The following is a 72,089-nucleotide window of genomic DNA, read 5'->3' as shown; positions in this document are numbered from 1 at the left end:
GCCCTGAAACCGGATCGATTTTATGCCTATGTACGAGCCGGCTAATATCTGCTACCACTGAGACACAGAACGGCGAAAACGCTTCCTCGTGTCCTTCTCGAGGACCTTCTGCTTACGTTTCTTTGGTAGGATGACTTGCGAAGTCTGGTGGTTGTTGTAGCCGTTTTCCTCGAATACTTTCCGTAAATGGCTCAGTTGCTTTGGAAGGCTTACATCGACTAAAACGGCTTCATCTCGATGCACCAAGTTCTTCAGAACATTACTTTTCAACGAAGTGTCGTGACAGCTGCTAGCGTTCAGATATCGGTCTCGACTTAGTTACAAGCTCTATACCTAGGGCAAATAACTAAAAATAAATAAACAATAATAATAATATAGGCCAGTTAAAGAGGGTAAATGAATTTAAATGTTAGGGTGAAATTTTCAAAGAAAATGGCTTAGAAGAATTCGCTGTGGAAGAAAGAGTGCATAAAATGGAGAGGGATTATGGAATAATTAGGAATGTCTACAACAAAAGATGTCTGTCTAAAAATTTGAAGATACAGCACTACAACAGGATAGTAAAACCAGAATGTCCTTATGCAAGTGAATGTTTAGTACTGAACTGCAAATTATACAGACTTGAAGTCCTAGAAAGAAAAATCATTCGAAAAATACTTGGGCTACCAAAAATACAGAGATATGGAAACCAAGAAGCTATGAAGAAGTTTATCGCAACATAGAAAACGTAAATGAAACACTACGAAAGTGGCGAATGCTATTTTTGGCAGACTTATGCAGGGTGTTTATAAATGAATATCGAGGTTTTGACGCTTTTTTAAATATTTATTATATTAAACTTACAGTTATAAATGATATGTCAAATGAAAGAGCTACTCAAAAAGTTTTACCAAGAACCTTATAAATGTGCAATTCTTTTCTTTCTTTCTTTCTTTTGCTTGTGCCTTTTTCCCGCAATGACGCAGGGTCGGCATGGTTAATCGGATGTGGCAAGGTTAATTGAAAGGGTGGCCGGATGCCCTTCCTGCCGCCACAACCTTATAAATGTTCAATGTGAGCACCATTTGTCACACGGCACACATCATGTCTATAGCCGAGTTCTTCCCAAACGTTGATAAGTGTGTCTTCAGTGATGTAGTAACAGCTGATTCAATCCGGTTTCTTAATTCAGGAAGGTCTGCTGGTAGCGGAATTACGTACACACGATCCTTGATGAAGCCCCAAAGGAAAAAAAATCGCATGGCGTTAGGTCGGGTGAACGTGGAGGCTATGCAAAGCAAGCCCTGTAACTGGGCCCCGTACGGCCTATCCAGCGCTTGGGTACAGTGAAGTTCAACGAATCTAGTGGATTCGTGCATGGTCCTTAGATGACCCAAGCGAAGAAAGAAAGAAGAAAGAAGAATATATTGATATCCGTACATACAATACAAGAGGGAAAAGTTATCTTAATGTTTGTATTATCACACATAGTATTAAAGCTATCAGTGACTTCTGAAAGAAGTTCAAACATCTGTGAACATTTGCCCAACGCAATAAAATGACAAGCAGATAGCAAAACAAGTTTTAAATTTAATCAAGAATCGCTTGCGCTGGACAATTCCTTCTGTTCAATGAAAGAATTTCTAGTTGGAAACTAGCAGACTCTAAACAATTTAAAAAAATTATTTTTAACTGTAACGGCATGAGTACGTCAAAAAATACTATGTAGGCTTACATTTATGTTCTTATAATATTAATTATGTATTCCTATCCTTTAAATTCAGTCGCGCTACATCATTTCGATAAAACAGTTATTCAAATGATTTTGCAACGTGTAACTAACTAACTAAATAACTAATTAACTAACTAACCACGTCCACAATGTTTCTCCTGTTATCTATAACGCAGCAATTAGATTCTAAGGAAGTCGTATGATGATGGCTGATTTCCATGCGTATCTGTTATGTTTGAATAAGTAAGGTCAAGATGGAACAGATAGACTTGATATCGCTATCTACTTCTGGACTGCTCTTCCTTAGTGCGTGCAGGCAGACACAACATCGCCCGGCAAACGGCATCCTCCGTAATTTTCACGAGTTCTGAGCATGTCGCTTGGTGGCGAAAATAAGATAAGTAGCGGGTGGAGCCGAAGTGAAATAAGGCAAAGCTGGAGAAGTGGGCGGGGGAGTGACGGAGAGAAAGAGAGAGAGAGAGAGAGAGAGAGAGAGAGAGCGATAAGGGTGGGGGTGAGAGACGGAGAAAAGCTGGCACTCGCCACCAATGCCAGTTTTTACATCCCCAATACGTGAACGGAAATAATCTTTTCCGATATTTGGCCGCTGACTTTGCTTTCTTTACCGTTTCTCGCTCTGGAGCGCATTTGACACTTTTCCCCGTGCGTCTGTCCCTGCCATCATTCTTTCTTCACTTTTGTTTTTTCTCGGATTCTGTTTCCTAACTGCCTTACGCTGCAGCGATATTTCTCAACAATATTGCTGTCGACCTGGGAGCGCCTCTGATCTCTATGTTGAGGCGGTGCTCAGCTGCGGCAGATGTGATTCTATAGTATGTTTTTTGAGTATGAGGTAAGAGAAATAGATGAAGAAAGGGGCAAGACAGGGTAGATAGACAGATAGAGAGAGAGAGAGAGAGAGAGAGAGAGAGAGAGAGAGAGGAAAAAGCAATTGTTTGCGGTCAACTGAAATTGAAAAAACTGCTAGGAAGATGGTTCACAATGTGATCAGTACCTGCAGTGCAGCAGCATTGGGAGAATGAGGATGTACAATCTCATCCACCGGTCTGGAAACCTCCTTAACGGAACTGACGAATCCAGGAAAAAGCAACATCAAGAATCTTCTGGATAGGATTAGTGAACTATAAGCAGAGGAATAACACGCCGAGTAAAGGTACGAGTCTCCTGATATTTCAATTCCTTTGCTACCAGTAGCTCTAATCCTTTAACGATGAAGTTCGTCAAGAATCGATTTGTTCACTGTCAAAGTATAATGCAAATAAGAATCTTTCACCGGTAGTTCTATTTTGGTCCTATCTCTCATATATTTCACATTCGTATATATTCCACATATCAGTGCCATCATTTTCCGATTATTTCGTCTACACTTTCATGATGTGTGCTCTTCAGAAAGTACTTTAATGATCTTATACACTTTTGGCGAGTGCAATATAAAAATTTTATTCAAAGGTGTTCCATTTGTTGGTACACTGAAATACGCCCCGCTAATTAAAACAGAGAACACCATTTCAATAGCCTGGATCCAAAATAATTTTCAGATTAATACTTTAACGGAGTTACATAAATAATAAGCCAATTTAATCTTTATTTGAGTAGGTAGATAGTTTATAAAATTGTATAATCGGTTTCTATTATGCTAACAATCATTTTCAGATGTAAAACAGACAAATAATATATTATTCATAAAAGATTCTACCTAATTACAATATGAATAATACTAAAAAAATAGAAAGTGGAAAAGTACATGCCATAAAATATTGTTACAGAATGTAGCACTACACATGTTGTACACTGTACTACTGAATCACTAGTGTGGGCTTCATGATGTTGTTAAGATGGAAACAAATGTGCGTCTCCTAGAGCGTAAAACTGCTTGCACAATTACGAAGTAGAATTTGTTATAGTAAAACAAAGACGAAAAATATGTAAAATAACACTAACAGGTTAACATACGATGGCAAAAGAGCTGAGGAACTGAAAATAATAAAATGTGGGGCAAGTGTGTGAGTAGCCAAAATAATTATTCTGATCAGCAGGCTGCTAACTAATACTGGAAGGCGCTTCTCAGTAAATTGCTGAGTAATTTAACAATTAAAATGCGATGTACAAAAAGGAATGTTTCGTTGTTAACATGTTCGTTGGACGCCAGTAATTTACGAATTAATTTTTGAAATGAAATGCAAAATACAGTCGCGCGGATGGCTGCTCAGTTTAAGGGGCCATGTTACGAATTGCGCTGCCCCTCCCATCGGAGGTTCGTCCTCCCTCGGGTATGGCTGTGTGTGTTGTTCTTATCCTAAGTTAGTTTAAGTAGTGTGTAAGTCTAGGGGCCCATGACCTCAGCAGTTTGATCCCTTGGGAATTCACACAAATTTGAACAATTAGCTAAATGCAGCAGTGCACCAGCTGATTGTACAACATGTAACATGCTACATTCTGCAACGACATTTTGTAATAAGTTCTTCGTCACATATTGTAAGTAGTAACAGATCTCTGGTGATACAACTGATAATAGTAGAAGCTTCACCTAAAGTACTGTCTAAGAGAAAACTGAATGTACTGATTTCAAAATTTTTCTCCTTATGTAACATATACCTAGGTATCGTATATATTGATGAGCAAATCTGAGTGTTGGTTAGCCCTGTTTTGCACATGTGAAAGGTGTCGTGAAATAAAACTTTAAACTTCACGAAATGGAGAATCTGAAATAAAGAAAACTAATTTAATTAAATGTCAATAGAAACCAACTGTGTGCTCAATGAAAAGGGTTTAACTAAAACTCAGTACCAATGTACTTGTACATCATGAATTGTGGATGATATCAAGTGCAAAGTTAGACTAAGAATATCCACAAAAATAAATTATTGCTCTACTCGCAAGAAAATAACTGTTTGAAATTATCAACATTGCCCACTGAAAATTAATGTACTTGATACCTCAAGACCAGACAGTCCTGATTACGCACTGTCAGCACAAGAATGCAAGGTGAGATCTGCTCTGCAATTAAAGTGACTTACCTTTTGCCCACCATACAGTTTTTCGTGCCTGGAGTACTGATATTCTCGAAATCATATACAAATCAGCAGATGCAAGAGCTAAATATAAATAATCTACTCTACATTTTTCTTTTTTTGTCAGAAATAGTCAGTTGCTTCGTGTGGCGTAATATGCAAGGAACTCACTATAAAAATTCTAAACTTTACTATGAATCATGGAGCTGGGTTTCACTTTAAAGGAAATCATTTCTGAAAGACAGTGCTATGGTTATTGAGAAAAAAGCTGCACAATATTAGGAGACTAACAATTGCAAAATTCCCTCATTACAAAACCTTTGACACTCCTCTAAAATCTTCTTCATCGATACAAAGAACAAGGAAGTATGAAACGTCCCCTTAGAAAAATTATGAATGACTGTGCTAGTAAACCTCTTACGTTATTTGAATTCCCAATATTACACAAGCGAATATTCCAACAATGAGTCCAACCAGCCACAGACTTTTCACAGCACAGTCAGTGATTTTCATACAGAGCACTACGTGGCGTTACCAACAAAGAAACCTAAACAGCCTACTTACCAGTATTACATATCAGTTTCCATCTCCACAACAAAGTATTCTAGATGCACATAAAACAGATCTCTCTCTCTGAATAACCAAACTGAGTGCTACTGTGCTTCAAATAATAATCTCCCACTGCTGCACAACTAACTGACCAGCAATTCGGCCACAGATAAAAATCATCACAGAGTCAAGGATCGCAATCACTATAAGCACAATGCTCTTATTCGTCTTTGTCCCATTAGAGTAGACATAAATTATTTGCAATAGCAGAAAACGTACGAGAACTTTACACCTGCAATTTCGCTCTTGCAGTGCGTCGCTGGAATCAGATCAAATACTGCTCATTAAGTCCCATTCGACAACCAGTTTTGACAGAAAGCGTCGACTTGTTTCACGTTAAAAACAAAATGATTTTTAAATCGGATTATTACGTTCCCAAAACTGTCCCCAAATTAGTGTAGTTCGACGTTCGTTTTAGCGATATGTACGGTATAACCAGCAAAACACGAAGAATAGCCTAGACCTCTAGTAGCGGCGGAGCAGTACTGCTGCATGACGTATATTTAGAATTTGAATGGAAACGCGTTCCAAAATTGAAACGTTTCGAAATTTTTATGCATAAATGGGTGAATGGAATTCTCAGTACGAAAGACGGTTTGTTATACAGGATATTTCAAAGAGTCATCCGAAACCAAAATACCGCATCTCCCTCACGAAGGAACACGAAAACATCGAATGAGCTTTAAATTATGCGTACGGCTAGAACGTTTCATTTTAAAAAATGAGTTATCAACTTGCACAAGGGGATGCATGTACATACGACCTTGAGGATCCGACACAATTACGTTTAGAATGAAAATTTTCATTTACCTATAAGAAATATGCCTTCTACCGCATGCACGAGCAACATGCAGACAAGTTGAACGCTTTCCACACTTTTGCGAGCGTCTCTGGAGTCATTGCACTCACTGGTTTTGCTGCGCTTCGTCGCAGTTCACCATATTTAATAGGGTGGAAAAACACATATCCACACAAAAGAAAAGAAAATACAGCAAGATGAAGAGACCTTGGAAGCCGACTGTGAAACGAGACTAAGAATGGGTTGTTGAGGGCAACACATTCTTCAGAAATTCTCCTACGTATCGGCTGCAGTGCGGTGCTTCTCCATTCTACAAAAAAATTTAAATTTTTGGCATGTTTTCACAGTTGTGGGGAAGACCAGATTTCCGATCTATCCCTGTACATTCTTCAGAAAACAAAGCGCGTTAATACTCTCTCGGGGAATGACGGGAGATATACAGTTTCGCTGAGTTCCTCTCACTCTCTTTATGGTATGCAGTATGACTATTGTTTTCAACATATTCTTAAACTGTAGTATATCACTTTTCTACTTTAATGGAATGCAGTCTCATCATCGAACTCTACATTTTAAAGGAAATTTTCATCTTCTATATCTTCTTTCAGAATGAATTCAGGAAACTGTACACACTGTTGTTTACTACCAGTCCAGTTCGGCTTGCAGCAACCGAATCCTATCGAAACATTTCTTATCAGTCCATATAAAAATTCCTGTATCACCACAAACTCTTTGACTAAACTCTTTGACTATAGGCTTTTCCGGTTTTTCCAAAGGCCCTGATTCACTTCCATAAAATCCGGTTCTGCAAACGTACATTCTCAGAAATTTATTGCTCAAATTAAGATCTTATAAACAAGCATAGGCTCCCAGTCCCTTCCCTATGAACAATGGACCTTGCCATTGATGGGAAGGCTTGCGTGTCCCAGCGATACAGATAGCCGTACCGTACTTACAACCACAACGGAGGGGTATCTGTTGAGAGGCTAGACAAACGTGTGATTCATGAAGAGAAGCAGCAGCTTTATCAGTACTTATTGGGGCAACTGTCTGGATGGCTGACTGATCTGGCCTTGTAATATTAACCAAAACGACCGTTCGGTGCTGGTACTGCGAAGGGCTGAAAACAAAGAAACTACAGCCGTAATTTGTCCTGGGAGCATGCAGCGCTACTGTATGTTTAAATGATAATGCCATCCTCTTGGGTAAAATAATCGGGAGGGAAAATAGTCTCGTATTCGGATCTCCGGGTGGGGACTACTCATTATGAGGCGAAACAAAATTGGCGTTCAACGGATCGGAGCGTGAAATTTCCGATCACTTAGTCGGTCAGTTAGGTTAGAAAATTTAAGAAGGAAATTGGACAGGTTTAAGTTAGATATAGTGGGAGTTAGCAAAGTTCGGTTACAAGGGAACAGCGATTCTGCTCAGGTGAATACAAGATTGTAAATACAAAATGAAATAGGCATAATGCAGAAGAAGGTTAAATAATGAATAAAGAAATAGCGAAGCTTTGCTACTACGAACAGTACAATGAACGCAGTAGTGTAGCCAAGATAGACACGAAGTCCACGCCCACCGCAGTAGTATAAGTTTATGTTCTAACTAGCTCAGCAGATGATGAAGAGACTGAAGAAACGTATGAAGAGATAATAGAAATTACTGAGGTAGTTAAGGGAGACGAATATTTAGTTGTCATGGGCTACTGGAATTTGATAGTAGGAAAAGAAGAATAGTAGGTGAATATGGACTAGGGAAAGGAGTGAAAGAGGAAGCCGCCTGGCCGGCCGGGGTGGCCGAGCAGGCGTTACAGTCTGGACCTGCGCGACCGCTACGGTCGCAGGTTTGAATCCTGCATCGGGCATGGATGTGTATGATGTCCTTCGGTTAGTTAGGTTTAAGTAGTTCTGAGTTCTAGGTGACTGATGACCTCAGAAGTTAAGTCCCATAGTGCTCAGAGCCATTTGAACCATATTTTTTGAAGCCGCCTGATAGAGTTTTGCACAGAGCATAATTTAATTATCGCTAAAACTTGCTGTAAACATGGATGATGGTTATACACTTGCAAGAGACGTGAAGACATACTATGTGATGGTGAGACAGAGAAATCGGAACCAGATTTTAAATTGTAAGACATTTTCATGGCAGACGTGGTCTCTGTTCACAGTTTATTGGTTATGAATTATAGATTAAAGCTAAATAAATTGCAAGAAAGTAGTAAATTAAGGAGATGGGATCTGGATAAGTTGAAAGAACCAGAGGTTTTGAGGATTTGAGAGGTAGTATAAGGCAAAGTTTGACAAGAACAGAGAAAGAAATACAGTATTAGCCGGGCGGGTAGTTTCTAGAAATGAAATAGTGTAGCCAACGGAGGCTCTAATAGGTAAAAAGACAAGACCTACCAGATATACTTGGACAACACAGGATATATATTGAATTTAACTGATGAAATGAGGAAATATATAAAGGTAATAACTGAAGCAGACAAAAGGAAATATGAACGTCTAAAAAATGGGACTGACAGGAAGTGCAAAACGGCAAAGATATACGAGACAGGCGAAATACCCTCGTACGTAAAGAAGAATGTAATAATTCCAATTCAACGGAAGTAGAGCTTCTAGGTGTCAAAATTACTGAACTATCACTTTAATAAGTCGTGTTTGCAAAATACTTACGAATCTTAGTTTGGATTCTGGAGAAATGCAAAAACACCCAAAGCACTACTGATTTTACGATTTGTCTCAGATTAATGAAAGGCAAACCTACGTTTATAGCATTTGTAGACTTAGAGAAAGCTTTTGACAATGTTGACAGGAATATTCTCTTTGAAATTCTCATGGTAGCAGCGGTAAAATACAGGGAGCGAAAGACTATTAACGGCTTGTACAGAAACCAGATGGCAGTTATAAGAGTCAACGGGCATGAGAGGGAAGCAATGGTTGACAAGACAGTGAGACAGGGTTGTCTATCGTCGATGTTTCTCAATCTGTAAAGGAGAAAGAAAAGAAAAAATTGGAGTAGGAACTGAAATGCAGGGAGAAAAAAATCGACTTTAGCCAAAGAAACTGTAATTCCTCCCAAGACAGAGAAGGACTTGGAAGAGCTGTTGAATGAAATGGACAAGATCTTGAAAGGAGGGTATAAGATTAACATCAACAAAAGCAAAATTAGATTAATGAAATATAGTCGAATTAAGTCAGGCAATAATGAGGGAATTAGATGGCTTTTGCTATATGGGCGCCAAAATAACTGATCATAGCCGAAGTAATGAGGGTACAAAATATAGACTGGCAATGGCAAGAAAAGAATTTCTGAAAAAGAGAAATTGATTAACACTGAATATAGATTTAAGTGAAATGAAGTCTGTTCTAAAAGTATTTGTCTGGAGTTTGTGAGGTAACGAGCGAGTTGTGCGGTGCTGAAAATATTCTAAGTTCAGAATTGACATGGCCGCACAGCCAGCTCATCTAGCCGGGGCTTGTCAGGTACCGCGTGGTGCCGAACATTAGCCAGAGCAAGAGGGGTAGCCCCAGCGCACGCTCCAGGCCGACCGCGTGGCCGGGAATACCATGTTGATGCTGTGATGAGGACTGTGCTCTGTGTCAATGAAGAAGAGTTGTATGCTGGGCATGGCAAAGACGGTGGAAATTGTGAAACCATAATGGCAAACATCATACAGTTCATGTAGAAATTAATAATAGCCACAGGAATCATAGTACCTTAAAAAGAAACATGTACATTACCATTATTAGCACAACGATTCTGATAGTGTAATCAGATTTTCAATATCTTGATTAGTTTAAAGTTTAGTATCTGACTGGAAATTATACAAGTAACACCAAGCAACTAATTTCCAAAATCTAAACGGTTCATCCGATTTTGTCGATCGAGGTGTCTTAAGAAAGCTATTAGTGTAAATCTAAATTGGTATGAATTACAGGCATGCAACTTGAATAGTCCATGAGTCAAATTGGCCGATTACTATTAATCGCGTCAGGCCGTAAGTACTCCAAAGTTACATGAAAAACGATAGCCGGATGCTTATAAATATATTTTTGTTTATATCTGATGTATACTATCTGATGTATACTATTGATGAAGAAATTGGATAAACATTTACTTTGCTTTAGAAAGCACAGTGACTTTAGGCTTCTGGCCTACTTTTGCTTATATTCCTTTCATACGTGTTTATTTGATTTGTTTATGGATTTAATAATGTGTGTTAGAGGGCGTTTATGGTCCAGTCCTAGGAATATTTGTTTAACTTCAAGTTATTTAAGTGTAAATACAGTATTTCGTATGTGTTCCAATATGTTTGTGAGTGTGTGTTGGCTTAGAGAAACGGCGGGAGTGCTCTAGACAGTCACAGCGCTCGTTAATAGGGGGACTGGATGGATGTGGGGTAGGAATGCTGGACAGGACAAGGGATGCTGAACGGGAAGCAGTGACGTACGGTGACAGGATAGACTTCGAAAGCAAAGCAGTTTGTGCATGTCCGCAGGAGATAGAAATATTTCCTAGTTCCAACTTGTGCACTTGTGAGATATCCGTGGCTTCTGCAGTGAAGACGTAGTGTGCGTATAGAAGTGAATATCTCGCAAGCTATGTTGTTGTTCCAAACTAATTACGAGAAGTAGGATCCTATTGTTTCCCTGTTATTCAACTTAAATTTTATTTAAGTGCTGAACCATCGACACCAATAAGTGTTTTGCAGTAGTAAATGGCATTGTTAAAGGTGCTTCTGCTATCGTACTTATCATTTAAAGTCGTTAAGATAGTACCCGCATATTTTATTTAATTGCAAACTTTCATTTACAAATTTCAATGTTGCATTCAAATTTCGCAATTGCTGAGTGATAGGAACCTTCGACCACTCGAATCATGTGTGTATTCTTATGGTATACTGTAGGCTAACTAGTATTTGGCTTGAATTGCGGCAACTACGCATCCCAGCCCCTAGAGAACGAAACCAGGCAAAACTTTTAATATTTCAACTCTGAGTCAGAGGGTACATAGTTGAGGGCCATCACCATTTCATTTATTTTTGAATGCCCGCTAGTTTTGCCCTGTTTGGAAGTGAAACATGGACGATAACCAGTTTAGACAAGAAGAGAATAGGGGATTTTGAAATTTTATGGGGAAAAAATCCTATTCCGTAGAGGGGGCCCAGTAGATGAATAAAGTAAACAGATTCAGAAGAATGTAGATTGCAGTAGTTATTCGGATGTGGAGAGGCTTGCACGGGATAGAGTAGCATGGAGAGCATCGAGTAGCATCTAAGAGTGTTCAGACTGGAGACCTCAACAACAACACTTGTCTTGACCAGGAATGTTCTCTTTGCTTGTGCTCATTTCCTTGTTATGTACTCAATCCGCATTCTGCACTTCTTCGACTGTTCAGTACAGATTCTCTAATTCGTCTAAAATTTCACTGAGGACAGTAACGACATCACTGATTCTTCTCATTGATATCCATTCACTCTGAATTTTAATCCCACTGTGTCTCGTATTTCCGTCATTGCTTCCTGGATGTTTATATTGAACAGTAAGAGTGAAAGCCTGCATTCCTTTCTCACACACTTTTTAATCTAAGTACTTCATTCTCGGCCTTCGATTCTTATTGCTTCCTATTGGTTCTTATAAATATCGTCCATCAGTCATCTTTTCACATAACATAAACCTACATATCTTAGAATCTCGAATATCGTTGTTCATCATTTTCTCTTGTCAAACGCTTTTTCTGGGTCGCCAGATGCTGTGAATGTGTGATAAACTTCTGTCATGAATTCTCTTAAGTTTGCCACCGTACTCAAGCGCGATGTTGGAACTGCCTCTGCAGTGCCTCTACTCTTCCTAAAGCTAGACTGATCGTCTAACAGATCATTAGCCTTACATTTCCAGTCTTGTGTGCCCAGATTAGTCAAATTCCTGTGATCACCTCATATGTTCTGCGTCAACGTTTAATAACCTCACTCAGACAGCGGGTGGTAGCACCAATAGTGGAGGGTATACAAAGCGCGCATAGGGAATGTCGAAATGGAGCGATTTGTCTGAGCTTTCATGCCAAAGGTGGAAAAATTTTCCGAAACGGCTAAGTTTGATAACTATTCGCCTGCCGCCGTGATTAAGGCATACCGTGCGCCCCAAAGTGGCAGTACAAAAAACCGGCTTCGAGGCAACTGGAGTGTACCACGTGTGTACGACAGCTGCGGAGATGTGCAAGGGCGAATAGACGTGCAACTATTGAGAAATTGACCGATCAGTGTCTCTTCAACGACTGATCAGCGAACGATGCTCCGTTTTATGCTCCATCGGACTGATGGCCCTTGGTGTGTACGGCTAGAAATGTCTGCTAGCAAACACCATGCAACAGTCAAGGGAGCATTATGGTCAGGGATATGTTTTCGTAGCATTCTCTGTGTACTCTCGTCATTCTGGAACGCACACTAGATCAACACAAGTATCCTTGGGGACCCTGTCCACCCCGACATGCAACGTATTATGTACAGCTCGCAGTGTTAGTGCGTGGTTCCAAGAGCGGCAGGATGAGTTTGGCGTACTCATATGTCCACCAGACTCACCGGATTTAACCCCAATACAGAATGCGTGAGACTCCCTCGATCGAGTTGTTCAAAAAATGCTCAGATGTGTGTGAAATCTTATTGGACTTAACTGCTAAGGTCATCAGTCCCTAAGCTTACACACTACTTAACCTAAATTATCCTAAGGAGAAACACACACACCCATGCCCGAGGGAGGACTCGAACCTCCGCCGGGACCAGCCTCACAGTCCATGACTGAAGCGCCTAGACCGCTAGGCTAATCCCGCGCGGCGATCGAGTTGTTCGAGTGTGGATTGCCAACCTACTGCCGGTCGTCACGGCACTGGAGTCGACGTGGTTCCACATCCCTGTCGTTACCTTCCAGAACCTCACTGACACTCATCCCCCACGTCTCGCAGTGGTCCACCCTGCAAAATGCTTTTGAAGGAGGTCACATTAATGTAACTGGAAAGTGTATATGTGTATGTCAGCGTAAGTGGTTATACTATATCGCCAAGGATATAAATTAACAATGTAAAATATGTATGTCAGACCACTAGCTCCGCATACACAAGTACTGATTTATGGGGACTATACCATCTGCGTAATTAAGACCAAACGATTTGTGACACGTACAACCTTCAGTAAATCTCCATGAGTTTTAATTTCTATAACTTTCTCCTAGCAAACATTTCAAGAGACGAAAGTGGTAGGAAGTAATACGCTGCCCGATGTTTCTCGGTAACTGCACCCGCGGGTCTCATCACTGCCATAATGAACGACGTCTCACATGTAAGGTCTGTACTCCAATTTATTGCGCATTTCCGTACAGCTATCTAAATGTTATCGTAACGAAACGTGTTTCTCATCGAAAAATCGTTTTGTCTGTAACTACTATTGATCCACAGTGACGGGCAAGACTCGAGAATCACGTGGAAAAATATTCCGCAAGCCACTTCTTTCATGGATGAATTACATCTTAGTTTGGTTCTTCCAGTGAATGGTCGCTGTAGTTTCTGCTTTTTCAGCAACTACTTAAGTAAGATTGGGCAACTACAAATCCCTCCGGACTTTATGTCTTACGATTCTAATTGTTTCCTGTGATTTACTTCGAGTAACGGACAATTTCACCTGTTTTTGCGAAGTACGGTAAATTTACTTATTCTAAGGAACTACTGCCAGTCTCTGCACCAATCGAAGGTCTCCTGCACGTCTTCCTGTTCTGCAAGCTTCGTAAACATAACAGTGGCATAGCCTTAGCAGATTAGGCAAGTAAACATCTCAAGAACAGTGACGTCAATGAGATTTGAAATGGCTTCAGTAAAAATGTTTCGTTTATGTCGCCGCAGCGTTCCGTCCTGTGGTGGCCTATTGCTGAAGCCCACACAACTTGCTTGCCCTGGCCACCTATCTTATGGAGGCTTTGGCCGCCAGCTCTGTCACCCGCTGTTACAGGTCAAAGGGCTAGTTAAGCCATCTTTGTTTCCATGATGATCTGCCAATCATCACCCGACACCCCACCACTGCAGCCAATGTCTTGGCGGTGAAATGCCATATAGTCTGACCAATCATCTTCACCTCACCACATGGAGGTCGCACACCCCGGTTTCTAGATTACCTTTCAGCATTGCTATAAGTGCATTTCTCATTGATTAAAACTATTTCCGTCAGAATATTTCACTGATAGTAGAAGGAATGATGCGATATCTACACCAGATAATCTCATTGTATGCTAACGGACAACTTACGTTGCATATACACAGAGCTGAACACGTCAAATCATCACTTGTCTTCTATTCTACTGTTTTCAGAAGCACTCGTACCCACTCCACATGCAGTCAGTACTCTGAAAACGTTTTGAGTATCATCCATCAGTGAAGGAAAATGAATCTTGAGGTATAGAATTTTTGACTTCATAATCTTGATTACGTTGTGATAAAACTGAGTGAAAACTGGTTAATAAGAAATCTTCACATCGTTTTGTACTGTCTTGGCAAGTCTTTCTGACAATTGCAATAATTGTTACTTGTACATGAAGGTTTTGCTTGTAACAGAGAGATGTAAGTGTCTCTAATCTGTCGAGTATTCTGCTGCCTTTCTCATTTTACATTATCACCTGTGATAAGACTAGAGCAGTAGAATCCTTGAAGAATTTTCCTTTGTTCTGTAGAGCTCTGAGAAAAGTTGTTCTCTTTGCTCACCATAGCTGTCCTCTGTACTTGTAACCTCAGGGAGCGGAAATCAGTTGGCGTGGCTGAGATAAAGAAAGAACAGGAAACAGTACCCATATGGTTTCATCTGCTACCCTTTTGGTGGCAACAATTCTGCCGATGTGAATCAGATGTTCCTCGTCCATTAACTCCTTCTTTGTTATTAGATTTTCGTTTCTTTCTTGAAATTTCTGTTTTTTGGGTTGCTGGACTTTGGAATTTATTACACAAGCATAGCCTCTAAACTTCAAAAAGGATAGTCAACATTTACAGCGTATACGACGATAAACAAGGTGAATCCAGTTGTGTCTTTCATCTGCCAGCATATCAGATGGTGTCATTGTCAGTAAATCGGTGTGAAAGTTATTGCTGATTTCTTTAAACTGTCTTCCACTGTATTAGCATATTTCTAAGTGGCCGACTACAAGGAAACACGTACCTGCATTAAGGTTTGTTTCAAAATGAAATCTAATGTATGATAAAGGAGGCTTTTAGTGAACCTCTTGTGAAACACGTAAGTGTATTTTCGTGGCGTGGACGATTGAAAGCTGGCTACAATTCTGAGGAGGATGCCAGCCGCTCGAGCCCATCGTCATCATGGACCACTTCTGAAAAATGTTCGCGGAAATGCGTGAACTCATCCACAAGGACATAAGGCAGGCAATGCTAGTAGTTGTAAAATCTTAGGAATTCTTTGTAACTAGTGAACTCTACATGAAACGTTTTGCATGTAGGTTGATACATAGTATATTGGAAAAAAGAAAAAAAAAACAACCAGTAGCGCTTCGCTATGATCCAGACTTTTTGTCCAGTGCCACAACTGCCGATGAATCATGAATCATGGGCGTATAGCTTTGATCCTGACACAAAACTTCAATCTTCGCCCTGTAAGACACCATCCTCTCCGCCGCCCAGAAGCCCAAAATATGCGCACCAAGTTAGCAGTAACAGCAAGCCGATTCTGATTTTTGGTATTGTCCAGAAAAAGATCAGGCAGTGACAGGGAACATCTGTTGCGATGTTTTCAGGAGACTGCGGATAAATGATTAACGCAACGGTCACGAGAAATCGGACATGTAAAACAGGTTGATGCACCATGAGAAGACATCTGCACAAATCTCGCTCGTTATGAAGGAATTTCTGGCAAAAGCCGTGACAACTATCCACCTGCATCCGAATCGCCCAATCTGGCTGCTTGCAAATACTTTCTCTTCCCAGAAATGAAATTGAAGGTGAAAGATGGACGTTTTGATTCCATAGAAGAGATTAAAGCGAAATTTCATCTAAAATAATGTAGTGCGGTATAGTTTAATGGGAGACCCCGAGGGGCAGCCTCAGACGCCTAAGCGGAATGGTTTTTCCTGTGCCTCGTGCACCCTGTCAACTTTCCGTCGTGAAGCGTGAGAATTGTGTGTTACGCGTGCATGACACATGCAGATGATAGTAATGGGTTTGTGTGTAGTTTCGTGTCATGATGGCCTCGTATGACGATTAGAGAAGGGAGATGGTCAAACCCGGTGCCAGCAAATAGCCTACTCTTTCGAACAGTACCAAAGAGGGCGTAGAATCTAACGTCCCTGTCCTACGGACGGATCATAATCAACAGTATCACAAGCTCTTACTCCGTAAGATGCTGCCAAGAGGTTAGGTGATCAATCGAGGACTTTTGAGCAAAGTCTAGTGACCAACGCCACCGTTCCTCCTCATCTTTGCTGGAAAAGCAAACGGAGGGCGGACAGCAGTGCAAGGCATACCCAGACGGTTACCTAACCAAGTACCGGCCACGGTGATGTGACGGGAACTGGAATTGTAGTTGATTTTGTGTAATTACTTGCTCCCATTTCTAGATGACCAGACAGTAATCACAAGTGAAAGCCGACCAAAATTATTTCAGAATGAAGTCGTGAAATGAGAGTAACTTGACATCACCTGTGTTAGGTATCGATGTGTTGCTTGCTGCTGGCATATGAACATTTGTGTTGGACTGGTAGTCGAACTCAGCTTTCCTGCTTATCGCGAGCAGTCACTTTAGCCACTTTGGGTATCCGTGCACGCCCCATGGACGGACACAACCTTCCATATGTCTCATTACCTACATCCCTATTATTATGGTGCGAACTGGTAGCGGCTATGTTCCGGTAAGCGAGGTGTTATGTCCTAGTTGCTAATGATACATGAATGGAAAGTGGCCCAAGGGGTCTGTCGCCTAGTAATCTGGAGAGGCAAGCTAAAGGTTAGTTGACGCAACGGTACCTTAAATAAATGTATAATAAATGGATGGAAAGCGATCAAATGAATCCATCACTGTAGTAATGTGGAGAGGCAAGCTAAAGATTAGTTGACGCAAGGGCACCTTAAGTAAATATACTTTACTCAGTCTGTGGTGAAGAAATGCTACACTGTTAACAACTTGTGACAGCCTTTAATAACTATGGACGGAGGCCTGAGAAGGGTGTGCGTGTATGTACGCTGAATGTTGCCGTTAGAGCTAGCTATCAACAGCTCGGTGTAACGTTCGGTACTCGACAAACAAGAAGACTGCTGCTCAGGCGCCTGCTGCTTATTATACCGTCCTGGCGCACTTTATTGGTGGGCATGTTCAAAGCCTTCCTCACGGCCCCCTTAGGAATCTTCGAGGCACTGGCTCCAACGGTATAGACAGTCTACGATACTATACTTGTACCATAATCTCCTATAATTAACACATAATGCTCGCAGTTTCCTCTTCATTCCCGCGTGTGAATGAGGCTCCGAGGGATCGAGACCCATGATATTATCGTCCTGAGCCTAACAATTTATATATATATATATAATTATTTGACGAGCTGGGCTCTTTAAAATGGTTGAGATTTTAATTTAAATTACTTTTAACATTGGTTAATTAATAAAGATTTATACTGAGAAAACTTGTTGTTCACGAACTAATCTTGAAATACGTTACACTTAAGTTACGAACTGAAATAATATTTTGGTATTTTAGCTTCCGCTAAATATTTCTTCTCTAGAGTGAGATCATTGATTATTATTTGCAATTGCCCACACATGCGCGAGAGAATTATTTCTTACCACTCTTAACAATAAGTTGTAGTCCGAGTCGTGGCTCTGGATCTCGGCCAAGAACTAAAAATGAAAATATTAAAACTACGTCTGCTCCTGCTGCGTCAGTCGGCTGTGGATAAAATGTTTACTATTACTTTAGCGGGCGAATTCTTCGCTTCCACGAATTTTATGAATTACGATTGCCATGAGATAGGACTCAACCTTTACAAATACTAGTGACAATAACATTAAACTAATATATTATGAGATTGATTGTACGATAGAGCTTTCATTCAACACCAGCGAGCCAATATGTCCGACTTCGCACACGGCAGACAAGAGAGAGAGGTAACAGTGATGACAATAGAACACTGTTCTTCCTCTGATTAAATGTTCATTGTTTGTGTAGTCTATAATCATTGCTGTTTGCAGTCGAGAGTCTCTTCTGTATTTTATGTAATATTAATGATGATAATACATATAAGAAAAATTATCCACCGCCTGAGCGGTCAATGTTCACACACAACATAATATTTTGTGTCGAGATAAAATCTCTCATCCACTTTATTTTCTTTTAAATATCACTTTCGAGTTTTTTGTAATATTTCCACTGGAAACGGCACACCGCTTCGGTATTTTATATTTACTTGCATGTCTGGGTGAAAAGACATCAATGTCAATTGACAGCCGTGCGAAATTAAACTGAAAAAAGTCTCTGAATGCAAATATCTTGCCACCAACTGTGTTAGCTGTAGATGTACTACCTACTAATATCTGAAAATTTTTGCCGGACTGAAACTCAAACCCGGATTTCCCACTTTTCGCGAGCTGAATTCTCGACCACTTCGGCTAACCGTGTATCTTTCTGTAAGATGTAGCTATAAGATGTACCCCATCACACTACCAGAACTGCTCCCAGTGTGAGGCAAGCGCTGCATAAAAGCTCACGTGGACTACCTAAAAGGTGTCAGCGGGACTTAATGTAACATAAGATTTCACATTTTTTGCGGAGATATTCTTAGAAATTATGGGTAGCAACATGTATCTAGGCGAGTTTGTCCCTGGAGATCATATGACCGTTAGAAATTTCGGACTCAATGATTAACCATTTAGCATTATTAGCACAACACCAGGCTCCAGTAGGTTTGCGGCAGGTGGCTGGAGCAGATACCGCTGCGCCGTGTTCCGGCCATTAACAGAGTGCAGCCCTGGAGTGCGCCGGCGGTAATCAGCGGCCACTGCCGGCTGCCGACCGCTGGCTGATCGCTTGATTGCCTGTTAGTGCCGCCGTCCAGCGCCTGCTGAAGGAATTTCCACTCGGCGCCAGGGCACTCCATTAGGATCGCCGAGAGCGAGCGCTTCAAACCTCGGGCTCCCTGCGAGGAACTGATACTCGGTCGCTTCCGGCGATCAGGGCGCCTCTAGTGCCAGGTGTGTTTCAGTTTATTTCGCTCATACACTTAAAAAGTTCGGGTCAGGGAAGACCCGGTTTCTTTCTGTATCCTATAGGTATACTTTTACGTACTTATTTATTGAAATCATAAATCAATATATACACTATTGACTATTAAAATTGCTACACTACGAAGATGACGCGCTATAGACGCGAAATTTAACCGACAGGAAGAAGATGCTGTGATATGCAAATTATTAGATTTTCAGAGCATTCTCACAAGGTTGGCGTCGGTGGCGATACCTTCAACGTGCTGACATGAGGAAAGTTTCCTACCGATTTCTCAAACACAAACAGCTGTTGACTGGCGTTGTCTGGTGAAACGTTGTTGTGACGCCACGTGTAAGGAGGAGAAATGCGTACCATCACGTGTCCCACTTTGATAATCTTCGGATTGTAGCCTATCGCGATTGCGGTTTATCGTATCGCGACATTGCTGCTCACGGTGGTCGAGATGCAATGACTGTTAGCAAATATGGAATCGGTGGGTTCTGGAGGGTAATATGGAACCCCGTGCTGGATCCCAACGGCCTCGTATCACTAGCAGTCGAGATGACAGGCAGCTTATCCGCATGGCTGTAACGAATCGTACATCCACGTCGCGATCTCTGAGTCAACAGATGGGGACTTTCCGAGACAACAACCATCCGCACGAACACTTCGACGACATTTTCAGCAGCATGGACAATCAGCTCGGAGACCATGGCTGCGGTTACCCTTGACGCTACATCACAGACAGGAGCGCCTGCGATGGTATACGCAACGACGAACCTGGGTGCACGAATGGCAAAACGTCACTTTTTCGGATAAATCCAGGTTCTGTTTACAGCACCATCATGGTCACATACGTGTTTGGCAACATCGCGGCGAACGCACATTGGAAGCGTGCATTCGTCATCGCCATACTGGCGTATCAACCGGCGTGATGGAATGGGCTGCCATTGGTTACACGTCTCGGTCACCTCTTGTTCTCATTGACGGCACTTTGAACAGTGGACGTTCCATTTCAGATGTGTTACGACCTGTAGCTCTACCCTTCATTCGATCCCTGCTAAACCCTACATTTCAGCAGGATAATGTACGACCGCATGTTACAGGTCCTGGACAGGCCTTTCTGGATGCAGAAAATGTTCTACTGCTGCCCTGGCCAGCACATTCTACAGATATCTCACCAATTGAAGACGTCTTGTCAATGGTGACCGAACAACTGGCTTATCACAATACGCCAGTCACTACTCTTGATGAACTGTGTTATCGTGTTGAAGCTGTATGGGCAGCTGTACCTGTACACGCCATCTAAGCTCTGTTTGACTCTATGCCCAGGCGTATCGAGGCCGTTATTACGGCCGGAGGTGGTTGTTCTAGGTACTGATTTCTCAGGATCTATGCACCCAAATTGCATGACAATGTAATCACATGTCACTTCTGGTATAATATATTTGTCCAATTAATACCCGCTAATCATCTGCATTTCTTCTTGGTGTAGCAATTTTAATGGCCAGTAGTGTATATTATATACTTCATTGTGTTAATCATTCAAACTGCATAACAGAATAGTGAAACTATGTCTTTTCCAAAGCTGTTTCACAGCGGAAGATTGCACTGTAGTTCCTTCTCTAGATTGTCGCACAGATGACAAAATGGTAGATATCGAAATAGATGACAGAGGGATGGAAAAACAATTAAAATCGCTCCAAAGAGGAAAGGCCGCTGGACCTGATAGACCTATATCTCTAACGTCTTTCAGTTGTAGAATTTTGGAACACGTATTATGTTCGAGTATAATGACTTTTCTGCAGACTAGACATCTAGTCAGTAGGAATCAGCATAGATTTCGAAAAAGACCATCGTGTGAAACCCAGCTCGCGCTATTCGTCCACGAGACTCAGAGGGCCATAGACACGGGTTCCCAAGTAGATGCCGTGTTTCTTGACTTCCGCAAGGCGTTCGGTACAGTTCCCCACAGTCGTTTAATGAAAAAAGTAAGAGCATATGGACCATCAGACCAGTTGTGTGAATGGATTGAAGAGTTCCTAGATAACAGGACGCAGCATGTTATTCTCAATGGAGAGAAGTCTTCCGAAGTAAGAGCGATTTCAAATGTGCCACAGGGGAGTGTCGAAGGACCGTTGCTATTCACAATATACGTAAATGGACCTGTGAATAACATTGGACTTTCACTTAAGCTTTTTGCGGATGATGCTGTAGTATATCGAGAGGTTGTAACAATGGAAAATTGTACTGAAATGCAAGAGGATCTGCAACGAATTGACGCATGGTGCAGGAAATGGCAATTGAATCTCAATGTAGACAAGTGTAATGTGCTGCGAATACATAGAAATATAGATTCTTTATCATTTAGCTACAATATAGCAACCCAGTAACTGAAAGCAGTTAATTACATAAATTATATAGGAGTAGGCATTAGGAGTGATTTAAAATGGAATGGCGGTATAAAATTAATCGTCGGTAAAGCAGACGGCAGACTGAGATCCATTGGAAGAAACCTAAGGAAATACAATTCGAAAACAAAGGAAGTAGGTTACAGTACACTTGTTCGCCCACTGCTTGAATAATGCTCACCGGTGTAGGATCCGTACCAGATGGAAGAGATAGAGAAGATCCAATGCAGAGCAGCGCGCTTAGTTACAGGATCATTTAGTGCTCACGAAAGCATTATGGAGACGATAGATAAACTCCAGTGAAAGACTCTGCAAGAGAGACGCTCGATATGGGCTTTTGTTGAAGTTTCAAGAACATACCTTCACCTAGGAGTCAAGCAATGTATTGCTCCCTCCTACGCATATCTCGCGAAGAGACCATGAGGATATAATCAGAGAGATTGGAGCCCACACAGAGGCATACCGACAATCTTTCTTTCCACAAACAATACCAGACTGGAACAGAAGGGAGTACCGATAGAGGTACTCAAAGTACCCTCCACCACACACCGTCAGGTGGCCTGCGGAGTATGGATGTAGATGTAGATGTTTTTTGCAAGTGAGGTTTCTACACTTCACACAGTTCATTGAACTTTTGTTATCAGTTTTTCCAGATGGATGACATCTACCTTTCTTCTTGCTCCTACATCATTTTCTTCCGATGTGAAGTATGTATATTCAAACGATGTTCTTTTCTCTACAGATTCTCTTGCTGCATATCCTCTTGGAAGATTACTTCGTCTCTTCATATCCCAGCCAAGGATTTCTGGGAAGACTCATTACCGCTATGGGTATTTTCTTTCCGATAGGGATAAGTTGCTTAGTGTAGCGCACAAGAATTATATATAGATATGCCGACGATATTTGAAAACACAACAATAGGTGGTCTATTTGCCTTCCTCTTTAATGTATTATTCACCATTATCTTGTATAGGCCACAGCTCCTCTCGTGCCATTGTAATATAATCTAGCTATGCCGTCATGGTACAGAGTGCTCTGCACAATAACACATTTGTTTTTCTTTGGAATGTATGATACAGCCGGTGTGTCCCTTGCAAAAGCAAATGCTGATGTGTAATTAGGAATCCCCATGGTATGCAATAATTTTGATGGGATGGAAGGCTTGTTTTTCGGTGAGGTCCAATCAGTGTGAAATTTCTTTCCATCAGCATTTTTCCTAAGTCGTCGGATGCGAAAAAGTCTTCGCAGTTTGTGTCATGCCCTTTAAATCCATAAGACAATTCAGTTACAACCCTTAGACCATCGTTCTTCTCAGAGGCACTACCTGGTCATTTCTCCATATATATGGCTGAATATTCCATAATAACTCGTATCATTGTCACAAAGTACCGAAAATTCCAAAATTTAATGCAATAGATTGCCAGTTTACTAGCCATAAACTGTCTTAAAGTGAAGTTTCCCCTGAATACAAGACGTTGTTCGTCTAGAGTAACAAACGATAATTTAGGTAATATCTCTACGGATTTCTCCAACATATCTCTTAGAGGTGCAAACTTATCTTGTTCACGGCTTTGTAATCTTGTCTCACGGTCATGAAATCGGATAACCCTTGACATCCTTTTGAACGTTTCGAGCGACATTGTAACTCTGAGAACTAGGTGACCTTTGTGCTCATTCCATAAATTTTCAACTGTATCAATATGTGACTTAGAAACTCCTGCTAATAACAAATGGTTCAAATGGCTTTGAACACTATGAGACATAACGTCTGAGGTTATCAGTCCCCTAGAACTTAGATCTACTTAAACCTAACTAACCTAAGGCCATCACACACATCCATGTCCTGTGCAGGTTTCGAATCTGTGACAGTAGCTGCCGTGCAGTTCCAGATTGAAGCGCCTAGAACCGGTCGGCTACTGCGGCCGGCACTGCTAATAACAACAGACCTATGTAAGCACCTAAGTCTAGAACTCTAATTTTTTTCCAATTATCTCCATATAAACATATTGCTTCAGCATTAGAATGGGTGAAGAAGCAGTCTGAAAGCCGAATCTGTAATGCGAAACGTGGCTTACCTTGTTGGTCCTTTAAACAAGTAACCTGTATTACGTGCTCCGTGCGTTGAGATCTGACATCCTCCGGGTGGTTTGTCAGTTGTATGTGTGTGTGTGTGTGTGTGTGTGTGTGTGTCAATGTGTGCGTGTGTGTGTGTGTGTGTGTGTGTGTGTGTGTGTGTGTGTGATATACAGCTCTTAACCCTCAGAATATGGAGGCACACATACCAACATTACCTGGGGTACCTTGAAGCCTGTAAAGTTGAGCGAACGGATATGACTAACACGATATGAAGAGTGCCCCTGTCACTTATAAATACCACTTGCAAGTAGTGATTAGAAACAGTACCTAACCAGCAACAACAGGCAGTTGCAGGGTATCCCGTGGATTGCTCAATTATTTCGTAGGTTATTCAGACTATATTCTCATACCAAGCACATTCCAATTAAGTATTGCATCTGAACATTATTAATAAAAAGAAAGGCAGAAAACAGTAAAATTCAATGTCGAGGGAAACTAATCTCTGTTGGAAGAATAAATGCAATTCTCCATTATACAAGTTTATTTTAAATCAGGACCCAGTGAAATGGAGATGAAACAATGACGTAATAGACTATCAGACATAAAAATAACTCTAATCTAATATTAGCGATCAACTGCATAGTTCTGCCCTATTTATGGATGCTTGATCTGCGAAATAAAACGCGAAACGACTGACATCAACTCACTACGAAACTCTCGAAGAAACCTCTCTCAAATAATTGGTATGAGACCACAGTGGAGATACAAGTTATGTCATCAGTGGTCACAGAAATTCAGTTTTAAAGCACTGCAATACCGGAGCAGATCGCAATATCGCCATGAATACAACGTGGTGGCGTCTCGCAATGGAGTCTGTGAAGTGTCTGACCGTTGTAACATGAAAGGGCCCTGAGCCGGCCCGCGTGCCCCTCTGGAACCTAAGGCGGTGAGCTGGGTTGGGAAAACGCTTTTGAAAGCCGTGCTGCCGCGTCTCCCACACTGCGTGCTGCTTCTGGGCTGCCGAGGGCTCTCCGCACACACACACACACACACCGTGAGCCATGTGCCGTTTCTGTCTCTTATTCCATTGAGCTCACAGTCTTTGGTAATAAAATCAATCACCATCATTCAGTGATCATCAAGAATTCATGGAAAAGTTTGCTTGACGATTTCTCTCACATTAAAACGTCCTCATAAACAATACACGGAATCTATCAAATATATGCTAATCTAAGATTTTTAATCACGTTGCAGTAGGTGGAAATGAAATCAATGTAAAGTGCAGAATACTGCCAACTTAAAAAGGCCGGGATTCTGTGCTCCATTCAATTGATTTATCCTTTGACATCATAATTGCACTGCTTAGTCTTTACTGTTTTGGTGTATCATCTCCGCTTTTTTGGTGAAAAAGAAGAGTTGCACACCGAAACATAGTCTTAATCCTTCGAAACTACTTCATCACTATGAGATATGTTCATCAGTATGTCTGCTATTTCATAACCTTGCAAAGAAGCCATTATGTTGAGAAAAAAGTTCACAAAATATACGAACTGTAAAGGCAGAAGTGAATCACTTTACAAACTGATTTAGTTACAGGAAAAGTCTGTGACTCCTATAACCCTTTTCCTCTTTTCCACATAAATAGACATTCCATTGTGCAAAATCTTCACTTCTTAATACCCATCTTATTCCACCTGCAACGAGTTCTTTGTTGGCAAATTTATTGTAAAAATAAAGGTTTAAATACGTTGGGTCAAAAAAGACTCCAGCAAATTGAAATGTACTATTTTTGTGAATGCCAAACTAAAATTCCAAAACAATCTCTTTTATGTCAGCATATACTGCACTAAGGGGAGAACGGAGTCAGTGGTGGCTGTTTATTAAAACCAATTATTTTCAAACTTATAGACATAAAAAGTCCTCGTGGGTCAAAAAGACCCGAACGCCTTTCGAGGGTTAAAGTGGCTGCAGTGTGTACGTCCATTCACAACTTCCTTGGCATACATCACATTGAGGCTTTCCTGGTGTTGCTGTCGTAACTAGGTGACCCTAAGGACGTGTTCTCTTCGATTCTCTACGTATACAATTTTATGATCGTTGCTCGGAGAACCATTTCCAAAATAAGTACATTGTAATTAAAAGTGTGTGATATAATTGGCTTTGAAGATTAGAAGAAAACATAAGTATGCGGCAGGTACTGGCTTGTTCCGTAGCCTCTTCTCTACAGCTTCAGTTGACGGGAAGCCTGAGCATTGAACGGTTGTATTGTTACAGTGTAAATACTGGAACCCTGCGCAGATGGTCGGTCAATGCGATTTAAGCAATGTGTAGTCATTGAATTCTTGACAGCAGAAGGTGTCACCCCAAAGGAGATCCATCAGAGTATGAAAGCAGTTTATGGTGATTGTGTAAATGTGAGCACTATGCGTCGTTGGATGATTAAGTTTAAAGATGTTAAGGTGGGAACATCTAACACACAAGGAGCTGGACGTCCTGCGACAACAACCACCGAGTTTCACAAGCAAAATATTGAAATTGATCAGGACGATAGTCGCATCACTCAGAGAGAATTTGCAAGGAGAACTGTTATTTCACTAAAGTGTGTGGGTAACATTATCGCTTTGCTTGGCTATCGGAATTTCTGTGCACAATGGGTACCCGGATGCCAACTCCTGAAATGAAAGCGCACAGACTTGAAATTTGCCAGGAACTCCTCTAGCGTTACGAGAATGAAGGTGACACATAAATCCATTCAGCTGTGACAGGAGACGAAACGTCGCTACATTATTACGACCTAAAGACGAAACGCCAGTTTGGACTATCGACATAAAGACTCGCCCCAGAAGCAGAAATTCAAGACGCAGCCCTCAGATGGAAAAATCATGAGCACAGCATTCTAGGACGCAGATGATGTTATCCACATTGATTTCCTTGACCGTGGAACAACAATAAATTCAGAGAGTTACATCACAACGCTGCGAACTCTTTCCGTGACAGCTTGCGAAAACTTGTTAATCGTTGGCGTAATTGTATCCCATTGTCTGGTCATTATATGGAAGAGTGAGTATTGGTAATTAAAGATCGCATTCTAAGGATTATTTCTGTGAAACTTCCAGGCAGATTACAACTGTGTGCCGGACCGAGACTCGAACTCAGGACCTATGCCTTTCAGGGGCAAGTGCTCTACCATCTGAGCTACCCAAGCACGACTAACGCCCCCTCCTTACATCTTCACTTCTGCCAGTACCTCGTCTCCTACCTTCCAAACTTGGGTAGCTCAGCCTGTTCGATCAGAGAGCCGGCTGCCTCTGCAATAAAAATAAATAAATAAATAAATAGATAAAAATTAAAAAAACTGATTAAAGAGGTCAACAACGAACTTCAATGGATGTCATGTGACGTCCGCTACGACGAAATACAACGAGCCGTAACGAACAAAATGAAAATAAAAATGATGGTAGAGCACTTGCCCGTGAAAGGCAAAGGTCCCGAGTTCGGGTCTCGGTCCGGCAGATAATCTGCCAGGAAGTTTCATATCAGCGCACACTCCGCTGCATGGTGAAATACTCATTCTGGATTATTTCTGTGTTTGATTTATTAAAATATCCCCATCCAAACCCAACTAACGAAGGTGGAGGCATTACTTTTCATTCAACCATTAAAAAGATTAAAAATATTTTACTTTGTATTGCACATAACTTATTTGTGATATTTTGAATAGTAGAATTACATCTTGATCAAAATATTTCTATATAAATAAAATATAAATGTTCGTTTGACATAATCATAGTTCTCCAAAAGTCCTTCACCGATTGCTTTGAAATTGTAACATAACGTTATATTGAAATACAGGCAGCAGTGTGTTTATATATACGAACATATCGTGCTCCAGTAGGTACATAAAAATACACACCTATTGGAAAGCAAGGTTGTTGCAAAAGTTTAAAGGAACCAGCGATGAACTTTTTGAGATTTAAGATGTTAAACTAAAGGACTTTTACATCTATGTACCGGCATATATTAAAATCTAAATACTCGTTTGGAAAAATCTCAATGTCTGGAAGTTCTTCAACAGTTCCTTCGAAATTTCGTCACAACGCTGAATGCGGATACACACTTGGTTTCATATACCTAACTTTTCTTACTTTTTTTTCCTTTTGATCGGTGTGGCGCAGTGGTTAGCAAACTGGACTTGCATTCGGGAGCACGACGGTTCAAACCCGTGTCCGGCCATCCTGATTTAGTTTTCCGTGATGTCTCTAATCACTTCAGGTGAAATCCGGAATGGTTCCTGTCGAAGAGCACGGCCGACTTGCTTCTTCATCGTTGCCTAATCCGATGGGACTGATGATCACGCTGTCACGCTGTTTTTATCCGCTCCCCCATATCAACCAACCAACGTATTTGTTTAATATAGGTAATATATAAATTAAAATATAATTCATGAAAGCGGGAACGCTCTTACCAAAAATCTCGAAAAGTCACAACACCAAAAAATATACAACGTAGAGTAATGAAACTTAGGGAACATATTTGTCATTTATCTAGGTAACATACTTAAGTGATTATGTGAAATGCTCGTACATTAATGTGCGGTGTAGCCGCGTGAATGTAGAATACAAAAATGCAAACATATATTCTTTGTGTTGTATGGGTATCGGCTGTTACTTCGTGGGATTGAGTTCCATGACCGTAGCACTTTATCGATCATTGCAGGGACGATTAATGCTGGTTATGTTGTGGTTAACACTGGAGTTGTCGTCACATTATGTCCCACATGTGCTCGATTGGAGACAGATATGATGATCGAGCAAACCAAGGCAACGTTTCGACATTCTATAGAGCATGTTAGGTTACAAGATTGGTAAGTAGGCTTGCGTTATCCTGTGGAAAGACACCACCTGAGAAGCTGTTCATGAATGGCGGCACAACAGGCGAATCATCAGACAGACGTATAAATTTGCAGTCGTGGTGCATGGGATAACCACCAGAGCTCTCCTGATGTCATACGAAACCGCATCCCAGACAATATCTCCAGGTACAGGTCCTGTGTATCTAGCACGCAGACAGGCTGGTTGTAGGCTCTCAGCTGGCCTCCTTCTCACCAACCCGCCATCACTCTCACCGAGGAAGAACCAGCTTTCATTAGAAAAATCAACAGATTTCACCCCGCTCTCCAATGAGTCCTCCGCTTGACACTACTCAGATCGCAAATTACGGTGGTTTGGGTTCACCAGAATGCAAACAACAGGGCATCAGGCTCTAAGCTGTCCTAGAAGTATCCGATTCGTGACAGTCCACTGTGTGATTTTAGTGCCAACTGCTTCTGCAGATGCGGTGCGATACGGTGCAATGTGGCACAGTCATACGATGAACGCAACGGTCTTCCGTTTTGGTAGTGCCACGTGGCCGTCCGGAGCCCGGTCTTCTTGTTACCGTATGTTCCCAGACAGTCGCTGCCACAAATTGTGTACAGTTGCTACATTCCTGCTGAGTGTTTCTGCAAAATCTCAGAAGGAAAATCCAGCATCTCATAATCCTGTTACATGATCTCGTTGAAACTCAATGAGGAGTTGGTAATGGAGCCTTTGTCGCCTTTAAGGCATTCTTGATTAAGTTCAACTCAACATGTCCAATATCAAAGATAACGAATGATCACGACTGTTACGGCGTGTTTTTGAAGTAAACATGATCTACATCCTCATAGTGCCGCTATAGCTCCAACCTTATGCTACTGGCGCGATATTTGAACACATGTTATCTGTCATACATAGAAACTCACCTTACAGGTTTCGTTTATGTGGTACAACTTCTTTTTGGCGTTTGAGATTCTTTTCTCCGTCAGTACTTTAGCAAATGTCTTGAAAACTTTGTATAGATTTACTTCGATATTTTTAAGTGATATTCTGTTAAATATATATTTCAACATAGACTAGATATAATGTCTACTTAAACTACCATAAACAAGTTTCTGTTAAAACCGACTGCAAGTACGAAAACGGTCTGCTATGCTATGCACTGCTGTAAAAATGTGTGGTGTTCTTCCCTTTTTGTCTGCCAGTTTCATTTATGATAGGGCGAGAGGAGTATTTAAACAATAAAACAGATTGTTCTGCACATGCAGATTCTTTTCCAATATCCATATGTATTTAAAAATAAATCATGTACACGACAATGTACTGTTTTGTTTTCTTCCTCGCCGATGGTTTTCACAGACAACAGGAAAGTTGAACTCCTGTTTTATTGGTTTATGATTAGGAGATTACTACATAATCTGAATTTGCAACAACAATAAACAAGGTCAGTGATGAGTTGGGGAAGAAAGCAGATGGACAGTGGGTTGGGAGGAAATGGACATATAAAGCAGAAAGGAGGAGTTGGACAGAGAAAGGCGTAGGAGAAGAAGGAGGGGGTCGAGAAGATGGACAGAGAGAAATGGAGGGGGTGAAAAACAGTTGGGGATGGAGGAAGAAACGGACAAAGAGAGATGGAGCAGGAGGCGGACAGCCGGGTGGGGGGGGGGGGGGGGGCGGAGAAGGAAAATAGGACGTATATCGAAATGCCATACATATTAGAAAGATTGTTTTGTCACAGCAACACGTAGCGAGGTACAGCTAGTAAAAATAAACAGATGATAATTTTAATAAAATAATATGCTTCAACATAAGCTAGCTATAATTTCTATTTGTTAATAAATGCTGGAATTCAAGTACAAAACTGAAATGTCACTGCTAGCAAGATTATAAGTAATAAGATTACAAGAGTTATGCATAAAGCTACTGTCAACTATGTAATAACAGGTAGTTAATCGCGCTCGGTTAGCACAGTTCCCACACCACTTGCCATCGAATGCCGGAGGTTACGAGTTAAAGAGTCTCCGTCTGGCACACAGTATAAGCTGCCAGGAAGTTTCGTATCAGAGCACTCTGCTGCAGAGTTAAAAATACGTTTTAGGAACTACGGTAATAAATTACAGATCGTTAGTAGATTATAGCACTTGGAAGTCTATTAATCTTAAATTTTTTCTGCAGAATTTCATCGTAGTGCTGAGAAAAATTGTTTTCTGTGCGCTGACACCCAAATGCTGAAAGTTTGAAGCAAATTGAAGAGATCCAGCCCGTAAAGTTCCCTTCTAAAACATTTCAATTAATGTTATTTTTCCTCGGGATAATTTACTGTAAAGGAAATTTCTATCAATGAATAAGTATAAAGAATGTTATCGTGGAACCAGTAAAGGTGTTAGTTATGACTGGTTATTTCCAAAGAACTGGTTTTGTTTAAGTGACGTTCATGTCAGTGTTTAGCACTTCCTCTGATGTAGCATTAATCATATTCATTATTCACATTCGTTATATCAGCTTTTGATGGCTCCGCGATAAACCTATTTAAATACAATGGAGCGAAGCACCACTGCCTACAGAAAATTATTCAGTTTTAAAGAGAGCACGAGAATTTTTTTTCGTATCTGCGCAATAGAAAAAGGCAGTGCCAGTTAAGCACCATAATAAAAAGTCTATTCAAAATTCTGTTCAGCATGTGGGGTCCATGTGGAGTCTCTTAGCTCACCGATTGTACGTCAGATACTACGTAGATAAATACGTTTCTATGCAATTTGTTGTAAAATAATTTTAAGATGTATGCAAGCGTCAGCTGCTACTAACATGTTTTATACAAAGAACTCCATTACGCTTTAGTAAATGTTCACAACTTTTTATTTACATTTTTTACTCTAAACTATATTGCTAAATGTTTTTCCGCATGTAAGCCCGTTCGATCTAGTACTGTAGACAGGGGAAGCAAGTTGTTAACTGATTGGAAGCAGGCTTGTAGATGGTTGATGGTAGCTTTGCTTTAGTGAAAAGGTGATGGGAGTGGTTGTAGGTCTGTATTCTGTTGAGCGCTAATGTGAGTGGGTCAACGGTCGTTACGTGTTGGATACGCTGTTTTGCGTCAGATCACCAAAGTTAAGAATCGTTAGACATGATTAGCACTTGGGGAGATGATCATCCACGCCACCATGTGCTACTGACCTATTGGAGTTCGCTCGACTCGTGATGCATACTTTGGAGCTACCTGATCGAGCAGTAGCGGCTTCAGTTCACAAACACTGACAACAGCCAGGAGCCAGGAGAGCAGTCTACTGAATCCCTGCTCTCCCACCCCCACCCCTCCGCCCCTCCCACCGGTACATACGTACACAACCGCCCTACCGGCATTTGATAACCGCAGTCAGCTGAGGATGAAGCAGCGGTCAGTGGGAACCATTCGGCCCTCCAAGTTCTGTTCAGATAGAGAGTTAGTTTAATGTAGCATTAGTTAAGTCAACTGTTGACCTGAGGTTAGTTACGGACGCCATTGTCATTTTTGTATCTATTATCAGGGGCTGTATTTTGTAAACAATTATGTTTTTCTTGGCCCTAGTCTTTCTAATACAGCAAGGTCTAAATTTTGATTTCACTGTGTTAAGTATATTTTATGATGTTATTCTCTTGTGGAGCTCTGCCTTCAAGAAGTGTATTTGTCTGTAAACTATGCCCTGTTTTATCTTATCTCTCTATTATCTAGAAGAACATTTTTTTGTTCAATAAATACTTTGTAAAATTGTAGTTCTTGCACAGCTCCATGTCACCTTCCAACTAAATATTTTGATACAACTAGTTGCAGTGCATGGTTGTGCGAGCGAAAGCCAGCCAAGTGGCTACCGAATGTTCCTAAGATATTGGTTTCGCGTTCCCACTACTGTTACAGGTATGGCCGCTAGGGATGCACGGGCCATGGCGTGGTTGCACAAGTAGTAGTTCTCATACAAGGCGGTGGCACGCGGGCAGGCCCCTGCAAGCTATGTAACGGACCTATTCCAGCAGCTTCGGAAGGTCATGATGAACCGGTTCAGTTGATGACTGGAAAACTCAAGAAAGTGATTAGTGAGATTAATACAGTCTGTTTGGTCCTTCATAAGTCTGAGTCAATATTGTCCGTAAGAAAATTATAGTGAAACTGAGTTCACTCCATGGAGCAACAACTTTCTCCCAATACACGGTGCAGCTGTTTCTCAGCCACATGTGCCCAGTCGCCATCGAAACCCAACACACGGCCAGGTGTGGCCACACCGACTTCCTCGTTCGAGTGATCTGACCAGGTTGATCGCTCCACAGGTCCACATGAATCTTTGGCCGGAATGAATACAGTGCTGCTCCTGCAGTCCGCGAAGCGCCCTCCAAACACTTGAGGCTGAAGTATGCGTTACTCCAAATGCACGTGCTGGACTCGCTAGGAGGTAACTTAAATCCACGGGGACTGCTAAGGAAATGAAACGCGACAAACGCGTGTTAACGAAAGATGCTGTGATTCGTGATTTTATTCGACTTTCTAACACTGCTGCTCACTGGGGAAGGTTCGAGTTTGCAGAAGAACTTTTTTTCTTGAAATCCCACGACTCCTGCGGCCGAAACATCCATAATGCACTAGTAAGTTACGAATGTATTCGAACATATAGCCTACATACTGCCTAATGATATTGTGTAATTAGTATAGTTTTTGCAAAAGTTGTTACTGCAAAATTGAGTTGTCACTGGCACAGCCAACGACACAGAGAGCGGGACCATATGCCCCTCCTACAGCCAGCGATGCCATATGCTCGCAGCAGACAGCTAGCACACAGCATTGGACTGAAGACATACCTTTCTTAGCAATACCATGTCACGTGGAGTGAATGAATGATCTCAGAAGTGGAATAAAGCTGCCCACATAGTGACAACACCTGTCGGTATTCGTCTGTGCATGAGTATTAGAAATGCACCAGCTACCTTTCTATTGACACGGATGCTGAGTACACAGAATGAGTTTGATCTATCTTTCTCGATGTATTCATCAAAGCGTTACGCCGGATTTGGTTTTTACAAGAGGACCTACTGTCTTTCGTAGACTTACTCCATTGTGTAACCGCCACTAACCTGAAGCTTAAGCTGTGCGTCGACTTCATAAAGTACAGAGAACTTGTAACTAGTGCTTCGGTTCAAATAAAGGAGATGGCAGCATCGTATCAATAAACGCAGCTACGATCTCTCATTTAGTTTAACTTGTCATTTTGATAAACCAATCAACGTAGGCCCAGAATTGGGAAACTAGGGCTGTCTCTCATTAGCCAGGATAAATGGTGGATGATGAATTCCCAGCAACCGGGCTGAAACATCTCCATAGTTGTAGATGAAGGGAGCCACAATTTTCAGTGTGGAAGAGGACCATACGTCCCAACATAGAATGAAGTGATGGAACTATCTCTACTCCACCAAGTAGCGGGAAGTCCATACACACTATGTGAATGTATGTATGTGCGTTTATGTGTGTGTGTGTGTGTGTGTGTGTGTGTGTGTGTGTGTGTGTGTGTGTGTGTCACTGTCCCGGCTATAAATATCTTTTAAAGCTTCCTCCAGGGTTGCAGATGAAATGAGTCACGGTTTTGAAGGTGGAAGAGGACCATGCGTCCCAACATGAATGAAGCAGAGGAACTACCTCAGATCTGCCGGGTAGCGGCATATCCATACATTTTATGGAAATGAATGTGTGTGTGTTTTCTACATTTTACTGCTAAACCACTGGACCGATTTCAACCAAATTTGGTACACGTATCCCTTTGTGTCTGACAACAGTCGTTTTCAGGTTAAGAACTACCCACCTATCATAGTTTAGGAGAAATGACATGAACAGCGAGACGCGTAATAAACTGACTCTTCACGCATGGCTTTTAAATTTATTCCCTCTTTGCCAATAACTCCATTCCCAACAAATTTCGCAGATAGTATCCATATATGCCACTTAATATACCTAAGCCGTGCCGGGTCGTATCGATTGATCGATCGAGTTGACATGGTGTGATCTTTGAGGATCGGAGATTTGACGTTGCTTTTGGCCGCGACGGGCGTGTGGGGCTAGAGAGGGACAGCCGGAGATCCACGCGGCGCGTGAGAATCGAAGGCGAGCGTGGTTGAGCAGGCCGGGGCACGACGCAGAGGTTGTGGTGTGTTTGACACGTTTGCAAGACCGAACCTGGCTTGTAGTGTGGGAACCGGACTCGGCCACATTACCCGAATCGAGTCGTGCGGCCCTGATTTGGATCTGTAAAGAATTTCATAGAAGATTTGTGTGTTATAGTGTACTGTGTGCGGCACCCTGTCCAGCTCGCCGGCTAGCTATGGGTTCTGGGTCTAGCCGCCTCTGGTCTGGGTCCAGTGAGCCCCCGCCCCCTCCCCTTCTGCTACTTGAATTAGCCCGTGCCTGTGTGACGGCACCTGTTTTGAAAATGTGTCACGAAGGGGCGTATCTGTTGGTATTTTATTTTTTGTTAAAAACATTGTGTGATATCCATTATTGGATAAAGTTTATCTCATTACTGTAGTCTCCTTTTGGGAGCTTTACTGTGCAGAGAATTTAATTAACTTGCGAGTCACTTATTGCTTGTTTAAAGATTAATGTTGCTGTTTGAAGAGGGCGGTTGCCCGTCCTTGTAAGGATTTTTTGCTAACTTACCTTACCACAAAAAATTTTAAAGATAAAATTTTATTTCGCCAAAGAAAAGTGTAATAAAAGTGTTGTTATAAACTGTGAATATTGCTTATGTGACCCAGCTCTCCCGCTCAACAGAAACTGGCTGATTAGGGTGAACTGACCACCACAATATCTACACAAATTTATCGTTGTATCACACAAAGGTCAAGAGATGTGCCATAAACACTGAGATGTGTGAAGAAATGCCGCATCATGCTCGATGGCTTAGTACATTTATTATTTACTACTAAGTCACTCCAACAGTCTAATCAACTTAAAGAAATCCCTGACAGATGGCAGCGCTTTTGACAACTGTGAACTGTCAAGGGTAGACGACTGTAGGGAGAAACACATCGCCGTCTTCAGAGCTATATAGAGACGTTGCCATAGCGACCTTTACGAAATATCGTTGTAGACATGCAAAGCAGCTGCTCCCACCTTACAGAAACTGCCCGGGATGTTACATTACAAACATAGTTCATGTTTTGTTTTCGTTTCTGATAGAAAATTGGCAAAATGAATACCCAGACAGTGCCGTGTTTGTCAGCTATTTAATACGAAAGAAAATGAGTACTAATAGAGCCCCTGGAGAAGATTCAATCGATCTTGAACTCAAATAGCTTACGGGAATGCAGCCAGTGACGTCCTCGACAACAGTGGTTGTCGACGTCACCCAGCTGCGTTCCCGTAAGTTATTTGAACATTTTGTACGCCGGAAGAAACTAAGGTCTCACAATCTTGAGCTGTTTAAATATCAAAGCAAGTCATTTATAGTCATTTCCCTATACATCTTAGATATATTCTAGTCATGAAATGATATACGGAACGCGACAGCTGAAATATGTTAGTTGCCATTTCCATCGTCAAGAACGAAGGTAACATATGAAACTGATATCACTAGCAAGGAATTTCGTGAAATCGGCATATTAAGTTTCCACAATTGTCATTACAAATAAATTGTAGGGATATCACAAACACATTGTGGGTGAGAACATTCAAAAATGAAGCTGATACTGTGATAACTATTTTTCACATAAATTGTTACTGGAAAGTACAGGGAATTTAAGCTAGCAACCAATACTGCCTTCGTCATCTGCATGGCAGATGAACTTACAGACAATATATATAAAATTTTCTGAGTAACTTTTATCACTACTAGCTAGGGCATAACACCTATGGCAAACTAACATACACCAGCAAGCGACAAACGACGGCAAGCCCCTGCATATCAGCAACGTTGACTGGATGTGCCAGCTGCTATTAAAGCCGACCAACAGGCAACAGAAAGGAAACCGACGAGCTCGCACGCTGACGCACAAACAAATCGCCAACGTCACCCTACATTGTGCATCTGATATACGACCTATCGGACACCAAACGATGATGAACCTAACTATTACAGGTATGCTGACGCTGACCGAGAGGTTAACACCGGCATCTAGCGGCAGCCTCCGAGTAACAGCACCGCACAACGTCAAAGGTATCAAAGGTATCGACCAGCATGATACCCACTACCAACAAAGCCTACTCTTGGATAACTTGTTGCAGGCAGCAAGACATCCGCTACTGCTTTTACTACTCGATATATCGCAGAGGTCTCTTTTCCTTGGCTCTTGGCCGCATCTCGTGGTCGTGCGGTATCGTTCTCGCTTCCCACGCCTGGGTTCCCGGGTTCGATTCCCGGCGGGGTCAGGGATTTTCTCTGCCTCGTGATGGCTGGGTGTTGTGTGCTGTCCTTAGGTTAGTTAGGTTTAAGTAGTCCTAAGTTCTAGGGGACTTATGACCACAGCAGTTGAGTCCCATAGTGCTCAGAGCCCTCCTTGGCTCTTACCTTGGAACTTTTTCCCCCTGCCCTACAAACCACTGCCCTTCGTTCTACTTCTGAGCCAATCTATCTCCAGATGAGCGGGTATTAATGGTTAAACTTAACCAGACGTACGCAAACATCGTAGTACCCACATCGTGCGACAACTCACTTTAGTGAAAAATAGCCCTAATGCAGGGATGGCAGTAAAGCTTTTGAATTGGCCATCGTGCCTGTGTGGGCGTGGAGGTGCTCCACTTCTATAAAAAAAAGTAAAAAGTCTTTGATCTGTATAAAGAAAGAAAACAAATCGTCAGAGTGGACCGAATCTATGCTGTAGTACGAAGGGAATGTTGCCTTTCACATCTACTGATTGTTAATTTGTATGAATAAAATCATCCACGAAAGGAAACAAATGCCTCATGGCTTTACTGAAAACAACTGAAACGCAAAGCCAGATGATCTCCTACAACAGATAACTTAGATGTTGTAGTAGCTTCAGAGAATGACCTTCAGCGTTCGGTATACAATTTACAGTTTATATCCGAGAAATAAACAGTCTACAACAACACCGAAACTAATCGATGGCTTTCTTTGGAAAACATCTAGTACAAAGTAAGATCTGTTAGAAAAAAAGACACTTATTTAAACTACGGTCTGGCCTTTCTAGAAGAAATGGAATCAGTTTTAAAAGCCACAAGGTAAAAAAAGAGAACAGTAATAATTAATATCGTAATGAAACGTTATCTGGTCCAGAATCACATCTGAAAACAAGTCTATAAGATCTGAACTGTGCTGTGTTGCGGCAGTGAAGTCTGGAGGGCAAAGACAGACCCGAAAAGTCTAATAGCATGACAAATGAAATTCTCGAGACAAATAGCTGGTTACAACAAATAAAATCACAACAGGAATGAAGTCTTGTTGTAACTTAAAACGGAACACCTCACGCACTCTATAACCAACGTCCAAAAAAGCGAGAGAAAATTCACAACTGATGGGCTGAAAGAGGTTATCAGATCCATACTGCACTACCACACCGATGATGTAAGATCGTTACTTTGACTGACAAAAAATTCCAGGAGAAATTCTCGACGAGACCACAACGTGCAATACCGTTCCGTTTGTAACGTGGGTGACGGTATTGAACAGTCAGCGTTTATGAATATCAGACACCAACAAGAGTTTCCACATACAAAAAATTAGTAGGCTGAGAAACATTTTGTTAGTCAGCCAATGTCGAACTGTTGGAAGAGGCAGTGGGGATAAAGAGGATTTGAGAAGTGTGATGTGAGCCCGTGATCTCGAGTGCCGCTGATCGTTGTTGACTTCAGGTATTACCAACACATTCTGTAGCAACCGTAATGTACGTTGTTGGCAGTGTGCGCTACCGGTAGCATTTCTTGGTACACAGAGCTGAAACACGGTGGGGCAGTCTATATTACGGCAATATTTCGCGGAAACGGTCCGCGGCTTTAGAGCGGGCCAGCAGCTACAATTTACGCTCCACTTAAGGGTCCACCGCGGCCTGCTGCTGATCGTTTCACAGGATTAACGGCTGCCTGCAGAGCCGGAAAGGATGCGGGTTAACCACCCATTCGTTTCACATTTACTTCTCTCCGTTATAGATAAGAGAACGTACATGGTACCTTATCGCAGGTGACAATTTATCCCTCCCTAGCTCTACCTCTTTTGGGAACAGACATTTATGGCTTTAAAGGGACAGCAAACCGCTGTGGAGACTGTTTCATGCCACCGTATGCCACGGGCTAAGAGATTGCCTTTTGATTTAACACCTCTTCAGCTCAGGACACTGCTTTTATTTCTTATAAACTAATAAATTTACAAAATAACAACTCAAAAAAATCTATGGACAAAAACCTCTACACATACTTAAAAAACAAGCTTACATAAATGAAAGTGGATGATGTGTCAAAATTCAATTACTTGTGATGTTGTTCATCTTCGATACCAGCACAACATTTATAATGTTTTGTAATATTTGAAACCGACCATAATTAATTATTACTCTCGAAATACACACTGAGGTGGAAAATGGTCACGGGATAGCGATAGGCATGTATACAGATCACGACAGCATCTCGTGCACGAGGTATAAAAGTACAGTGCATTAGCAGGGCTGTCGTTTACACTCAGGTTACTTATTTCAAGGGTTTTCGGCCTCATTATGGCCGCATACCCGGAATTAACAAACTATGAACGTAGAATGATAGTTGGCGCTAGACGCACGGGACATGACATTTAGGAAATAAAATAACAATGAAATCAAAACCTTTAGCTGCTTACAGGCGTTGAAATACGCCAACGGGGACAGATGAAAATGTGTGCCCCGACCGGGACTCGAACCCGGGATCTCCTGCTTACATGGCAGACACTCTATACATCTTTTTTTTATCTCATGTTGTTCATGTTCGTTCGTTGCATCTGCTCGTGGCTGACGTCGCAAGACACCCGTTTCAGTTCGTCATTGATCCATTAACTCAGTAATTTTATTACAGACGACAGCTAACCCTCTGACCGAACACGCTGAGTTCACCGTGCCGGTATCCATCTGAGCCACGGAGGACACAGAGGATAGTGCGACTGCAGGGACTTACCTCTGGCACGCATCCCACGAAACCCACATTCTCAACGTATTGTCCCGCACTACATTCGTAGTGCCCCCGCCCACTATACTCATTACTCGCGGCGCGATGCCGATTCCCGTAAGAGTTCGGGCACTGTTTGTGCATCTGCACAGCAGAAGGAGAATGTCAAGAGGCCGGTGAGCCTTAACTATATATATATACTAAAATGGTATTTGTTCTTTCGGACATGTCCCAAAGAACAAATACCATCTTAGTATATATATTTAGGAAATTGTTACCGAATTCCGTATTCGGGGACCCACAGTGTCTGAATGTGAGAGAATATAATATTTCAGTCATTACGTGTCAACACTGACCTTTCACCAGTGACAACGCAGTGGCCGATGGCCTTCACTTAACGATTGAGAGCAGCGGCGTTTGCGTAGAGTTTCAGGGTTAACAAACAAACAATATTTCTTGAAATAACCACAGAAATCGATGTGGCAGATACGAGGAACGTATCAGTTAGGACAATACGGCGAAATTTGGCATTAATGGGCAATGGGAGCAGATGATCGACTTAAGTCCCAATGCTAATAGCAAGACATTGCCTGCAACGCCTGTCCTGGGCAAGTGACCCTATCGGCTGGACCCTGGTAACATGACTCCTGATTTAAGTTGTTAATAATTGATGACAGAGTTGGACTGAGGTGCAGACACCACTAAGCCATGGACCCGGATTGACAACAGGCAACGTGCAAGCTGGTGTTGGCTCGATAATGGTGTGGGTTGTATTTACAAGGCGTCAACTGGGTCCTCGATTTTGTTCTGCTACTTGGAGACCTTTTTCAGCAGTGCATGGACTTCTACATCTTAATCTACATTTATGCTCCGCAAGCCACCCATCGGTGTGTGGCGGAGGGCACTGTACGTGCCACTGTCATTACCTCTCTTTCCTGTTCCAGTCGCGTATGGTTCGCGGGAAGAACGACTGCCAGAAAGCCTCCGTGCGCGCTCGTATCTCTCTAATTTTACATTCGTGATCTCCTCGGGAGGAATAAGTAGGGAGAAGCAATATATTCGATACCTCATCCAGAAACGCACCCTCTCGAAACCTGGACATCAATCTACACCGCGATGCAGAGCACCTCTCTTGCAGAGTCTGGCACTTGAGTGTGCTAAACATCTCCGTAACGCAATCACGCTTACCAAATAACCCTGTGACGAAACGCGCCGCTCTTCTTTGGATCTTCTGTATCTCCTCTGTCAACCCGACCTGGTACGGAATCCCCCACTGATGAGCAATAGTCAAGTGCAGGTCGAACGAGTGTTTTGTAAGCCACCTCCTTTGCTGAAGGACTACATTTTCTAAGGAATCTCCGAATGAATCTCAACCTGGCATCCGCCTTACCAACATTTAATTTTATATGATCACTTCTCTTCAAATCTTTCCATACGCATAATCCCAGATATTTTACAGATGTAACTGCTACCTGTGTTTGTTCCTCTGTCATATAATCATACAATAAGGGATCCTTCTTTCTATGTATCGCAATACATTACATTTGTCTATGTTAAGGGTCAGTTGCCACTCTCTGCACCAAATGCCTATCCGCTGCAGATCTTCCTGCATTTCGCTGCAATTTTCTAATGCTGCAACTTCTCTGTATACTACAGCATTGTCCACGAAAACCCGCATGGAACTTCCGACACTATGTACTAGGTCATTTATATATATTGTGAAAAGCATGTTGCCAGCAAAAGTTTAATTTTTAAGGATGACAATGAGCCATGATATCGGGACACATTGGTTTGCGGCTGGTTGGAAGAACATTCTGGATACTTCGAGTGAATGATATGGCCACCAAGACTGCCCGACACGAATCCCATCGTACATTTATTGGACATAAGTGAGAGGTCAGTTCGTGCTCAAAATGCTCCACCGGCAACAATTTCGTAATTGTGGACGGCTGTTGACGTAACCTGGCTCTATAGTTCTGCTGGGCACTTCCAACGAGTTGTTGAGATTATGCCGCGTCGAGTTCCTGCACTACACCGGGCAAAAGGAGGTCAGACATGATGTTAACAGATCTCTCATGACTTTTATCACCTCAGAGTTCACACATGTTTTTATCATCTGTAAGAAATTTCTGTCTGAAAAGTCGTGTTACACATTTCCTCTGTTGTTTTGACAGACACTTAAAATTTCTTTTTTGCAATGTTTAGCTGGAGTCGTTCTAAGGAAATACTGCTCATCACATCTTTCATATGATGCTCAGTTTCAATGGAAATCATCGTTACGTTTCCAGTTACATCAAAACGATTATGAAAGGCAATTTTAAGTGCTCATACGATAGATTTCTCCAAAATTAATATAGTGTGTTACTCGGTTTATGGATATGTATTAACAGGGACAGTGAAGAGGAAAATTAACCACCATTGCAGTGTTGACTCGCTACGCGCCCTGCCACGCGCTCTCTGATACCGTCATGCAACACCGCTATCCTTTGACAGAACTAACATAATATTCAGAACAGATGCTCAAAGCAACCGCTAGGTCCTGCTTCTGAGAACTTTTCGCAGCATAGTTGCGTCTGCAGTTACAAGAGCAACATGGAAGCACGCTTTCATTAGCTCTGTGAAATTAACGAGCTCGTACCAGTGTACGAAAGCCAAGGGATTTAGGTCAGGCGAACGCGGAAGTCGTGGAGGAGAATCTCCATCACTGATCAGATTCCCCGGAAATATTCTATTTCAATATTGTCACACATATCTTGTGAAGTGAGCAGGTGCATCATATTGGTACCACAACCTCTGCTAAACTCGAAACGGAATATTTTCCTGTGTTTCAGGCAAACCATTAGTGAGAAATTCATCATCTCCACCCAGTCCACTCTTGCGAAAAGATTCATGGACCCAAGATATTGTCTTCCATTATTCCAGTCCACACGTTGACGGTAAAACGGACATTGATGGTGATGTGGGCATTGTGAAATTTGAAAGTTGTTGTTCATGGAACCATTTACTAAACAGTATCGACAAAAAGCAGTATTTAGCATTCTGGTGTTACGTTTACGAATAATGAGAGGGATGGAGGGATTCAACGTGTGTCATGTTAGCGAAAATATGTTGCGAGTCTTGCAGCTGGCTTACTGCCTACCGTGTGCCTCTCTGGGGTTCGTTGTTTATTGCTTCTAGATTTGGAAGACAAACTGTGCAGCCACCTAGTATTATCGACTAATAAAGTCATCAGAAGATCATAACAAACTGCAAAACGATTTAGAAAAGATATCTGAATGGTGCGTAAATTGGCGGTTGACCCTAAATAATGAGGAGTGTGAGATCATCCACATGAGTGCTAAATGGAATCAGATAAATTCGATTACACGATAAATCAGTGAAATCTAAAGGCCTTTAATGCAACTAAGTACCTAAGAATTACAATTACGAACAAGTTAAATTGGAAGGAACACATAGAAAATGTTGTGGGGAGGGCTAACCAAAGACTGCGCTTTATTGGCAGGACACTTAGAAAATGTAACTGAGTGCCTACTCTATGCTTGATCGTTCTCTTTTGGAATACTGCTGCGCGGTGTGAGTCCTTACCAGGTAGGACTGACGGAGTACATTGAAAAAGTTCAAAGAAGGGCAGCACGATTTGTATTAGCGCGAAATATGGAAGACAGTGTCACAGAAATGATACAGGATTTTGACTGGACGTCATTAAAAGAAAGGCATTTTTCGTTGCAACGGAATCTTCTCAGGAAATTTCAATTTCTAACTTTCTCCTCCGAATGCGATAATATTTTGTTAACACCGACCTACAAAGGGAGAACCGTTCACCACGATAAAATAATGGAAATCCGAGCTCGTACGGAAAGTATAGGTGTTCGTTCTTTCCGCGCGCTATACGAAACTGGAATAACAGAGAATCGTGAAGGTGGTTCGATGAAGCCTCTGCGAGGCACTTAAATGTGATTTGCAGAGTGTCCATGTAGATACAAATGTAGAATAGCTTAACTCGAATGCGGCTAGTCTGTGGACAACCTCTATTTAATAATGGGGGAGGAAGAGACCTTTTCTCTTAAAGGCCAAGCTCCAGACGGTTAATCATTCCTGGCTGGACGACGATGACCGGGATACGTACCAGCAAATTCACGAACAGTAACTGAAGCTCTGTTGTCAGATGGAAAACAGAGGAAAAGTTGACCACGTATTCTGCTTCTATGTGTGGCATTCTACCGTCCACTATGTTTTATGAGAAACAAAAAGGAAGTCCGATATGGTTACGACTAGGAATAACAGCGGAGTACGTTAACTGTGCTTTACTTCGTTCGCAACTATCTCCCATCTGTGGTAAAGAGCGTGTACAAACTTCACTCTTGGACGAGGTGCGTTGCCCTTAAAGCGTATTAATGCTCTTGAATTTAGTTTCTGGTAGCGTATTCACATACGACACTGTGGAGACTAACTTGTAGGATTTTTAAACTGAATTTGAAGTTGTTGTGCACAACTTCGAACATAAGGAGAGGTGTGCTACAAGGTGGTGTACCAACTGTCATCGTAGCGAAGCTGTGCAAAGACATTACGAATAATACAGCAAGAAACAAAGTCCAGTTGCCTCATCGACTACTAGGAAGATGCTCTCTCAGAGCTAAAGCTCAAACGACGGATTCGGAGCCCCAACAACGTGGCGTTTGCATAGCATCACATAGTGAGATCAGAATAACGGGAAATGCCCTTACGCCCCAAAAGTGAGACCATCGCCTCCAGATTAGTGTGTTCATAACATTCGGTGTCGAGTGTGTATCCATAAAGCATTCTAGTGACTCTATACTGTATGAAAGTACACCGTCGGAAATGACTGAGAATTAGACGTGAAGGTGAGAGGTGAAAGGTGAGAGGGCTAGTGTTACACAGTACTGTAACTAAAGAACTCTCTTCCTGGGCTCAGCAATGTGTCCCTGGCTTCAGTTGATGGCTGCGCTCAGCGTAGGTCGCGCTGTCTCCCCTTATTAAAACCTCCTTGGGCTCCCGACTGGAGTTGGGATGTCTGGCTACCACCAACCGTCCAGAGGGCGCTCATGGTGCCGAGCTGCTGGAGGCATTGCTCAGGTGCCGTGCTCCATTGGGTCTGCCGACTGCCACACAACCACTATCGGCGTCTGACGGAAACTTTCCACTGGCAACTTCGCGAAGCCTGAAAGGTGCTATCGAAATGTCATATTATCTCTCTGTCCTCGACCCAACCCCAAATCTCCTCACCGTAGGCGGTTAGTGTAGATGAGGGAACGATGACGGGGGAGGGGGCAGCATGCTGTAGCAACGAGGTAGCCGGAGCCGAAACTGAAGCCGGTGCCGGTGCCGATATCCCGTCCACGACCTACATAAGCGCAGAGCCCACACGAGAACACCAGCCGAATAACCGGGTCGACAGCGCGCACTCATACCCAGAGGCACACGCGCACTCATACCCAGAGGCACAGAAGCAAAAAAAGACAGATGTTTCTGGACGACTGCAGAGAGACCTGAGGCAGCACATGGGAATAGGGCAACTTGCGGAAAGAGCAGCCTATTCACAGACGGCGTTGGCTCTCGAGACGGTGACGACCGTGTAATGGCGTCGATTTCTATCGGTTCCAGGACTGCTGCCGACGGCGTGGGGCCTGAGGAGCCGGATGCAGGGAGGGCAGCGACGAGCAGGCAGGCACAGAATCTGAAAGCACAAAGCATCCGGCAGGATCACGCAGTTCACACTGACGAACGTTGGCGAATTTTATTCTGGTGGCATCGCAGCAATCCTCTCGATCCCAGCTGAAAAATGTGAGATCGACCAAGAAGGTGAACGTTGGTACCTCTCTACTGGTGCTTGCTGCAGCCATAGAATCCGTAATATGGAGTGGGTACAGCCTGCCATGCGGGCACAACAACTGAAGCGAAGTGTGGTGGGGCCGTCCATATAACAAATCCACTGGCGATGGCCCCTCACATGGCTGAGGGTGGCGGGAAGATAAGAATAGTAATAGAGCTTAAACCCGTGTGTGGGATGTACGAAGCTTGTCCATTTGTTGCTTAAATGTTGGTACAAAGCGTCAGGTTTGTTTCTGGATTGTGGGTGGAACAGTCCACTTGTGATGTGGGTGATGCCGGAGGTGGTGCAAAACTCTTCAAACCTGCCGGCTACAAACTGAGGTCCGTTGACACTCACAATCACTTCAGGCAGTCCCTAATGGCAAAAGATCGACGAAAAGGCCAGGATTGTGGAATTAGCCCTAGTCGAGTAAATAGAAACAACGAAGGGGTTTGCTGAAACTGTCAACGAAGATGAGACAACGTGTATTCCAGTAAGAATCTTTGAAATCCAAGGTCAAACGTTGCCAAGTGGCTTGAAGTGTGGACCGTGGGAAGAGCTGCTGATGTGGGGTTGACTGATGTTCAGCACGGGCTTGGCGCTGAGAAGTCTAATTTGCGGATCCAGACTGTGCCCGGTTCAATGACGTCGTGTCAACTGCTTGGTCCGAACGACCCGGTGATCTCGGTGTAGCAAACGACGCGCACATCAGGCTGGAGAGCCTGAGGAGGTGCAACATGCAAAACGGCATCTTGGTGTGTGGTTGAACGCTGCCAACCACTGCAGAAGCACTGCAACAGCGTCTGCAAATCTGGATCCGAGGCTGTGGCCTGGGAAGTTTTCTAACGATGAAGTGGAAAGCAACACGAAGCAATTGTGTCTTGTGCATCAGTTTAGCAGCAATAAACAGAGGACTCATCGAAAGTTGTATCTGGGCCTACGCGGAGGTTAGAAAGAGCATCTGCTTTGCCATGCTTAGAAGTAGGCCGATACACAATCTAATGTTCATAATGCGACAAAAGAAGATCCCACTGCTAGAGCATCTGGATTATGCGAGTTGTAACTGACTTAGAAGGGCTAAAGAAAGGTAGTAGAAGTTCATGGTCAGTCACTAAGGAAAATTTCCTGCCAGGAAGATACTGGTGAAACATACTGACACCATAGGTAACGGCGAGTGCCTCGTTTTAAGTTCGCGAATAATTACACTGAGCTTTGGTCAACAACTTGAAGGAAAGGGAATCAGCCTTTTAACAGCATCAATTTATGCGACAAAACTGTACCGATGTTGTAAGAGGAGGCATCCACATCCTAGACTACAGGTTTGGTTGGATCAGAATGAGCAAAGCGTCGATCAAAATCAAAGCTTCTTTCAACTTCGGGAAAGTACACAGACAGCCTGCGACTAGACAAAAGAAACATTCTTGAAACGCCCGCTAAACCAGCTGGGCAAAACAGGTGATTAGGACTGTGGAAGGGGGCCAAATAAGGGTCGGTCAGTTTCACTCAGAATTGTAATTTAATGTAATTTAATAACAGCTTTAAACTGAAACAGCACACAGCCAAACCTTTACAACTACGAGTTTCAAAATCCAATTCTTTCACGGCTGACGGTGTCCAAACAAGAAATCTTAAAAGCAACAACATAAATTTCAAGGGACTGAAGACATGAAGTTAAAATGGTAAATTATATATATATATATATATATATATATATATATATAATTATATATATGTATATATACAGGGTGAGTCACCTAATATTACCGCTGGATATATTTCGTAAACCACATCAAATACTGACGAATCGATTCCACAGACCGAACATGAGGAGAGGGGCTAGTGTATTTGGTTAATACAAACCATAAAAAAAATGCACGGAAGTACGTTTTTTAACACAAACCTGCGTTTTTTAAATGGAACCCCGTTTCTTTTGTTAGCACATCTGAATATATAAACAAATACGTAATCTGTGCCGTTTCCTGCATTGTAAAATGTTAATTACATCCGGAGGTATTGTAACCTACAGTTGACGCTTGAGTACCACTCCTTCGCTGTTCGATCGTGTGTATCGGAGAGCACCGAATTACGTAGGGATCCAAAGGGAACGGTGATGGACCTTAGGTACAGAAGAGACTGGAACAGCACTTTTGTCCACATGCTAACACCCTTTTATTGGTCTTTTCCACTGACGCACAAGTACATTACCTTGAGGGGTGAGGTGCACGTACACACGTGGTTTCCGTTTTCAATTATTGAGTGGAATCGAGTGTGTCCCGACATGTCAGGCCAATAGATGTTCAATGTGGTGGCCATCATTTGCTGCACACAATTGCAATCTCTAGCGTAATGAATGTCGTACACGCCGCAGTACATCTGGCGTAATGTCGCCGCAGGCTGTCACAATACGTTGTTTCATATCCTCTGGGGTAGTAGGCACATCACGGTACACATTCTCCTTTAACGTACCCCACAGAAAGAAGTCCAGAGGTGTAAGATCAGGAGAACGGGCTGGCCAATTTATGTGTCCTATGAAACGCCCGTCGAACATCCTGTCAAGGGTCAACCTAGTGTTAATTGCGGAATGTGCAGGTGCACCATCATGCTGATACCACATACGCCGACGCGTTTCCAATGGGACAATTTCGAGCAACGTTGGCAGATCATTCTGTAGAAACGCGATGTATGTTGCAGCTGTTTGGCCCCTGCAATGAAGTGAGGACCAATGAGGTGGGCGCCAATGATTCCGCACAATACATTTACAGTCCACGGTCGCTGTCGCTCTACCTGTCTGAGCCAGCGAGGATTGTCCACCGACCAGTAATGCATGTTCCGTAGATTCACTGCCCCGTGGTTTGTGAAACCCGCTTCATCGGTAAACAGGTAGAACTGCAACGCATTCTCTGTTAATGACCATTGACAGAATTGCACTCGATGATTCAAGTCATCACCATGTAATTGCTGAAGTAGCGACACATGACACGGGTGAAAGCGGTGACGATGCAGTATGCGCATGACACTACTTTGACTCAGTCCACCGGCTCTCGCAATGTCCCGTGTACTCATGTGTGGTTCATGGTAACAGGAGCTAACGCACCAACTGCACCCGCTTCTCCTGTGACGGGCCTGTTACGGACCCGTTTGCGTGCTACGACCATACCTGTTGCATACAGTTGGCGGTAGATGTTTTGCAATGTGCGGCACGTTGGATGCTCTCTGTCCGGGTACCGTTATACATACACGCTGCAGGCCTCAGCTGCATTTCGTCGACACTCGCCATAGATGAGTATCATCTCCGCCTTTTCAGAGTTCGAATACACCATGGTCACAGTTCCTACAACACTACACTATCACAGACGTCTGGTAACACGGTGTACTACAGTTGGTCTGCGTGCGGAGACGAACGCAGAATAACAATAGCAGCAAGCGCTACATGCGGACACTGCGACAGGTAGACCAAACCACAACAGTGCACTACAGCCACACTCGTAAACACGGTCGTCATCGTAAACATGTCCCTGCAGATACTGCTCGCCGACCGTGGCCCGTGTTTGTTACAACACGCAACTGAACGTCGGAGGTTTCAAGCGTCAACTTTAGGTTACAATATCTCAGGATGTAATTAACATTTTACAATGAAACAAACGGCACTGATTACGTATTTGTTTATATGTTCAGATGTGCTAACAAAACTAACGTGGTTCCACTTTAAAAACGTAGCTTTGTGTTAAAAAACATACTTCGTGAATTTTTGTATGGTTTGTATTAAACAATTACACTACCCCCTCCCCTCTCCTCACGTTCGGTCTGTGGAATCGGTTCGTCAGTATTTGATGCGGTTTACGAAATATATCCAGCGGTAACGTTAGGTGTTATATATATATATCACAACTAGGCGGAAAGCCTCAAGGCGAAAGTGGATAGAACAAACGTCTAAAGGCTACAATTAAATTACAAAATTTTTCAATATATTACCATAATCTTTTAAGGCATGAGGCCGCAATGCTTTCGCTTAAGGGGAAATTTTGAGAATAATGCTGTAAGTGGCTGAGGGCCCACAATTCATTTTCCAAAAATTCAAAATACCTTAGGTGAGACAGTTGGTCGGCCCAACTACACTTGGTCCGTCGGTAACCCAACCAAGACACAGTCACGGGCCGTCCGACCAAACGACTTGCTAGCCACCAATCTATACATAAAACACAAAGACCAAACTGTTACGGACGTGATTATCCCCAATGAAATACGTATTAAGCTGTCAAAACTACACACCATGTTGGACAGGGACAACAGGTGAGGAAAGGACGCTGCGTGAAATTACGTTTGTGGCCAGGGCAGGTAACCGGAACACTAACGGCCACAGGGCAGAAAATTCCGCGAGTACACTTGAATTTGAAATAAGGTAATATAGTTAACTTCACCAAACAGGAACACGGCCGGAATCTACGTCACTGGCCAGGCCAGGTAACCAGAACACTAACGGCCACAAGGCAGAAAATTCCGCTGGTACACTTGAATTGTAGTGAACCAATATAGTTAATTCCACCGGACGGTGTATCGATTTCACCACCACAAACACTCGGTGTTGCTCACAGGAAAAGCTCCCCAACAGCGAACCATCGAAATGAACGAAACGACATGAACGGACATAGCTTGGGTACTTAAAACACCACTCAACTTTGCCGTCCTCGGTCGCTGAGCCACGAAGCTCGTAGCGATCGGACAGCTCCACACCTGCTCCGAAACTGCGCAGCGACCGCCAGAGGACCCAGCTGACTGCACTGCACGGAGATATCTTCCCTGGTCCGCACCAACCGGCCGACTACCCTCAGAATGCCGACAACATCTGAAGTGGTCGTCAGTGGAAATAATGCCAACTACATGCACAACCCGAAAAACACTTTCACGAAGACCTGAACGCCTGAACGTCCGTTAGGACGACCGACCGACGATCCTAGAAGACCTTGGCCCGGCTTGAGTGATGCGTGGCGGCAATGGTCGGGCGAGCCATGTTCACGCAGATCTCACAGCTCCAACCGGACTGCACTAGTGCCGCATTCCTACTCCCCGACTGGCAGATCCGGACTGCGCTCCAGACGCGTTCCAACTGACTGGCAGCCCGAAATCGCGACTCGGATTGGCTTATGACAGACAATGACTGGGAAATAATAGCAGTCTAGCAAATGATACTACGAGAGGGGATATATTGATACGCGGTGAGAGGTGGCCGAGCGGTTCTAGGCGATTCAGTCTGGAACCGCGGGACCGCTACGGTCACAGGTTCGAATGCTGCCTCTGGCATGGATGTGTGTGATGTTTTCAGGTTAGTTAGGTTTAAGTAGTTCTAAGTTCTAGGGGACTGATGACCTCATATGTTGAGTCCCATAGTGCTCAGAGCCATTCGAACCATTCGATACGCGGTCTAGTGCCACTCACGGTCAGGCAAAGCAGCAACTCAGTGACACCAGTAATTTAAATTAACGCAGTGAGGTGGAAGTACGTTAAAAACAGGGTGTAAAATACATAATGGCGGGAACATGAGCCATGCACAGTTCAACATCCCTCCCCCCCCCCCCCCCTCAAACTAGCACCGATGGTGATATAACGAAATAAATTAACTAGCAGCTTCTAAAAGGCACAAGATACTGGCCCAGAAAGGCCGGAAGCGAAACACTCGGTCGGACACACCCCTGCAGAGGAAACACGCCCACTGGCTACCCGACATACCTGCTCTGGGAAGAGACCGATCTAAGTCCAGCAAGACGGCCAATTAACAGCCATTGCTAAGCCAGCAACGAAAATAGCGAGATACCCGCTCGGACTTCAACAACTCACAGGAAACATTGCTAATGTGTTTTTCAGAAGTACTACCTGAGACGAAAACGTCATTTATATAATTCAAGCCAATAAAGAACGTTTGCAAGTCAGCTGCACCAGAAAGCGCTGATATATGGCGGGTGGGAAGCACTACCAAATGGCATTCTCAAAAATCTGTAGAGAGCCAGAGGACTGCGTTGTCCTGAATGCTTAAACGAAACAAAACCAAAATATCTAGAACAAAAATAATAGCGATTTCCCAGGGGGAAGGCACTGTAAATGTCATCGTGTTTGTCAAATTTCGGAAAGTTCAGGATTGCTACAAGCGCCAAGACAGGAATGTTTCGGCCGCTATATGCCGTCAGTGTATGTCGTGATGTGCTCAACGTAGGTTTGTCAGGCTGTTAGTAACGATGGAAGGGCGGAAATTCAGGAACGACACTGATTTCCAGTGTCAAGTAGCAAAAGGACCAGTTGTCCAGCAATAGTGAGATACATCAAAATTTTTGTTGTCTTCAGATAGCACTGCCTGACCCGCTGTTAAAGTGTTGTTTTGTCCTAAGGACGCTGTAGAGCCTTGAAGACACACTGCACACTGTTTGCGATTTATACTTTGCATGAACGCTAGCAGAAGATGTTGCCTTACAATTCTGTAAGCACAATGGCCGTACGTGTCCCCATTTGCCTAAAGAGGCAATATACTTCACGGAAGGGACAATATTGGCGATTTTAAGGAGGATCACAGCGAGGGCACGACTTCACACCTTGTGCCTGGATCTGACACATGTTTACGCCAGCGCCTCACTTGTGGTCAACCGGGCCGCTGTTTACGAGCCGGAGGCGACGCTTGTTTGTCACAGCTATCTACAGAACAAATCGATACTGCATCAAAACTGCCTGCTGCGTTTCCACAGGAATCCTGATAGTCTCTCGAATCGCCATGATCTGTTGCAAGGAAAGATCTGGATACCTAAGAACCTGTTCCCGAATTCTAAGATCAGCTTCATTATGCGTGATGGCATCACGAACCATTGAATCACTGTCATATTTTCCGCTGTCATAATCTACGCTGACTAGAAAGGCATTGTAATTCAGTCACCCAGAGAACTTGACAAGTGTGGCTATCGCTAGTACCCTCACCTCATAATACTTTGTAAGCGCCTGCAGTAAGTCTTCAATGGTATCAGTTCTGGGTGGGACTTAGGGAATAGCTTGTAGCTTGTACCATAGCAAAAAATATATATATATATATATATATATATATTTATCGGTACCTTGTATGTGACGCACTGTAGTGTGCACACTGAAGTGTACGTGGCATTCCGTCAAGTCGTCCTTATCTCGTCAAACTCATAAAACCCGGCCGTTGTGGCCCAGCGGTTCTAGGCGCTTCAGTCTGGAACTCCGTGGCCGCTACGGTCGCAGGTTCGAATCCTGACTCGGGCATGGATGTGTGTGTGGTCCTTAGGTTAGTTAGGTTTAAGTAGTTCTAAGTTCTAGGGGACTGATGACCTCAGATGTTAAGTCCGATAGTGCTCAGAACCACACTCATAAAATGGTGTCACGAACGCAGACGGTGTAAGCGGTGGCACTACCATATTGTCCAGCATCTTGAGTGAAGTCATTTGTGCCATCATGACATGATTCATCACTTCAAGCAGTTGTAGATAATGAATATGAATACACTGAGTTCAATGAACTGCAGGCAACGTAACAAGCGAGTGTGGCTTGGCGGCGATAGTAACTAAGCAGTGCGAAAAATTACAAGACAGCGATTCATAGAGAAAGCACGAAAGGATGCAAGAGCAGCACCTGCAGAACTTAGATCATAGAGACCACTAGCTAGGCAAACGCTAGGGAAATAAAAGATAGACAACCTGGAAAAATAGCCAAAGAAGACGACAGAACAGGAAAAGAAAACAAGATGACTGTTACATTTGGGCGCTAGTACTTGTTGCGGGATATGTAGAGTGTAACTATGTACAGAGTGGTAAGGAGAGGTGGGCTGCAAAGTGGTGCATAAACGGTAGTCGTAACAAAGCTGAACAGGAGAAGAAATGGTTAGCGAACAAGTTAACACAACGAACAGAATATTTACTGTACTTGCATTTCTCCAAGTGTGTGAAGACTCATTATAAATTATGCACTAAGAAACAGAGTCCAGTTATCTCATTGTCTACAAGGTTGCAATGGCTCTGAGCACTATGGGGCTTAACATCTGAGGTCATCAGTTCCCTAGAACTTAAAACTACTTAAACCTAACTAACCTAAGGACATCACACACAACCATGCCCGGGGCAGGATTCGAACGTGCGACCGTAGCGGTCGCCCGGTTCCAGACTGAAGCGCCTAGAACCGCCGGGCCACACAGGCCGGCTGTCAACAAGAAAAATGCTTTCTCTGAACTAAAGCGCAAACATTGGAGTAGGAGCCGCTGTTTGTTAGTGTCTGTATAGGATCAAGCAGTGATTAGGCTGCTACTGCGTGTCAGGATATCTGGTAGCTGCCGGCCATCCTGTACTGCAGCAGCAGTGAGCGCTCGTGCTACAAGCCACTGGAGGGGTGGCTCAGCGGGCGTGCTCCATTCGGTCAACCGCATCCTGCTCCACCGTTATCAGTGTCTGATGAAAACTTGCAATTCCGTTGCCAACTTTGCACTGTGGGGTGGTATTGATATTTGACACCACAGAAGTAACAGTGCATTCGTTGACAAAATCAATAGTGGAAACAGTTTCAGAAAATAGCGGAAGTGTTTTTGCAAATGCAGAGTGATTACGTATAATTAATGTCTCGCAAAAGGAGCTGTTTAACAAACGGGTGTTCTCAGCCATCGTGAGAACATGTGATTGACGAGTTGTAGAACCACAGATTTTGTTCTGTACCATTCAACTCAAAACTGCCACTCGAGATATTACACCATTTCACTAATGGCATTAGACGACTTTTTACCAGGTATCAACTTACATAACAATTGATCGATGTGCGGCTCGCGGTCATGCCGTTTATGGCTCGTCATCTTGTTTCTGTCTTTCTGTCGCCTCGTTTTTCTTTTAGTTTGGTTTACTGACGTCACTAGGTTGCTGGTTTGCTTGCCGGTGAGTGGCAGCAGCGGCGCTTATCGATAAGTGCACAGTCGTACCATCTGTGTAGAAAACGACAGTATTTCCGGGTCGTCGTCTGTCAGGAGTAGTCGGGGGACGAGTACTTGGTCTTTGACCGTTTCTGGGCCCCGTCAGTTGGTCATCTTCCGGGCGTGGGTCGATTTCTTCCTTGTGCGGAGATATCGGGTGGTCAATGAGCAAGTGTTACCTCTGCATGGTTGGGTCCGAGCCAGTGTGACCGGGTCGCCGTGTCTCCGAGTTCCAAACGGACATCAAGGGAGTCTGGATGGAGGTTCAGTGAACTCTGGACAGCCACGACTCGCCCGCCCGATGCCGACACACGTGACTTGAACGGGGACGACCTTGGTTGGTCGTTCGGTCGGTCGTCTCATCGGACGACACGTATTTGGTCGCCACCCGCTTATGGAAACTGTGTGTGTCGACTTGTGATTTCTCCTTGTTGTTCCACAGTGTTTGGTTTTAGGATAGTCGGAGTTCTTGGTGCAAGTGTTTACGTGGAACTGTGTGTAGCTTCTGTCATTTGCACTGAGCAGTTATGGATACTGTCTGGGTACTGGAGCAGGGAGTCGGTTGGCTGGGACAGAGTAGCGAGTGTGAGTTTGCTCCCCGTGTTGATGCTGTCCAGCTCTGCGTGTAGTCCGACAGCCTTTGGTGCTTTTTTGAGTTGTTATTATTCCTTGGCTGTGTTTAAGCACCAATTTTGAAGACGTTGTGCTCCTGGTATCTTCGTCCTCACTGATAGTTTCCGCTGTCGTGCCATTGGTCGGGTGGAAGGAAATTGATTGATTGGTCGGTCCTTCAGTCGTCGCTGGGTCGGGTTGCCATCAGATTATTTAATCTTACTTTTGGCTGCCTGTCTCACCTAAACTGTTGTTAGAGTTTCCTATCCAGGCTGACCCTTGGAACACTTCTGAGTGCAAATGGCTCTAAGCACTATGGGACATAACAGCTGAGGTCATCAGTCCCCTAGACTCAGAACTACTTAAACCCAACTAACCTAAGAACATCACACGCAACCATGCCCGAGGCAGGATTCGAACCTGCGACCGTAGTGGCAACGCGGTTGCGGACTGAAGCGCCTAGAACCGCTCGGCTGGAGCACAAGATAAATAACGAATAAAGGTTCAGTGTACCATATGGGCTGGGACAATATTCAGCAGTTTACTGGATACTTTCTAATGACAATAGAATAGCAGCACCGATATACTACAGCTCTCTTACCGGTGTCTCTACTACGTTACTTGAAGAGTTTTTTTGGTGTACTTGTGTAGGACCCACTGAATATTCTAACAGATGGGTCAGTAGTGTGGTCCCAGTGCATCGTTACCACGATCATCATACCATACACTTCTTTAACATTTTGGCCAGAGTACTATAATTGCTATGGTACATGCTACTCCTGTGACGCCAGGGAAGCACGAAACCACGTTGCAGCGGATTTGTTGAATCAAGTACTGAATTCACCAACTGCGTCAGTCTCTATAATACCACCGTGAAATCTATCCTATTTCAGGAACCGAAGGAGTGATAATCTCATGATGAGGACTATATGGCGAGTGCTATAGTGTCTCCCAACTGAGTTGGAATAACTTCTGCATTCCGACATTTGCGATATGGGGACGTGCGTTAACATGAAGCAGCAGCATCACCTTCGCAGTTTTCCCGGAAGTTTTGCCTAATTAGCAAGTCGTAATTTGTCCAGCGTTGCACTATAGCGTTCCCAAACGATGAACAATGGGCCTCGGTATTCAATGAACAGGATGAGTATCACCTCCCCAGCAGATGGCTGGACCTTGAACTTCTTGGGACGAAGGGGCGATGGACTACGCCACTCTCTCGTCGACACATTCTGCACCAACTACATCAAACGGGAACTGTCTGATTGCGCCACACAAATACCAATAGACTTCTTTTAGGGATAAGTGCCCTGTTTGCCTATGCCACTCCATTTCTCACCTCCTCTTTGTTTTGTTCAGAACGTATTACTTTGCTTCTAGGGTAGCAGAATTCCCTCACTTCGTCTACTACATTGTTCCCAGTTTTTGTGTGAAGTCTGTCACTAATCTTTATCTTGATTCACCTAATTACTTTCGTCGTTTCTACCCATTTACTGCTCAGATATCTTGTAAGGCCCAGTGTTTGGTCCTCATATTTGAAACTTCCCCTTTGAACATTTCTACATGACTGTGCTTAACCTGACACACAATATTTTGTTAGCGCAACGCAATCTGACTTTCAATAATTCGTACAAAAGAATGGGCCCTGACTAACATTAACCTATACCTTTCACAAATCACTTACCTCACAAAAATCTTCGCTGCTCAAGCTACTGCAATACAGCGAGCGCCACTACTGCCAGCTAAATAAAACATTCAAACTACTGAAGGCACTAACTACTGATAGGGATAGTTAGCAAATGAAAGATATTAATAGAGAACAAACAATGTATTTACCTTAATATCATCACAAGTCATAATATATATATCAGTTCATGACAAATTGCAAACCTCCGCCATCTCTCTCCCCACATCCACCACTGCTGGCGGCTCACCTCCAACTGCTCAACGCTACGCGCTGTTCACAGCCAGCTGCCGCTGCCCAACACTACAATGGCAGACAACAATGCAAACTAGCCACAGACTGCACACAGCACAGCCAGTGATTTTCATATTGAGCGCTATGTAACGTTGCCAATAAGAAAACATAAACAGCCTACTTACATAGCCCCCATGCTCCTCACAAAAAATTTTACAAAATTTTTTTTGGGCAGTGGCCAATAATGATTTGATAAAATTTTTCATAATTACAATAACAAAGAAATCAAATGCACACACTTATTGATACAATGTTGGTCAAAAGCTAAAATTTTCTCACAGTTTATAAAGACAGTCCTGATCATTCATTACGGTAATCACAGGTTTTTTTTCACAAAGTCTCATTAGTAAAAGAAATTATACACAGAAGTAGTGGATTTCCATGCAGTCATGAAGAAGTAGTGTTGTCCTTCCAACGGAAAGACAGTGCTGGCTCTTGACATGCTGACAGGTAATGGACCACAATGGAGCAAACCCACAGCAGAGTCATTCGAAGTTTTGAAGAGTATTGGTAGGTAAGTCATCACAGAGCGGACCCACTGTAGTCCTGGTAGAGAGTATGGTATTGGTGGGCCACCTGAGGTGCAGACCCACTGTAGTCCTGGTAGAAATGGCCAGCAGCCATCTGTTGCGATTGTGCAGGTGCACATTCACCATCGAAGAGTCTTGCGGAGAATATAGCAAGTCCATAAACCACCACTTGTGCACTCACAAAGTTTCTGGAATTGTCCTTAGATCCAGCAATGCTGTTATCCAGTCCCTTGCTGAGTTATTAACGCACGTGCAAACACTCACAGTCCCAACTTCTCACATATTATCCATATACTATGACCAACAGAAACGTGTGCAGTGAAATGTAACTAACAAGTTAATAATATCATGAACTGGTGACAATTAAAATTTTATAACATAAGAATACAATAACAAAGGTACAAAATACATCATTAAAAACATAACAATATAGATAACATTTGTAGTACCGGCTTTACAAAATAATAGATATAGACATATACATCAGTGTTACAGGAATTATGACATGAGTACATACATAGAAGATCAGAATAACTTGCGAAACATCAACTTCACACATGAGTATTTAAACAGAATGATTAATGTCTAATATCTTTACAAAGTAAATAACATATTATTAATGCCAATTATATTTGAGGATAACAGTATTCCTCATCATAGTGAATGTAGCTTAATATTAAAAGAAGAAAAAATTCTATGAAACTACACAGAGACAGGAAGAAAACAAATACTCAAGGGTACACAAACTCATAGTGGGATAACACCAATAGGAAAGGACAGGGTTCGTTTTCAGTGTAACATTTGGTACTGCAGTCCAACCCAAAACTTCATATATCTTTCCTCTTATTTCATCCTTTGTTTCCACCAAAAAAAGTTCTAACTAAGCATGCTTTCTGTGTTTATATGTTCACACGTTTCTTACCTCATTTTTATTTTCCATTATCTTACCTCATCATTTATTTCCAAGAAAATCCTACCTAAACCTGTTTTCTCAATGCATTTCTTCCAATTCATCGCAACTCATTCTCTTAGAGGCTACCCCCTCTTAAGCTAACTTAAATCTACTGAGCTCAGATGCTAAACTAAGGGACGAGGCAATGCAGCAGCACAAAATAAGTAACACAAACAGCAATGACCAAAAAATTGGAAAATTGCAAAGCAAGCTACAGTAAATCTAAATTAACAGATAAAATGCAAAATTACAACTAATATGAGCCAATGAGCAGCAACAAAAAAAAATCAGTTGTAAAACTGGCTTAACAGAGTAATGTAATGTGAAATTTAGTAGCACTATGCCTGGCAAACAGCAACAGCAAATGCAATAACTTATATCTAAACATGACATAGCTCAAGCAGAAAAAATAATACAGTAAAAACAACAATGCAGATAAGGGAAATGTATATTCACATCTTAATATCTATGTAATTAAAGTGGTGCACCACAACAACTTATTGTAAAAGAAATATTACCATGTACTTGAAAAGAATATTATGTATGCAGTTACTAGTTCCTTCTTATTGTTCTTTCCTTTCCAAGTGCTCCTTTTTTAAAGAATGTGGATCATAAAATAATTATTTAATAGATCTGTTGACAGAAAGTGTTCACATTAGCAAATGCATTTTATTTTATAAAAGCAATGCTACAACACAGCTGGAAACCAGATATCAAGTGAAATAAGCAATTACGCAAACCAAAGCATAAAAACATCATTCAATAGTCATGTGGCATTTCGTAAGTCAGTAGCTCTCAACTCTCATAGAAAGACACTTGTCATAATCAGGTGTGCAGATGTACGAATATTTCCCATCAATTCATAAGCATTTCAGCAATTAGCACAAAGTGCGAGTAATCATATGTTTTCAAGTAACGAGGGTGTCGCATTAGCGATGAAAGGCACACCCTAATGGCTTGTTCTCCAGGTGTTTTCCTGTGCTCTGAAAGGCACGCGCTAATGGCTTTTTCTCCAGGCGTCTGACACAGCTGGGTGCCCACGACGCATTATGTGTAGGTGGTCCGTTAACTTTCTTACGGAAATATTTACGACAGCAGTTTCCGCTACAGAGACAGTCGCATATAAAAATATTTCACAGGTCAAGAATTTGCGTTACAAATCTGTAGAAACAAAATGCTATTGATATAACAGTGTCCAAAAAAAATTTTCGTCTGCATTGTAATACATTCCCGAATATACACACACATTTCATAACTCTTAAAGTACGTTTCTTGGTTTCCAACATCCTTTTCATAAATCAGAGTCCCTAAACACTACTCATTATTCCTTACCTCATTATACATATACATATTCGTCGACACTTCTTCAATATTTCATCATGAGAAATACGTAGCATAATAAACATTCCTCAACAACATAATACACATCGTCGTCGTAATAATAACATCATAACACCTCAGTCAAATCTCAAAATCGTCGTAACTTCCTCCAATAATTTCTAAGCCTAAAAAAATTCTCTGCTCATGTCAAAAGTGTCAGCTGCCTCAAACGTACTTTAAAAATTATGAATCCATACCAAATACATCATTCAAAGCTCTCATAGTATCACAATGGGTCCGAAAAAATATGAACATTTCACACAGTACAGACAAAATACAATTTTGTAAGTGTGAAGTAATCCAACTCTGTAATTGCGTAAACATATGTCACTGATGTAATACAAAAAAGTTTATCTCTCAGTTACATGATCAGATAGCTGTGTAATTTGTGTGTTAGAGAAATATGGTACCGATGTGTAAAGTTGTATAAGCAAATACCATATTAGCTAGGGTTCCTTGTGGTTGCCACACACATGGTACACAAAGTAGGCGTGTACCCCCCTGAGGATTAATGTAATTATACCCTCAGGTGCTACAGATTATTGCAATGGAATGAAATGTATCACGGAAAACTTTCTTTATAATTCAAAAATCTTTAAAAATAAATGTTTTAAGTATAAAATTGATCACTCAAATACGTGTACTGTAGCGCTAAACTGTGCGTCTTGTAACATAATCTCTGTGGAAGTGTCGTAGTTATCGTCCTCCGAAAGCTAAGTTCTGCAGAAGTCAATGTACTTACCCCATCAGAAACGAAAGTGAAATGCTTTGTGTATAGATATCATACTTATTACGCTTATTGCCGTGATGAAGAAAGTACTGTGCTGTAACGTATTGTTGTGCTGCAGAAAAGGCTGTCTCATTGTAGCTATACCACAAAAGTTACTATTAAAACATGTTTTACTTTCCAGAATAATACAGAAAAACTGTGCAGAAATAAAACAGAAACACTACAAAAGCAACATTGTAAATTGTCACACATTAGTAACGTCGTGATAAAAATCGTGTAGCTGTCACATAAACTAATCACTCTGTCGTCTGGTATCTCACAGAAAGTACTTTAAACCCAGAATGTATTTTCAAGTAAACCAAAATGTTGCATTAAAATCTCATTAGCAGTACCAATATAGTATGTGTCCTAAGTATGTAAGCCTGATAGTCGTTACGTAATCGTGCAACTAACAAGCAAGAATGTACAAATACAGCACTGTGTCGTCTGTTCACTATAACAATGCATTCGTAATTTCTGTTTAAAAATGTTCCCTAGGTTCTAGACTGGATATTTAACTTCAAACATTGTTGTATGTTAACAGATTCTAAGTCTGACAAAGCATATTAGTAATGTGAAGCGAAAAATTTTATGACAAAGACTAAGTTAAAAAGCAGATTATCTTTCAATAAATGGTTTTACCTGTGAAATGTGGTACAATCTTTTACTCTTCCTAGTGCACAGAGTTTCAACTTCAAAGCAATTATCATGTTGTATACATCGGTAAAGAATGCTAAAATTTTTCTCAAGGCTAGCATCTTATGTTATTTTTCTCGGAGCGAGCGGGCGCACGCGGCTGCCTGCTGTGCGGGTCATTGTCTGTTTCTTTGTTGGCGCGCGTCGTTATTCGGATTTGGAGACCTAACATCTACAAATTCACCTCCTCGAGAGGGCCCTGCTCTGTTTAAATCTCGCCAGTTCTGATGCAATTCAGGTCTGTCGTTACGATCATATCGTCTGTCGTCATGTCGGTAGATTTGATAGTATCTTTCTTGTCGGTCACGTGGTGGAGAATTTCTCCCTGAATCGTAACTGCGCGCTGGACCGTTGCGTCTGAAGTTATTCTGTCTCCCTTGATAGTATTTATTTTGGTTCCCATATTGTCTGTTTCTCTTATTGTTTCTGTGATAGTCATTACCACGGAGAGGTGATCTTTCCCTGTAGTTATTACTACTCTGCCAACGGTTGTCATACGGGTGGTGTCTGTTTTGGTCACGATTTGTGTTTTGAGAATAGCCTTGTCGTGTCAAGTTATTACTTCTTTCATCGCGGAATTGCGACGGATGTGACCTGTAATTGTTGTGTTCCTGGTTTCGCGTTCCGCGATTGTCAGTGTCAATTTCTAATTCTTGTAACAGTCCCTGAAATGCTTCAATGTCGTCTTTGCAACGCCCTGCCAAAATAATGTGTCGTAAATGTTCAGGTAATTTGATTAAGCAAATGCGGATGAGTTCTGAGGGGCTGTATGGGTTTGACAGGTACTGATTCTTGTGCAACATGTCTTCAAAATATTTCACAAGACTGGAAAATTCAGATTGTTCGAAATGTTTCATCATTATGATGCCATGTTTTACGCGGTCTTGTGTGGCTTGAGACCAATATGCTGAGAGGAAGGCATGGTAAAACTCTCCTTCACAGTGACAATCGTGAATGACCGATCGCATTCTTACAGCTGGTTCATTCTCTAAGTAGCCACACATAAATTCTGATCTGTGCTCTAATGACCAGTTGGGAGGAAAACAATGAGAGAATTGATGGAGCCACGCTTGTGGATGAATGTCGTTGCCAGAATTCTTAAATGTTTTGAATTTACGTGTAGTAATGAACAGCTTATAGTCAAAATCATCGTGTCGGCGAGTAGCATATCGGTCATTGTTACGTCGTGTCGGCGGTTCCATTTCAAAATTCGGTGCACCTTGCCTATTTCTTTCATAACTTCCGAAATGCGCTGTGTTATTATTTTGTGGCTGTTCCGTATTTCTATCTCCCTCTTCCCGTATTGGAGCGCGATTGTCCTCTGAAATACGTAATTCTTGTATTACCTGTGTCAGCTGATCTTGTACTTCCAGGATTTCTCTTTGGTGTTGCGTATTAATTTGATTCAGATTTTGTTTCAGTTTCCTAATTTGTTCGCACTCTTCTGTGTCATTAAAGACTACCGGTTTTGTGTCATTCAGATTATCATCTACCTTCGTAGATAAATTAGTGAACTGATCCGAAAGTTCGGCTACTTTCACCGATAGTGTACTTATTTCTTCAGTGTGTTTTTCTGAACCAAGTTTCAGAGTATCTACTGTGTCCTTAAAGTTTTCCTGAGTTTTTGCAAGTTGCGTAACCGAATCGGTAGATGCAACTGAGTCAAATTTAGCCCACAAGGTCTCATGATTTTCATGAACAATGGTTTGCAGCTCTTTTATGGCTGCTTCGTGATTCTGTAATGCATTTTCATGCCGCGAAAAAATAGGTTGAAAATGCTCACAAATTTGTGTTTTTACGTCATTACAGACTTTTTGACATTTCGATTCAATGTTATGTAACTCAGTAGTTAAATCTTCACGCGTTTGTTCAAGAGTTTGTTCCAATGAGTCTAACTTTTGAAGCTGTTGCTGTGTTTGTCTCTGGTGTTGTTCCATTGTGTCTAACTTTTTAAGATTTTGTTCCACTGTGTCTAACTTTTTAAGATTTTGTCCCATTTGTTTCTGATTTTGTTCAAGTGTTGTGTCTAACTTTTGTAGCTTTTGTCCCATTTGTTGCATTAACTGTAATAACAATGCACTGGTGTCTGAAACATGTTCCTCAGTGCTTTTCGGCAGTGAATTTGCACCGGCAACATTGACATTTTGACATGCAGAAAATGTGTCTTGACTTATTTGAGAAAACGGCGAGAACCCAAAACCTGAGTCTACAGTATTCGCAAAATTGTGTCCTGTCATTCCCGATTCCTGAGGCAAGCTGTTGCCGACCGATCGATCGATAATGCGTCCCTCTTCACTAATTGTTTCACTGTCCACGCCATTGTTTGCCGCCTGCTCCATTTCCCTATGAACAGTTAGCAAATTACTACTTTGAATGTCTGTTAATTCATTACTCTGCGGCGCTATCACACTGCTTTCATTTTCACTGTCATTTCTCAGTTTACTTTGGAGCCTAGTATTACGTTTTTCACACGCCATTATTGTCACAGTATTTCACACGACAACACAGAAAAACACAATTTGAAGAGCAAAAATAAGAGGACACATTAACATAGCACTGAAAATAATATCTAGTTAATTGCAAGCGCAGCTGCGAAATACTTGGTGCAAATCTACATGCATGCCACAACTGTTTTACTGTACAACAATGAAAAACTACAACTACAAAGGAAATTCTCTCTATGATTACGCGCTACCAATAAACAATAGCTACACCAATTACACAAACTACAAGAAAAAATCAGAAGATTCCAGTGAGGTATCCTCGGCTAAGGGTCGACATATGAAACTTCCCCTTTGAACATTTCTACATGACTGTGCTTAACCTGACACACAATATTTTGTTAGCGCAACGCAATCTGACTTTCAATAATTCGTACAAAAGAATGGGCCCTGACTAACATTAACCTATACCTTTCACAAATCACTTACCTCACAAAAATCTTCGCTGCTCAAGCTACTGCAATACAGCGAGCGCCACTACTGCCAGCTAAATAAAACATTCAAACTACTGAAGGCACTAACTACTGATAGGGATAGTTAGCAAATGAAAGATATTAATAGAGAACAAACAATGTATTTACCTTAATATCATCACAAGTCATAATATATATATCAGTTCATGACAAATTGCAAACCTCCGCCATCTCTCTCCCCACATCCACCACTGCTGGCGGCTCACCTCCAACTGCTCAACGCTACGCGCTGTTCACAGCCAGCTGCCGCTGCCCAACACTACAATGGCAGACAACAATGCAAACTAGCCACAGACTGCACACAGCACAGCCAGTGATTTTCATATTGAGCGCTATGTAACGTTGCCAATAAGAAAACATAAACAGCCTACTTACATATTCACTGAGGATAGCTGTGTCATCAGCAAATGTTACCGCTGGTGTTCTTTCACCTTGTAGTCCTATCCCATCAGTGGATCTTTCTTTTACTTCCTTCAGGGCGTCCTCAATGTATAGGATAAACTGTAGGGGTGAAAGTCTACATCCCAATCATAACTCTTGGTTATTGTACGTACTTAGGCTACATTTCTCTTCATCCCTGAGAGTTTATGGGGGTTTGTCTCATAATTCAAAGCACCTACCACCATTCTCAGACCCCACACGATTTTTCATGCTCGACAGTTCTTATGGAACTGTCATAATTTGTTAAAAATTCTTGCTTCCATTATAAACCGCAACTTCAAGACTGTCTCTTAGTGACTTTATCATTCCTAAAACCAATCTGATCATCAGCTATCTTTAGTTGCTATCTCGTAAACCAATTCAGATTTTATAGTATCTTCTCTGGCTATCCTGAAACACTGTTGCAGTTCTCGCGATCTTTGTAGTGTGAGATGCAGCATTGATTCAGAGAGAAAAAGGAAGGAAGGAAGATATGTTTTATCTTCCCGTCGACATCGTGGTCATTACAAACCGAGTCAAGCTTTAAGTGTGATGGAGAAAATCGTTCTGCCTTTTGAAAGGTTGCTTAGAGCGGTTTAGAGAAAACACGGAAGACCTGAATATGGATAGCCGGACGCGGACTTTAACCACTGTTATCACGAATGAAAATCCTGTGTGCTAACTACTGCGGCTTGTTCCACAGGAAACGAAGCAGAAGTTTACTGTAAACGCCCGTTCGTTTTCAACAGTGCTTGTGTGTGACATATATGTTTCGCACTGCGTATCTAACCGCAAACCGGACGGTTAAATGATAATGCCGTTCTCGACGTTTAAACATCAGAGAAGTGACAGATGTATTATGAATGGTCAATTACTTATACAATGTACGAAGTTGTTTGTATGCCATGTGGCGTTCCTACTAATTGCTGGAAGTGCACTGTAGCATATAATAACTCTGCCGATTCACAGCCGCGGAAAGGACGAACACGACAGCCGAAATTGTCACAGGAACGTCAGAACAACAACGAAAAAACGTGATATATTGACCATTACGTCATTATGAATTAACTGTCGTGCCAAGGATTTCTAACACAATGATGACTTGTCAGCCAATGCACCACTTACATGACGTGCGAATGAAAGATGTATGTTTCATAAGCAACACACGTTACTCCTCGACAAAGTCTCTTTTGAGGAATACAAACTTGGCCCGACGATCCTCCAGCTTTCTCATCCGAGAGGAAAAATTGGTTTTGTTAAACTCTGCAAAATACTCGCTGACTTCAACCATCTCTTTCTCATTTGATGAAAATTTCTTCCTAACAAGTTCCAGGTTAGGGAACAGGAAGAAGTCACTTCGGGCTGCGTCCTGTAAATAGGGTGAATGAGGAACAAATTCAAAGTCTCGTCATGGGCTGCTCATTCTTATTGTTATTGCATTGTTATTTCTGGTTTGTGGGATGGTGCATTATCCTGGTTGATGAGCACATTTTTGAATGTCACACTTCGTTTTCTTTCAGCCAAAGCTACAATAAAGGATAAAAGAGTTCAGTTACGATTCTGCCTTTTCCTAAGTAATCTGCGACGATTATTCCTCGGGAATCTCAAAGAACAGTGGCCCTCGCCGTACCAGCTGACGAATTCCTCTTTGGCTTCTTCGGAGCACTTTCACCAGCCTTTGTTCATTGTACTGACTGCCGTTTTGCCACTGGTGTGTAGGGATGGATCCAAGTTTCATCGACACTCACAAATCGGTGAAAAAAGTCGTGTAGATTAAGAAGGGAGGTGGCTAGCCACTGTTTTGAAATGTGCTACACGCACTTTTGATGGACTATGATCGATCGCGGAGCCCACCTCGCACACAGCTTCTTTATAGCCAATTCTCCGAGCAGGATACTGTGCCCACGCTCAGCTAAGGTGGCTACAGTCTCATAAATTAATCGAATTCTTATTTGGCGAGCTTGCATTACTATATCATTCCGTATCATGGATCGTATCTACCGTATCAATTGTTTTCTTTGTGGTGACCTCATTTGGGACCGCCGGAGCGCGCTCCCTCTCAGGTGCTTGTTCGACAACGTTTAAATTCTATAATCCAAATGTAAATGGTCTTCAGTGATGGTGCAGAGCTCGTGTGAACTTTATGCAATTCTGTTTTGAATTGTGGGGTAGACCAAACCTTGAAATGAAAATGTTAAATAACACCACGAAACTTGCTGGGATTCGGAGAGCTTGAAAGTAGATGCAAGGTTCATGAGCTCGACGTATTTGGGAGAACCTAATATATTACCTGACTCTTCCAGGAATTTACTATCAGAGAATTTTAATGCCATAAGATTTGTAACATTAGCAAACGTCCTCGCTCATAGTAAACAAACCTAAGAATAACGGACTGCTACTCACTAGGGCGCATCTAACTCCTTTGTTAATCTTATCAATGTCCCGCACTGACGAGGTACTCAAGAATCGGACTTTTACGGGGATATTCTAATCAATCTCCTTCCTGGATGAAGTTTCTCCATTGTATCTCAATCAGCTGACTGCCCCATTGATGGCTTTATATGGCGTCCCATTTTAATTCTTCCAGGACTCACGTTCCGAGATGTTTAATGGCTACGAATTTCCAATTACTCATAGTCTGTTCACATAGTGCTAGCCTCTGTACCAAGCGTTCACTCTCCGCATGTTTTACTGCAACTCGCTACAGTCTTGTAGCTTTGTAACGTGCCTTAATCAGTAGTATAATCCGTGAACATCATCAGAGATCTTCCAAAGTTTCCTATGACATCAGTTACGTATGCCAGGCAGAGTAGCGTCTTTGTAACCCTCTCTTGTGGTGCCTACGAAGCTACATTCACAACCGACTACTTCTCAATGTTCCACTCAGTAACCTGAATACTGTTGTTATATTCACTTCCGGAACTATGAAGGAATAAATTTACATCAGTAAGAAAGGCTACAGTTATGCGCATTTGTCCCATGAATTTTTGCAGTGGGATTGACTTGCGTCGTTATGGATGGGTTTTTTAGTTGTTGTGGCGATAAACTGCTGCTATAAGAGTAGGATTTCTTTCGCAGAATATAAATAAAAATCGTAAAGGTATCCAATAAATTTTATGTTCTGTGGCTTTCCTGTCCGAGTTTCCAGCAAATGTATTTTGTTTAAGTTAATTCATGTACTTCCTGTAACCATTTCCAACAATGTAAAAAGTGAGTTCGTTGAATACAGATAGTAACTACTCTGTCAGTTTATATCTATCCAAGCTCTTAGCACCACACAGTCTTTCATACCTTAAACGCTGTTACAATGAAGTGTCAGTAAAATGAACAAATTGTAGGGAAACAGTATGAAGAGTCGTGGATTTTCCGAGTTACGAATAATTTCAGATGTCTGTTGAGCATATCAGTCTATGTAGCCAATAAGACCAATCATTTCTGAATGTTTGGTATGTTTCCGAACCGTGGATACTCTCACTCGCTGTGCCCCCTCAAAAGCTAAAGTAAAAACCATTATAAATAAATAATTTATTCCTCACACACATCAGCATAATGATCATCACTATTACAGGTTCCTACTATTAACCATAGTCACAATTACGCGCAAATCAGACATGGCATAAAGCTGTAGCATGTTTAGATTTCGCGTAAACTGTGAATGTGAATGGTAGTTTACATGTGTATGTATTTGTGCACAATGAGGGAAGCGCAATGATGAGTGCAAAGCAAGACAGGCAGAGCAAGAAACATGCGTGTATTACACGCATTGTCATCGTAAATAGATGTATTTGTGAATGGGAAAAATTCATGAAACGCGTCGTGCTACGCTTGAAGAAACGATAATGGTGCATAGTTTTATTTTTGAAATCATTCACTTTACGTAATCTTGATCATCATACATTTGTCCGGTGAGCATTTCCAAAAAATAGCAGCTGCGATAGCTTTGTCATTTCCATCGAAAACATTTGTATTGTGCACGGTTTGTCCTGGATCGGGCATACCAGTAAGTGCTTGGATCTTCTTGAGCCTCGCATCCGCAAGAGGTGTCTGCGCTCTCTGGAAGGATTCCCCATTTGTTCAGGTTGGTCTTGTATCGGGGGACGCCACTCTTAGGCGGTTGAGGGACCTCCATACAGGGTACTTAAGTTGGCGCCAGGAGCTAGTTCTTCTTTCGGTAAGAAGTCTACGGGCAGTGAGCTCTTCCATGTAGCAAGCCGAATTGCCTCTGGTGCTCCCTCCAGTGGCGCAGTCCTAGAAAGGAAACCCTTGCGGGATTTAAGGAGGAATCTTGCTGTCTGATGACCATACAGAGGATGTCGGCGGTCATTCTCCAGCTTTGTTCCCTCATTGTCTGCAGGAGTGACCTTCCGATTGATGGGTGGGGCTATTCCAACAATCGGATACAATTTTTGCTCTGGTAATCGTGATAAGCGCTACCCTTGAAACACTAATCAGTTGATAACCCTGGACTGAAGTTTGTTTCAGTATCAAAACTATGCATAACTTCCTTTAAAGATTCCGACAAAGCCAGTACACATAAAAAATAACCAGCGAATTTTTACACTGTTAAATCACTACCGTAGTTTACGTGCCCAACAAGAAAGACGTAAATTCGTTCCACAGATTAAAATCTGGTGTGAATGGTTCCTCATTCGACTAAGTCTTGGAAACCGCTGCTTGCGCTATCGTATTGTGTATCTCGAAGCTGGTATTTGCAATCCATGTCTTTGAGATATAAAAAAAGAACTTTTTTGTATAATCTAGGAAGCATCTAGAACAACAAAATAGAAGTTCACATTAAACGAATGTGAAAAGGTCATGGGATACCATCGAATATCATGTCGTACCTCTTTTGTGCGGTGTAGTGAAGTATGGACACAACAAGTCGTTGGAAGTCCACTGAAGAAACATTGAGCTACGCTGCCTCTATAGTCATCCACATCTGTGTTGCCGGTATAGGACGTGACCTCTCGATTATGTCCGGTGATCTGGTTGTCCAAGTCATTTGCTCGAATTGCCCTGAAAGTTCTCCAAACCAATCGCGAACAACTGTCGCCCGGTGACAGTACATCGTTGTTTGACATAATTGAGGCCATGAATGGCTTCAAATGATCTCCAGTTAGCCGAAAATAACCATTTCCTGTCCTAGATTGATTCAGCTGAACCTGAGGACCTAGTCAACCGCATATGAACTCAGCCCACACCAGTATGGAGCCATCACAGGCGTAAACGGTGGCTTGTTGACGACTTGGTTTCATGGCTTCGTGGGGTCAGCATCACACTCTAACCCTACCATCAGCTCTTACTAACGGAAATCGGGACTCATTTGAGAAGGCAATCGTTTCCCTGTCGTCTAGAGGCGGGGTCAGGGATTTTCTCTGCCTCGTGATGACTGGATGTTGTGTGATGTCCTTAGGTTAGTTAGGTTTAAGTAGTTCTAAGTTCTAGGCGACTGATGACCATAGATGTTAAGTCCCATAGTGCTCAGAGCCATTTGAACCATTTTTTTGTCGTCTAGAGTCCAGGAGAGACGCTACAGGCTTTTGTCATGTTGTTAGCAAAAGCAGTCACGACGGTCGTCGGCTGTTATAGCCCATTAAAGCCAAATTTCAACCCATTGTCCTAACGGATACGTTCGTCGTACGGTCCACATTGATTTCTGCGGTTAATTGATGCAGTGTTGATTGTCTGTTTGGCCTGAGAGCTATAAGCAAACGCCGCTGCTCTCAGTTGTTAAGTGAAGGCCGTCGGCCACTGCATGGTCCATGGTGATCGGAATTCCCTGGAATTTGGTATTCTCAGCACACTTTTGACATTATGGATCTCGGAACGTTGAACTCCCAACGATTTCCAAAATGGAATGCCTCATGCGTCTCGCTCCAACTATCATGCCGCGTTCAAAGTCTGATAATTCCCCTTGTGCGGCCGCAATCACGTCGGAAGAATTTTCACACTAATCAGCTGACTACAAATGACAGCTCCACCAATTCACTGCCCTTTTGCGTGTAGCAAATGCGATACTGCCGCCAGTTGTATGTGTGCATATCGCTGCCCCGTGCCTTTGTCGTCTCAATGTTCATGCATTTTTACGACGTGCTATTTTGCTAGAGAAACACAGGATGGGTAAAGCATGTGATGAAAGGCATAGTCATACTTTCATGAAACAGTCCTCAAACGTAGAGGAAGAATGTCATATGGCCATGAGTGCGCAAACGCTTTATTTCCGAGGTAGAACTCAGATTCTAGAGCTCTTCAACGCATTAATGATGGGAAACACTCAAGGAAAGAAACGTGTTAGCACAATATGAAACACTTTCTGAAACGAAATGTTCAAAATGCCCTCCATTATCATGGATACATGCATCAACCTGCCGCAGCATTAGCTCCCTTCGTCATGTTTCACAGCGTTCCACAATACGGGCACGAAAACTGTCCGTCTCGTTCCGGGCGGGCTTCGGTATATTAGAGCTTTCAAGTGTCCTCACACCTAAAAGTTTTTTATTTTGCTTTATTTACTGCCATTTACAAATAACCTGAACCTACTGAATCAGGTTGTATTTTTAAAACATAGAATTGTGCATATAATGGTATGAAGTTCTTACTATTCTAACAAAGTTGTAACAATGTTGTGGCTTTAAATACTTGCAAACTTGAAATTTATTTTCATTTGACTGACGAATTCATCCACGTTTAAGATACGCAATGTTTCAATCTTGGCATATATTAAATTGTTGGAGACGTCGTGGTCGCAGACAAATTTATTTATTGTGACGCGTATCGATACTCCATCTTCAGAAAATTGTGGCAAAAAGAGACATAAATAGGACATGAGAAAGAAGACGTTTAGTAGCAGCAAGAACGAAACTAATCCTGAAAAGTAAGTACTTACAAATTATATCGTCTATTATTGTTACAATTTTCGGAACACGATCTATTGAAACTTTTCACAAATAATTGATCTGTCTCAGATCAAGCCATAGAATTTATTACATTCCTAGCCCAAAAATAATTGGGAACAGAAATGTTTGAAACTAAAAATGTTTGTATTAAAAAGATAAGAAAATAGGAAGATATTAAAAAAATTATATTTACAGAATGCCACCACCGTTGTCATCCGGGCGAGAGAAGCTCAGCAAGACAGAGCCTTTCGCTCCTTGGGTAGCCACCTCCAGATACTGGCCATCCGA

The sequence above is a fragment of the Schistocerca piceifrons genome, chromosome 5 (assembly GCF_021461385.2).
Source record: "Schistocerca piceifrons isolate TAMUIC-IGC-003096 chromosome 5, iqSchPice1.1, whole genome shotgun sequence".
NCBI classification, from domain to species: Eukaryota; Metazoa; Arthropoda; class Insecta; order Orthoptera; family Acrididae; genus Schistocerca; species Schistocerca piceifrons.
The sequence above is the reverse complement of the archived record's forward strand: the minus strand, read 5'-3'. Positions refer to the sequence as shown.